The following is a 72089-nucleotide window of genomic DNA, read 5'->3' as shown; positions in this document are numbered from 1 at the left end:
TTGTGCTGTGCAAATATGTTTTCTACTGAACATCAGTATGGAATCATAGAATATCAAGGTTGAAAGGGACCTCATCTAGTCTAACCCACTGCTCAAAGCAGGACCAATCCCCAGACAGGTTTTTGCCTCAGATCCCTAACTGGCTCCCTCAAGGATTGAACTCAGAACCCTGGGTTTAGCAGGCCAATACTCAAACCACCAAGCTAGCCCTCTGACTTCACTTTATTAATCATACCTATACTGCATGAACATTCACACAGCAATGACTGAGGCACCAGCATGGTATTTATGCAATGTGCTTAACTTTTAACATGTAGTCCACTGACTTCAGGTTAAACATGTGCTTAAGTACCTTGCTAAATCAAGGCCTAAACTCCGAAAATCTCATTCCAGTCTTAGGCCTGGTCTACACTAGGAGGTTATGTCGAATTTAGCAGCGTTAAATCGAATTAACTCTGCATCCGTCCACACAACAAAGCTATTTAGTTCGACACAGAGGTCTCTTAAATTCGACTTCTGTACTCCTCCCCAACAAGGGGAGTAGCGCTAAATTCGACATGGCCATGTCGAATTAGGATAGATGTGGATGGAAATCGACGGTAATAGCTACGGGAGCTATCCCACAGTGCACCACTCTGTTGACGCTCTGGACAGCAGTCCGAGCTCGGATGCTCTGACCAGCCACACAGGAAAAGCCCTGGGAAAATTTGAATTCCTTTTCCTGTCTGGGCAGTTTGAATCTCATTTCCTGTTTGGACATCGTGACGAGCTCAGCAGCACTGGCAACGATGCAGAGCTCTCCAGCAGAGATGGCCATCCAATCTCAGAATAGAAAGAGGGCCCCGGCATGGACTGATTGGGAAGTCTTGGATCTGATCGCTGTGTGGGGCGATGAGTCCGTGCTTTCGGAGCTGCGATCGAAAAGATGGAATGCAAAGATCTACGAGAAGATCTCAAAAGCCATGACAGAGAGAGGATACAGCTGGGATGCAACGCAGTGCCGCGTGAAAATCAAGGAGCTGAGACAAGGGTACCAGAAGACCAAAGAGGCAAACGGACGCTCCGGATCCCAGCCCCAGACATGCCGTTTCTACGAGGCACTGCATTCCATCCTAGGTGCGGCCGTCACCACTACCCCACCACTGATCGTGAACTCTGAGGATGGGATATTGTCAATGCCCGCTTCCTCGGAGATGTTAGCGGACGGGGAAGATGAGGAAGGAGATGAGGAGGATGAGGCAGTCGACAGCGCTTACAACGCTGATTTCCCAGACAGCCAGGATCTCTTCATCACCCTCACCGAGATCCCCTACCAACCGTCCCCAGGCGTTAACCCGGACCCAGAATCAGGGGAAGGATCAGTCGGTAAGTGTTATAAACATGTAAAGATTTATTTTGAACAGAACATTAATATTAACAGTGGGTTTTTCATGATTACTTTGCCCTAGGCGCTTAAAGTTTTAGTCTTTGGCAGTACAACTACTGCCAAAAAATCTAACAATGTCCGGTTTATCATGATTGGTTTGCCCTAGGCGCTCTACTGTTTAGTCCTTGCCAATGCAGCTACAGTAAAATTCGGTCAATATGTCCGGGGATAGAGCTGAAATCCTCATGGGACATCTCCATGAAGCTCTCCTGGAGGTAATTGGAAAGCCTTTGCATGAGGTTCCTTGGGAGAGCGGCCTTGTTGTGTCCTCCGTAGTAGGAAACGCTCCCGCGCCAGGCTAGCAGCAAGTACTCTGGGATCATTGCCTTGCAGAGCATGGTGGCATATGGCCCTGGTCGTTGCAGGCTTTCACGAAGCATGCGTTCTTTGTCGCTCTCTGAAATCCTCATCAGAGTGATGTCGCTCATGGTGACCTGCTTTGAATTAGGGGAATGTTAGTATTGGGACTGCTTGCCTGTTCCTTTACAGAACTGTAACCGGTGGTTTACAGCCATGCGGTGGAGGCGGGAGAGGGGCAGCATACAGGGATCTTTCCCGGGGACAGCCGCAAGGGGGTGGGACAGGGGCAGAGTTCATGCTTGCCGGATTGCTGGCAGCAGGAACTGGCCAACGATAGGAGCATTGCTTTGAACGTGAAAGTAGGGCAGTGCTATTATTAAAGTTTTAAGCTGCCACAAGTCTACGGCTTACCATGTCAGCCTGCTACCCAAATTCCGCTGTCCGGCCGCGCTTGTCTGATCTGCACTGCAAGACCCCAGGCACTGAATGCGAAGGCCGAAAATTCGACCTTGTCCTGAGTGCACATGTGATATGTGCTGTGCATGGTCTTGTTCACGAGAAAGACTATGTTCTTTGTTCACCAAAAAATGTATCTTTCTGAGGAATTCACTCCCTTTTCCCCATCCCACAGCTGTGACTGTCTCCCGACCTACCCTGGCATCACACTCCCAGAGGCTGGCACAGGTTAGGCGCAGAAAGAAAAGGACATGGGACGACATGTTCTCAGAACTTATGGGCTGCTCCCGAGCCGAGGCAACCCAGCAGACCCAGTGGAGGGAGAACATGTCGCAATACCAGCGAGCACACAGCGAACGGGAGGAGAGGTGGTGGCAGGAAGACCAGCAGGCGACTCAAACGCTGCTTGGACTAATGAGGGAGCAAACGGATACGCTCCGGCGCCTTGTGAATGTTCTGCAGGACCGGAGGCAGGAGGACAGAGCCCCGCTGCAGTCTATCTGTAACAACCCTCCCCTGCCACAAAGTCCCATACCCCCTCACCCAAAGTACCAAGAAGGAGGGGCGGCAGAGTCCGTGAAAACTGTCACTCCACCCCTGCAGACTGCTCAAGTACCAGAAGGCTGTCATTCCCCAAAATTTGATATGTCCTTTCCTTCCCGCCTCACCCAAGCCCCCATCCCAGTTTCATCCCCTAACTGTGTAGTTGCTAATAAAAAATACGTTTCTGTTAATTACTGTTTCCATCATGTTTTTTGTAGAGGACAGTCTGTTTGAAGGGGGGGAAGGGGGTTGGTAATTGGACAGGACAGTCACCTTTACTAGGGTGCAGACACGGGGGCAGGTTCAGCAGCAGGTCACACACACATTGCAGTCACTAGGCACCCTGGTCAGTCTGGGAGGTGGTTTTCATTTTCTGTGTGTGGGGGGGGGCTATGTGACTTTGTGGCGGGGGAGGGCGGCTAGAGATCTTATGCAGCGGTCCTTATCCTGGATCACAGAGCCACGCAGCAGGGGATCTGTACCCGTCCTCCCCCTGCCAGAAAGTCACATAGCCCCCACACACAGAGTCCCGAACAGGAGGGGTGGCAGGCTCCGTTGAAACAACCAGTCCACCAGTGCGGACCACTCTAGAAGCAGGAGCATGTCATTCCTCGAGTTTAGAAGCGTCCTTTGCATCACTACACTACACCCGCTCCCCACCACAGTCTGCATCCCAGTTTCAACACTTTACTGCGAAAACAGTAATAAAGAAAACGGTGTTCATTAACAAATTTCCAGTGATTTTATTTTTAAACGTGTGTTGGAAGGGGGGGGAAGGGGGTGAACGGGGTGAACGGGGTATGAAACTGGAGAGGATAGTGAACATTCACTGGGTAAAGAAACGGGGGCAGGTTCAGCTTCTCTGTAAACAAACGTAATAGTCACAGGTTACCCTGCTCACTCAGGAACCTCACTTTCAAAGCCTCCCGGATGCACAGTGCGTCCCGCTGGGCTCTTCTAATCGCACGGCTGTCTGGCTGGGCGTAATCAGCAGCCAGGCTATTCGCCTCAACCTCCCACCCCACCATAAAGGTCTCCCCCTTGCTCTCACAGAGATTGTGGAGCACACAGCAAGCTGCAATAACAATGGGGATATTGGTTTTGCTGAGATCAGAGCGAGTCAGTAAGCTTCTCCGTCTCCCCTTGAGACGTCCAAAAGCACACTCCACCACCATTCTGCACTTGCTCAGACGGTAGTTGAAGAGTTCTTTTTCACTGTCCAGGGGGCCTGTATAGGGCTTCATGAGCCAGGGCATTAGCGGGTAGGCTGGGTCCCCGAGGATCACTATAGGCATCTCCACATCCCCAACAGTTATTTTCTGGTCCGGGAAGTAAATACCTTCCTGCAGCCGTCTAAACAGACCAGAGTTCCTGAAAACACGAGCGTCATGAACCTTGCCCGGCCATCCGACGTTGATGTTTGTAAAACGTCCCCTATGGTCCACCAGTGCTTGCAGCACCATTGAAAAGTAGTCCTTTCGGTTAATGTACTGGCTGACCTGGTGGTCCGGTCCCAAGATAGGGATGTGAGTTCCATCTATAGCCCCACCGCAGCTTGGGAATCCCATCGCGGCGAAGCCATCTATGATGACCTCCACATTTCCCAGGGTCACTACCTTTGACAGCAGTACCTCAACGATTGCGTTGGCTACTTGCATCACAACAACCCCCACGGTAGATTTGCCCATGCCAAAGTGGTTCGCGACTGACCGGTAGCTGTCTGGCGTTGCAAGCTTCCAGAGGGCTATGGCCACTCGCTTCTGGACAGTCAGGGCTGCTCGCATCCGAGTGTCCTTGCGCTTCAGGGCAGGGGACAGCAACTCACAAAGTTCCATGAAAGTTCCCTTCCGCATGGGAAAGTTTCGCAGCCACTGTGATTCATCCCAGACCTGCAGCACTATGCGGTCCCACCAGTCCATGCTTGTTTCCCGTGCCCAGAATCACCGTTCCACAGCATCAACATGACCCATTGCCACCATGATATCCACGGCGCGGGGTCCCGTGCTTTGTGACAGGTCTGTGCCACTCTCAGACTTCATGTCCTCACCGCGTTGCCGTAGCCTCCTCGCCCGATTTCTCAGCATCTGCCTCTGGAAAAGGTGGATGATAAGGTGCGAGGTGTTGACAACGGCCATAACTGCAGCGATGGTCGCAGCGGGCTCCATGCTCGCAGTGCTGTGGCGTCCGTGCTGTCACTCACCAGAAAAGTGCGTGAACTGATTTCCCGCCGGTGCTTTCAGGGAGGGAGGGTGGGAGTGACGGTTGGATGACGACAGTTACCCAAAACCACCCCCGACACATTTTTTTCCCCAGCAGGCATTGGGGGCTCGACCCAGAATTCCAATGGGCAGCGGGGACTGCGGGAACTGCGGGAAAGCTGCCCACAGTGCACCACTTCCAATGTCGATGCTTGCCCCGTTAGTGTGGACTCACACAGTCAAATTACTGTCCTTAGTGTAGATACACACGTTCGACTTTGTAATATCGATTCAACATATTCGATTTAAGTAAAATCGAACTACTCTTGTAGTGTGGAAAGGATTCCCTGGGAATTGTCTCTTCTATGCTTGCTACAAACTCCTAGGCTATGTCTACACTACAGCTTATGTTGGCATAACTTATGTTGCTCAGGGATGTGAATAAATCACACAAACACACTGAATGACATAAGTTACAACTAAAGTGCTGGTATGGACAGCGTTATGTCAGGTTCTCCCACCGACATAGCTACTGCCCCTCGCAGGGGTTGGAGTAGTTGGCTTAGAGCGGCTACATTAGAGAACTTACAGTGATGCAGCAGCATTGGTGCAGCTGCACAGGTATAAGTTCTCCAGTGTAGTAGCGCCCTTATACAGGAATATGGACAGACTATTGCAGCTTGGATAACAAAGAGGAACTATCAGATACCTAGTAATAGGAGCAGATCTAAACAAACTCACCATTTTTGTAGTGGGGGGAGGGATAGGTCTAGTGGTTTGAGCATTGGCCTGCTAAACCCAGGGTTGTGAGTTCAATCCTTGAAGGAGCCATTCAGGAATCAGGGCAAAAATCTGTCTAGGGATTGGCCCTGCTTTGAGCAGGGGGTTGGACTAGATGACCTCCTGAGGTCCCTTCCAACCCTGATAATCTATGATCCTCACATATACTCAAGCACATCTGCTTAGAATAATCAAGGGTATAAGACATACAAGATACATTTATGCAGGTAAAAACAAGATGAGGCTATAAGAGACATTGAAAATGTTTAGTATTTGAAGCACAGAAATCAAGTGAGGAGCAAATAAAAAGTAAACTTTAGTTTCACCTGGTTAAAAGGCCTCCAGGAGAATGACTGAGATGAACTGCCAAAGAGAAACACCTGGGAAAGTACAATGAAAGCCAGAAACAATTATTGAGATAGGGTCAACAGATAAAGGGATAGGTGCTAACGACTTTTAAATGTCACAGCCACACAAATCTCAACATGCAGGTCAATAAAAAAGACAAAGAGAAAAGAAAAACAGGGAAGAAAAAGCTGTTCTCCAATGGAATATTTCCCGAAGCCCCAACTAAGATATTAGTCCCCTCTGAGCTCTCTCCTTGTATTCAGCCCACTCAGAATCTTTGATCTTATCTTTGACTAATTGCATTGTTATTATATATTATTTATATTACAATAGTGCCTGGAGGCCTCTATTGAGATTGTAGCCATATTATGCTAGGTGCTGTACAAAGTCCCTTCCCAAAAATCTTACAACCTAAATAAATGAGGTGCACAAAAGGATTATTATTCCCATTTTATGGATGGGAACTTTGCCCAAGACACACAGAAAGTCTGTAATAGTGCCAGGAACCAACCTATATCTCCTGAGCGCTAGTCTAATGCCCTAATCATAAGACTATCCTTGTGTATCTTCTGTTTCACTTCTGATACGAGCCTTGACGCCCTCTCTGTTCTCTTCTCTCTCCTCAGTATCTGTATCTTCTCCTATGCAGTCTCATACATGGAAAGCTCTTTTTTTTAAAGCTATTTTCAAGCATCCACTTTCACCATGTTCAAATCCTCCTTAAACCTGTGCTTCCTTGTCTGCGAGGAGGGAGGGGGAGGAAAGGTAAAGATAAAAATATATTTTTAAGAGCTCCCCCTAAGTTAAAAGTCCCACCAAGATGTGTGCACACCTTACTGGGTAACTGCATCAAATCACTACTGACACCTTTGTCCTATCTCTTCCCTTCTTCCCTGTCTATTTGTGACCCTCACCTAGGACCTGACCCCAAGCCAAATGTAGCTAATGGAAAGTCTCTTTGAAGGCCTCCATGGGCTTTGGATCAGGCCCCTATTTTATGTCCCATTTGGACTGTGCACTCATTAGAGCAGAGACTGCATCTTTGCTCCATTTTCTGAGGCACTTGCACATTGTTGGGTGTTTGAAAAAAAATACTAATCATGGTATCATAAAACTGGATGGTCAAAGCAACCGAAGTGATGGCCCAGGGCAAGGGAGATTATTGAGTGACCTCTGTACTGCCAGTGTTAACCAGTTAAAGCAGAAAAGGAGAGGCTGGCTGGTTACCAGCAGTACAAAGGAGCTTAGTCACGTCAATAATTTCACTAGCCCTAGGACCCCTCTCCTGTTGCATTGACCATCCATTTTTCTGACATCAGAAATGAAGGGGACAGAACAGCCATCAATAATGAGTTGGAAGAAAATAAAGGCAGTGTAATCACTCAGTAGTGCAAAGAAACAGACAAGCATCAGATTAAAAAAGAGCAAAGAGCCAGACAATTAATCAGAGTAACTGTAGTTGCAAATAGTTTGTCAGGCCCAGAAATCAGCTGGAATTCAATAAATAGTCAAGAGAAGCACTGCAGCCTTTAAATGTAGTTACAGTCAGAAAAGTGACCTTCGTATTCGACACTTCTGCTCCCTGTGGCTTTGCTTCATCTCTGCTGCCCCAGTGCACTGTGGTAGGGGAAAGCCTCATGTATCACCAACAAAATTGTCAGCTAAATTCTAGTAGCACAATCATTATCAACAGTAATAATATGAGAGAGAAAGAAAACTACTTGATGTGGAGATCTCATTTTGAGTTTACAATTATGGCCATTAGAAAAAACCCATCTTTTGTTTTGAAACATGGACACTAAGCACATTTCAGATATAGTATTATTATTTATTGTGTTATCTTAGCACCTAGTTGTCCCAACCAAGTTCATAGCCCGATTTTCCTAGATGCTATACAAATATATAATCAGAGACAGACCCTGCCCAAACAGCTTACCATCTAAATGTATAGACAGTAAATAAAAAAGAATGAATATGGGACTTTATTAATTATTATTATCTACTTGTATTCTGGTAGTATTAGAAATCTTGCAGTGTCATTTCTAAAGTACCGTAATCCTTCTGATTATAACCATACTTCAAGCAATGACAAGCATTTTGTTTTGAAATCATTTTACACAATCTAGACATATAACATATCATCCTTAGTACAGTAATGGCCTGGTTTCCTGAGCACCTGCAGGTCACATTGACTTTAACTGGAGTTGTGGGTGCTCAGTCCCCCTGAAAGTCAGGTCATAATGGCTCATGGTCAGTATAATTCAGATGTTTTAAATCCAGCTACATAACATTTTAAAAGCAAGTATGGCCCTGAGGTAGTTCCAAAGCACCATCTAAAGATCAGAATTATCTGAGTACCACATCCAGAGCACTTCTGATACATATGGATCCTGAAATTTTGACTCCTGCCTTTATCTTTCCCCATTGAGATTATACTAATTCCTGGTTTGTCAAGGGTGACCCTTCTTTGTCTGGACCTTTATAAAACACCCCACAGCAAAAATCTTATCTTTAAAAAATCAACTGACCACTTGACCTGAGTCTCAAAGTCTTTACATGAGATGCCTCTAGGGTTACAAATGTATATTTTAAAGCTGTGACATTGGCTTAGATAGTAAATCCACTCAGGTATACACCATAATTCCTGAACCCCTTCAGTGCTGATTGGCTGTTTACTCTGACTTTCTCCTACCCCTCTCCAGCTGTCGCAGAGGGTGACTTTGAACAACACCAAAGTGACTTAGGAACATAAGTCCCAGTGGAAGTCATCATTTTAGCTTTAAAAAAAGAAAAGAAGATGAGTCCAGACATACAATCCTGAGAAAGGATATCCTTTATTTTATAATAAACATTTATTCAAACCATTTCATAATACTTAACTAAGTTTTAAGCTATTGAAAGCCCCATACTCCATTGCACTGGATGTACACAGAACCAAATTTGTAAAAATATGTAATGGAGCTGAATAGGATAAAAATGATGACTCTGTAGCGAACCCTCTATCCCACCCCACAAAAGTCATGGGTTTTGTTGCTGAAGATATGGTCTTAATGGTTAGGGACCAAGTATGTTTACATAACTTTTGTTTCTAGGTCTTCCAGATATGGAAGGAATATATATATCTTGACATGCCAGTCATTTGACTGGATGTTCCTTGGAAAACTTGCTGGAACAAAAGCATTCTCTGGAAACGGTGAGGGAATTAATAATCAGTTAACACTGCATTGGCCAGCTCACTTTCCCTTCAGTTCTTGTCTCTTAGAAGTTTGTACAATTTCTTCAGTGATTGCATTTAGCTAGTCCTGCATAACAGTAAATTATTAATGTGCATCTCACCCAGTGCTATGGTTTGGTCTGAAGCCTTTTCCTTTTTTCTCCATTACCTTTGAAACTTGACCTCAATGTATATGACAGACACGCTCTTTCTACTTTACACCACCACTTCGGGGTCTCTTAAACGTGAGCAGGATAAGGCCCTCCAAGATGAAGGCAAAGATATTCCAAAATGGGTGTCTAAGGTTCCTAAATAATTTGCCTAATTTTGAAATTTTTAATTTTGAGTACCTGTAATTCTCAGGTCACCATGCAGTGACTTCTGAGGGAAGTGCATGTGCTAAGCAACTCTGAAAATCAGGCCAATTTCTTAGGCAACTAAGTTTTTAGGTGACTAGCTATAGGCACCCAAGTTTTAAAATCTTGGCCTAATGGTTCAATCTCACCAGGTGCTGGGCACCTCTAGTCACTGGCAGCAGAGAGCACTCACCCCTTGCCCGGAGGCAGGCAGCACCTCACAGGATTAGGCCCTGTTTCACGAGTTTAACTTTCTGTTTTTATAACATCGTGGAAGGTGGTTCAGGACCCATAATTGCAGATACATAAGAATAGATCCTGTGGTGATGATGGATTTTAAACTTAGACTGACATTCGGCAGGTTGTTTTTTATCTGACTAACCTACAAAATCTGTGACGTACACAAACTAGCAGATGTCAAGGAACAAAACATGGGGACAGTAAAGTATCAGCATCATCACTTCAGCAAACAAAATGTACTGGTTGACTACCTTCCTATGAGCAATGTAATTTAGGAGCAATTATAATATTCTAGGTTAGTCTTGCTGGAGTTACATACCTATGTGCATTTTGGGAGTCACTCACATCACACCCACAGCATGCGTGGCATATATGACACTATAATTGCACACTCTGTTGCATATCACTTCTTGCATACATTATCCATCTTACAGAAATTAATATGACACAAAACACAGGTGCAATGATGTGTCTGAATGTTATTAAAGAGGGAATACAAATCTGGCTGTACAATATGTTAGAAAAAGGGCATTCAGTCCTTGCAGTCCAAGCTCATTTCCCACACTGCACTTAACCTCATTTCTCAGAATCTGCAAAACAAAAATGAATCACAAATACCTTGTGTCAACTTTTTGGTTTAGAAAATCTACTCTTAGTTGTAAAGAACTATCAGGTAATGCAGTACTTGATTTGGACAGAATCCAAGAAATTATACTTGCTATGAATATATGCTACTGGACTTGGGTTTGTACCGGCTGCCATTGCAGTCAAATGGGAGTTTTCCCATTGACTTTATTAGGAGCTGGATTGGGCCCAGAAGCTATAGCAATTATACTTGCCCTGGGCTTTATCTACAATATCTTGACTATATTTAGGCCCCTGTTGTGCAACCCATTCTCGTGATGCGGAGCACATACTCACACTTCGAGGCTGACGTGGGTACTCATAACAGTAAGTACTCACCAGGGTGGGCGGGGATTGCATTTCGTTTTGATATGTCAGTTCAATGAGACAAAGAACAGTCTCCTTAAGAAGATCGGGGGATGGTGGAAAGGTTCCTGCTTTGGACATGTATATTGATTCGTAATTAACTTGTATTGCAGGGGTAGCCAGAGATCAGCCAGAGCAGGCCCCATTGTGCTGGGATTACCGGAAAAGTAGGTTCGTTTTTCTGGTCTACTGAACTACTATTTCCAGCTCATTTTATTCATGCCCTGATAACTTTGAAGGAGTAAGGAATGGGCATGTTATAAACACCATTACTTGCACTGTTATAATCTTTTCAACAATAGCAGCAAACCAGAATATCTTTGTGACACTCCCCAGAGCTGTGATCACTTCGCTACCCCCTGCCCTTAGCATGCTGAAACTTTGTCTGTGCCTGCCAGGGTCAGCTCCCCGACACTCCCCACCCCAGTCAGCACAAACTCCCCTCCCAGCCCAGTGAGCTCTGCTGTCCCTTGTGTAGGCTGGCGGTAGGCACACTGCGGCCCCTGAGGTTGGTAGACCATGGCTTACTGGTTACATCTTAGGGGATGTCTACACAGCAAAGAAAAACCTGTGGCTGGCCGTGCCAGCTGACTTGGGCTTGCAGGGCTCAGGCTGAGGGACTGTTTTATTGCTGTGTAGACTTCTGGGCTTGAGCTGGAGCCGGGCTCCAGGGCCCTGCAAGGTGGGAGGATCCCAGAACAGCTCCACAGCCTGAGCCCCACGAGCCCGGCTTGGCTGGGCATGGGCCAGCTGCAGGTGTCTAGTTGCTGTGTAGATATACCCGTAGACCCCAGCTTTGCTTGACACACAGCACTTAGTGTGACGCTGGCAGACCAGGTGCCAACTCATGCCAAGATCCCCATGTCTCCAATGAACACTGACAGATACATAGCTGGAACCAGTCTGGCTCATCTGTGTGTCAGTATTGTTAAAATAGGTATTAGAGATATAAAATGTGCTTAGTGTTTAGACTTTATGAAATGCCTGTGAGATGCTGCGTGGGTTAATCTCACTCATAACATCTGTGTCCCACATTGTAAGGTAATATTTGTCAATTTGCATTGTAAGCCTCTGTGACCGTGTAAATCACACATTAACTCCTGTGAAATGCTGGTCTCCCATAGAAGGTGTTACATCTAACAAGGAAGGCCTATCAAGGACTGATGGACTAGAGTGGAACATTAAAACGGACCAAAGACTTTGGTGTTTACTCTTCCACCCAGGAAGATGAGACTTGCAAGTGAAGACTTTGTTGTTTACTAGAGTGAAACATTAAAAGGGACAAAAGACTTCGTTGTTTACTCTCCTGAATTCGTCCCATCAGCTGAGTTTGCAACTCCAAGCAGAAGGGAGGAAGCAAATAAAAACCTCTAACAAGGAGGAATTGGATCTTTATGCTGCTTGGACTCCGCAGAGCAAGGATTACTAGGCATAAGTAAAAGATCCCCAGTGCTTAGTCTGGGTAAACCCTAAAAGCCAATATAGAGCTTGCTTATTATTGACACTTCTACTGTTTTTTGAAACTTAAGCTTGGAACTCATTTGTGCAAATATATATGTTTTCCTGCTTTAACCTTGTAAACAACTCTCATTTCCTTTTCCTATATAATACATCTTTAGATAGTTTACTGTAGGATTGGCTACAAGCATTGTCTTTGGTGTGAGATCTAAAGTGAAATTGACCTGCGGTAAGTGACTGGACCTTTAGGATTGGGAGCAACCGGAATAGTGCTGTGATCTTTGGTGTAAGGGACCATCTATCACAAAGATAGGCTTACCTGGGTGGCAAGACAGATCAGAGTAGCCAAGGGGACTGCTTGTGACTCCATGTTAAGGCTGTTACAGTGCCTGAGGAGTTCACACATGATACTGTTGGTGAAATCTAAGTATAGAACTGACAACCAGTTTGGGGTTTGGGCCCTGCTTCTTCACAGTCTGCCCTGAGGTTGGTACTCACGCTCTTGAGCCACTAAAAAGCAGCTTGACACTTAGATTTGTTTACAGAGAAAGCAAACATAAGTGTATCTAATAAAGAACAGAATTTAAATAACAGCAAGCAGAAACATTGGAAACAAAGGGTTCCATATAAAATAAAATACTAACGCACATTCTAGGGCCTAAACTCAACTAACAAGATGTTCTCTTATCTAATAAGATATTCCTTACTCCTTACCCCAAAGTCCTGCTCACGGTGTTTTTCAACCAGGATGGCTGAAACTCTCTTTCATGAGACCAAACCCACTGGCAACTTCTCTCCTGAGATGGAGGATGCCCAGGCATCTTTCTGCACGCCCAGATATATCAGACCAGTCCTTTGGTCTTCACTTGTAAAACAGGGTTCATTCCCTTCTCCCCTTCGCATCCCCCCATCCGCTGTTTATCTCTTCCTGTTAATTTTTCCTTCTGAAGTCCCTGCAATCACTTCATTAGCATTTTACTCAGCATACTAATAGACTTCTGTTGGGAGACACACAATACACAATGGTCAGCTAGGCAGATAAGCGGCTGGTGGAGTCTGTCTCAAGGCATGCTACTTCTGCGGGACCTGCCTTTAACTACAAGGCCTTAAGAACATAATTTCCAACATATATACCTATCTCCTTAGGTATTATCCACACATACATTTCACAATGGCTATGCTGACCTGTGTGACTCAGGCTTTCAATAGAAACCTTACATGATATTCTTTGGTGAACTAGTATATAAATACCAGACACAGGGGATCCCTGTAACCCTTATGCAGCCTTGTGCCCTCTGCCAGCTACTATCCAGTGGTCCTTGGGTCACAATCTTGTCAGCCAAGCTGTTCTAATTAGCAAAGGCAGGCAGTGACTAAGGCCCTATGTTCTGTTGGTCTGGAATCTGGAGGATGGACAAAGTTTATGTTCTTTGGGATGAAATCATAGTCAGCTATAGCACATGAGCAGCATTATTTAATGCTTGGCTTTTGGGGGCAGACATATTAGAATGCTCTCGGGATGTAGAAAACTGATCGGTGATCAGAGATGTCTTTCATTACAAGATCATATATTTTAGAACAGGAAGGATGGTGTCTAGTTCCTGACTAACTAAGGGTATGTCTCTAATGCAATCACAGGGGGTGATGTCTGCAACTCATGTAGAAATAGCCGAGCTTTGCTCAGGTTCCAGAGTAGTGAAGCCGCAGCAGTGCACAGTTCAGCGTGGGGTGTACCAGGTAATTATTCATGAGGCTAGCCTGCGCTGAAGCCCACGCTCCCACAGCTCCACTGTGCCAGGACCCAAGTAGCTAGATGAAATCTAGCTCAGGTGTGTCTACTCGAGCTGTAATCACACCTAGTGACTGCAGTGTAGACGTATTTGAAGATCTAATCCTGCTCCCATTGAACTCAGTAGAGGCCAGATCAGGCCTCACCGGGCAAAACCCTTATACAGACCTGATTTTCCGCCACTTTTACTCTGTTTGAGTAGTACCTTATTCCGTGAGTAATCCCAATGAAATCAGTGTGTCTAGTTGTGGTATAAGGCACTAATCGATATGTCAGAACCAGGCCCTCTGAGGGCCAAGGATTTTAATGCAGAATCAACAAAAGCAGCTTGAACCCAGCAATCTGCCTTGCTTGATGCAAAAGATGACTGACAGTTACCAAAATCGGATTTATGTGTCACAGATTTCCATGGCAACTCGACACAGTAAAATAAGGACTTTTGTAAATATGCATCCCACAAGCCCTGGTATCAGCTCTGAGTTTAAACTAACAACCTACAAGAAGGGTTCCCATTGCAAGCATTGCTCTGCGGCTAACAGATATTCAAACACACAGAGAACAAGGAGCCTGAATTTACCTTTCTTCATTTTGTTGTGGGCTCATTAGGAGGCCAGGACACAAAACGCCCATGTTATGTTATTTTACTCCAGGCCAATCAGGCATGAGTCATGGTATGGATTACACACCGCCTTGCAGTAAGATAGTCATATCCACCAATTAAATAACTTAGCATAGGTTGTCAAAAGGCTTTAAAGTTGATTAGCAAATAGCACCGAGAAATCTGCAACAGCTTCAGAATTCTGTGCTGAATCCCCTGAGCAGCCAGGATGAGAAGTGGATTGCATGAGTCTGCAAAGTCTGAAATAATAATGTTTTCAAAGAAACTTTGCAAAACCAGTCGCTAAAACGTTTACCTAACCTTCCCTGCTCCCTTGTCAACCTACTTTCCTGTTTTTTGGATAACCACCAGCGGATTGCCCTCTGAACTGTCATATGGGGTGGGCCTATATCATCTGCAACTTCAGAGGATCAGAGAGAAAAAAGAAGTATGTTCGCTAACTCTGAAACGTCTAATGACCTTTTTAGCCATAGTATTTGGCACATCCATAATATAAGTCTAAAGATCAGGGGCCTGATTGCCTCCTGTTTATGCAAGAATAAATCTGGCACAATTCCAAGCACACTCAGTGGATTTACATCAGTGATGCACTGATGTAAGTGAGAGGAGAATCAGGCCTTTTTCTGAGCTGATCACAGGACCACCCTGAACTCTACAGGTAGTGTTGCCAGGCATCTGGTTTTCGATTGGGCAAAGGGACCCTGGTGGGTCTGGTCAACACTGCTGACCGGGCTGTTAAAAGTCCGGTTGGTGGTGCATCGGGGCTAAGGCAGGCTCCCTGCCTGCCCTGGCTCCGCGCTGCTCCTGGAAGTGGTCGGCATGTCCGGCCCCTAGGTGCAGAGGTGATCAGGGAAGATCCACATGCTGCCCCCACCCCCAGCGCTGGCTCTGCAGCTCCCATTGGCCGGGAACTGGGGCCAATGGGAGCTATGGGGGCGGCATCTGCAGGTGCGGGCAGTGCGCACAATGCAGAGCCACCTGGCTGCCCCTGCACCTAGGGGCTGAACATGCCGGCTGCTTCCGGGAGCAGCACAAAGCCAGGGTGGGCAGGGAGCCTGCCTTAGCCCCACTACACCCAGGGGTGGCTCCAGGCACTAGCGCAGCAAGTGCATGCCTGGGGCGGCAAGCCACGGGGGGCGGCGTGCCAGTCGCCGTGAGGGCGGCAGTCAGGCAGCCTTCAGTGGCATGCCTGTGGGAGGTCCGCTGGTCCCGCGGCTTCACCCACAGAAACGCCGCCAAATCCGCATGACCAGCGGACCTCCCGCAGGCGTGCCGCCAAAGGCCGCCTGACTGCCATGCTTGGGGCGGCAAAAAAACATAGAGCCGCCCCTGGCTACACCCCCGACCAGGAGCTGCCTCAAGTAAGTGCCACCCGGCCGGAGCCCGTACCCCATATCCTCTGCCCCAAGTCGGAACCCCCTTCAGCATCCTAACTCCCTCCCAGAGCCTGCACCCCTCACCCCCTCCTGTACTCCAACCCCCTATCCCAGCCCTGAGCCCCCTCTCGGAGCCCGCACCCCACACCCCCTCCCACACCCAAACTCCCTCCCGGAGCATGCACCCTCTCCCAAATGCCAACCCCCTGCCCCAGCCCTGAGCCCCCTCCTGCACCCCAAACCTCTCATCCCGGCCCTACCCCAGAGCCCAAACTCCCAGCTAGAGCCTGCACCCCCTCCTGTACCCCTGACCCCAGCCCAGTGAAAGTGAGTGGGGGTGGGGGAGAGTGAGCGACCGAGGGGGGAGGCTGGAGTGAGTGGGGGGAAGGGTCTCAGAGAAGGGGCAAGGCAGGGGCGGGGCAAGGGTGTTCGGTTTTGTGCAATTAGAAAGTTGGCCACCCTACCTACAGGCTGTACATAGAACTGAAGCATATTTTGAAAGCCAGGTTTAATTTTCTTGCTGAGAGTGAATAAATAGAAAACAAAATGAAAATGCAACAGAGAGCAATTTCCTTCAGTGTATTAACTCAGGAAGCCTGATTCTGGCCAAGATGTTCTAAAACAGGTGTCTGTTTTTCCTGTGCAAGCACTAACTGGAACTAAGGGCAAGTGTGGCTAGTGAAGCTGGAGATTTCATGAACATCTTGCATTATTTTGTGGGTTTGCAGTGTTGCAAAAATAGGAGCAGCTCCTGCCGTCTGTAGGTACCGCTGTGCCTCAAATGGGAAAGGCACCACGTGCATTCAAACTGTAGTCTAGAAATAAGGGTATGTTTTGCAAAATGTATATTCCAGACTCCTGGAGTTCTCTAGTATTTCAGGGCCAATTACACTGGTCTACAATTTTTGAGAAGTCGTCTGCTTCAGAAATAAAATGTGCTATTTATTATGTATTTTGATGTGCTGAATTCAAATATGACAATTCAAACAACTGATTGGCTACTGTTTCTAAGATATTTAAGTTTTTACATTTTATGTCTATGTATATTGTGTAGATAGTAGAGTTTTAATCATAAATTGTAAACCTAGGTCTTTTCATGAGTTTATGGTTGCTTTACATGATAATATTTCACCTGTCCTGTTTACATAACACTTTAAAAATCAGCAAAAGGGTTATATAAATAAAATGTATTATGAAACAAAAGGCAAAAAAACTATTATGTACATAGTTTAGTCCTATTCAGTGTCTACTCGGCACTTCTTGGCTTGTCTCTTGTATTCATTAAATGGAGCATCTCTTGTCACTGTCCAGCAATAGTCTGCAAGCATTGATGGGCTCCATTTGCCCTGATAGCGGTTCTCCATTGTTGCAATGTCCTGGTGAAATCGCTCGCCGTGCTCGTCGCTCACTGCTCCGCAGTTCGGTGGAAAAAAATCTAGATGAGAGTGCAAAAAATGTATCTTTAGTGACATGTTGCAACCAAGGCTTTTGTATGCCTTGAGGAGGTTTTCCACCAACAACCTGTAGTTGTCTGCCTTGTTGTTTCTGAGAAAATTTATTGCCACTAACTGGAAGGCTTTCCATGCCGTCTTTTCCTTGCCACGCAGTGCATGGTCAAATGCATCATCTTGAAGAAGTTCACGAATCTGAGGACCAACAAAGACACTTTCCTTTATCTTAGCTTCACTTAACCTTGGAAATTTTCCACGGAGGTACTTGAAAGCTGCTTGTGTTTTGTCAATGGCCTTGACAAAGTTCTTCATCAAACCCACCTTGATGTGTAAGGGTGGTAACAAAATCTTCCTTGATTCAACAAGTGGTGGATGCTGAACACTTTTCCTCCCAGGCTCCAATGACTGTCAGAGTGGCCAATCTTTCTTGATGTAGTGGGAATCTCTTGCACGACTATCCCATTCGCAGAGAAAACAGCAGTACTTTGTGTATCCAGTCTGCAGACCAAGCAAGAGAGCAACAACCTTCAAATCGCCACAAAGCTGCCACTGATGTTGGTCATAGTTCATGCACCTCAAAAGTTGTTTCATGTTGTCATAGGTTTCCTTCATATGGACTGCATGACCAACTGGAATTGATGGCAAAACATTGCCATTATACAGTAAAATAGCTTTAAGACTCGTCTTCGATGAATCAATGAACAGTCTCCACTCATCTGGATCGTGAACGATGTTGAGGGCTGCCATCACACCATCGATGTTGTTGCAGGCTACAAGATCACCTTCCATGAAGAAGAATGGGACAAGATCCTTTTGACGGTCACTGAACATGGAAACCCTAACATCACCTGCCAGGAGATTCCAGTGCTGTAGTCTGAAGCCCAACAGCTCTGCCTTACTCTTGGGTAGTTCCAAATCCCTGACAAGGTCATTCAGTTCACATTGTGTTATGAGGTGTGGTTCAGAGGAGGAGGATGGGAGAAAATGTGGGTCCTGTGACATTGATGGTTCAGGACCAGAAGTTTCATCCTCTTCCTCGTCTGACTCAAGTGAGAATAATTCTGGTGCATCAGGAACCCGCAGTCCTTCTCCGTGGGGTACTGGGCATATAGCTGTTGGAATATTTGGATAATGCACAGTCCACTTTTTCTTCTTTGACACACCTTTCCCAACTGGAGGCACCATGCAGAAGTAACAATTGCTGGTATGATCTGTTGGCTCTCTCCAAATCATTGGCACTGCAAAAGGCATAGATTTCCTTTTCCTGTTCAGCCACTGGTGAAGATTTGTTGCACAAGTGTGGCAGTATGTGTGTGGGGCCCACCTCTTGTCCTGATCTCCAATTTTGCAGCCAAAATAAAGGTGATAGGCTTTCTTAACCATAGTGGTTATACTGCACTTTTGTGATGCAAAAGTCACTTCACCACAAACATAGCAGAAGTTATCTGCACTGTTCACACAAGTATGAAGCATCTCTGCTCACTTTGGCTAAACAGAAATGTGTCCCTTTGCAAAATCAAACACTGACAAATAAGAGAGCATGACACTGTATGATTTCTAGAGCTGATGTAGGGCAATTTGTTCAGCAGAGTGATGTAAGCTTCGTTAGGATTGCATCATCCATGACTTCTAGGAATAACATGATGCAATTCATATCATGTATGATGCAATACCAGCTTCAGATTGCATCCATCATTGTTTTGCCTAAAAAGCAAGTACTGTCCAAACCCAGTCATAGATTTATTCATAGATCCAGTGAAAGATGTATTTTAGTCATTTCTGGTTTAAATTGAGATCCCTTCCCTTTATAACTCACTTATCCTCCGCCATTCCCAAGTCAAGGGTCGTATATACTGATCCAATAGCATATCTTGAAAACTAGAGCCAATCAACAATTTTAAGCATCATTTTCGTTCTCAGTGACCCAGAATTAGTAAAGTTTGGCTACATTTATTTCAGAAACATTTTGGCTGTAGAGTTGTGTTATCATAAGAATGCTAAGATAGTTCAAGACAATATTTCAATGGCAATAACCAAACAACCCTGCCTCTGAAAACAGCACAGAAGCCTGGATAAAGCAATGCACTTCAGCCAATGTCTTCAATGAGCATATTCATATGCTTAAAGTTAAGCATGTGCTTAAGTGCAATCCTGGAGTGGGGCCAGAATGAGCTCATGAGTCCATCTCCCGACTGCAGAGAACACTGGCTGTTCATTCGTTGGCCAGAAATCACTTGCTGAAAGACTTCCGTGAGGGCCCAAGCTTAGGAGAGGCTGTTGAAGAGTTTCCACTGCCAGCTGAATTCCCTGGGAACAGAGGGCACTCCTGGCTTGCCATCTCATCGATGGAGCCATTAGCTCTGCTGGAGGTAAAGCATACTGGATGTCTGGGCAAAATTATATGCAACAAACACCACCCGAGGTAGAAAAAAGTAAGGGTCTGAGCACTTGATGTTGGTGTGTGTTTTTCCTCACTTCAGTGCTCAGGGCCTTTGACTTCAATGGGAGTTAAGGATACTCAACGCTTTACAGTACATGCTCAACAACTCATAGCATTAGGCCTATAAGAATTTAGATAATTATGGAGGTACTGCTCATAGCTCCATGGTTAAGGTATGGACAGTATTTGCTCAAATTTTTCAGAACATGCTTGGTCCAATGAGTTTCACTCATGGTATTTTCCCCTGCTTATTGACTTCTTGATTAATCCTTTTAGGTTTCTACCTTGCAACTCCACCATTTTAGGGGCATCCCAGGTTTGCTCAGGAGAAAAGTCAAATATTTCAAGCAATCAGGATATTATTTCCCCCCTCAAATGGTTGCTTAGAGCCTCTGTTATTAGTCACAAAATAGTGCTTTAAAAGAAAAGTCAAATAAAGAGTAAGCATGTTGGTTCTGAATGAATTCTGATGCCAGTTTTAAAACGAGAGTAGCAGTTCTGAGTGCAGTGCTGAAATGAGCCACAGCTGGCCAAATGCTGTAGTCTACTGGGAGTTTTGCTTGGGAATGATACAAAGAAGAGCTGCAAAATTTATCTGAATACTATCGTACACACAACCCTTGTTTTGCCCTTCATGAATTTTTGAGCTTCACTCCCTACAACTGAAATTGATGTTTCTAGTTTAATTCTTGTCCTACATGACATCTCCAATTTTAGTGTACAAGAGATGAAAGGCATGTTTAATTGATTTAGGATGATAATTCCTGTTTCATTATGACAGGAAGGCCATTTTATTTGTTATTGCCATAGGATTTGAAATAACTGCTTTGGCTTTACTTTCATGCTCTAACTTTGACATCCCCCTGCAACACACACACACACACACACACACACACACACACACACACACACACACACACNNNACACACACACACACACACACACACACACACACACACACACACACACACACACAACCTTGATTTTTTTCCCCATCCTACTTTTGCAATCCAGGCCAAGGCACTTTCACAAAAAGCTGTTTTTTTCTTAATGTCTATTTCGAAATCTTACCCATTGCCAGTAGTCACATACAGTCGCACACTTGTTTCCATGCCAGTGAAACATGTTAAAGAATGTGTGCCATCTTGCAAAGCAATGGGGAATAGTGAGTGTGATAAAACAATACACAACCAACATGATATAACAACTAGGGTGATTCACGCTCAAATACGTCCCTTTCTCTGTTTTCAGAGCTTTTTTAAAGGTAAGAATCTTTGGCTCTGTTAATACCTATCTTGATCATTCTCCCTTTAGTAATGAATCTGCACTGGAGGCTCAGTAATTCTCACCAAAAAGAGGCAGGTCTCTGACAGGAAATATATCACAATGGAGTGGTGTGCTATAGTGAGGTCTCATGTTAGTAAGACTGCATGACTCTCGCAATGTATAATACTGTACATTGCCAAGTGCAATGGAGAAACCTTATTCTGCAAATAGTCCCAATGAAGGCAGCGGGACCAGTCATGGTTTAAAGTAGTGCTCTGTGTGAGGAAAGGGGAGTGGGTGTAGATTCTGGCCCTAAATGAATAGAATCCTTGCTGTATGAAAGCATGTCTAATTTTTGTGCTTGTTCACTTACTTCAACTCAAGTTTCTAACTGTTTTACCTGAATTGAGGATTTTCATTTGTATTCACTATAACAATTATCGTCACATATTCTGCTGACTCTTGAAACACTGATCTCATTTGTGTGGGTTACCTTAAACCAAAGACCTTGTTACACCTGACATAATAGGCTTCCTGAATCTTGAGCAATAACAAAGTCAACAGGAAGACTGGAAGTCTATTAAGAATAATGACACCTGAGAGTCCACAGGATGTGAAACAGCTGGTCCAGAGACAAGGGTGTTAACTTGGTCAGGAAGTTGACTACCTTGTTATTGAACAAACCCAATACACTAGCTCAGGATGTGGAAGGTGGATAACCTGGAATTGTAACAATGAATCTTCCACGGATATTTTGAAACTAATCTTCTAGGAATTGAACATCTGCCATAAAGGAGAGGGTAGGAAGTGATCTTCAAGGGGGATGAATGGTTGAAAACAAAGGAAGAGAACCTCCATTTTGACAAGACAGAGACTAGCTGTGTTTATGATGCCTAACTACCCAGTCCTGATGGTGGCTACAGCCTCTCAGTGCAACTGTAATTCATATAAAACATGAACAACAAGAAGCTTGATTGGACTGGTCAGAATATGACTCTGAATCCTAAGGGGTAATTTCTAGATATAGGCTAACATTTTCAAAAGAGCCTAAGTCCCATTGACATTCCCAGATACATACACATGGCTCCCTACTCTCATGGGCTGGGCATAAAAATGCCCCCTCCTGTTCACAAAGTAGTCAGATAATAGGTGACGATAGACTTGAAGAAAGGGAACCTACAGAACACTGCAATTGCCAAGAGAAAGACCTCCTCTGTGCCACCCATAGACATTTGTGAGCTCCTTAAAAAGAATACCCCAAAAATGGAGGAAAGGAAAGCACAGATATGGCTGGTTGCCAGAAAAACACATGCCTGGAAAAACAAGTAAGACAACTTCGATTGCTGAAATATTTGTAACAGGAAGGTGCTGCTCGGAGGTTTTCTATGCTTAGGTAGGGCCGTGCCATTCAACAGCATGTGGGCACAGAATGAATCACAGCATAACCTGGCAGGCTTTAAAATAAAATGCCCAATTCCCATTTACACCACAATCCCATTGTCACCGCTTGGCCAGTGAGTGCAAGTTGTATTAGAAGTAGAGCTGGTCAACATTTCTTAAACAAAAAAGTCATTGAAAGAAGCCTATTTTCAAAAATGAAAAACGTTGCGAAAAGCGGTTGCTGTTTAAAAATTATGTGACGTCTTTCACATTTCTCAGTAAAAATGTGATCAAAACTTGACTAAAATTGGGGGCAAAAGAAACAAGGTGTGTTCTCTCTGCCTGCGTTAAACACAGCAGTTCCCTCAGTACAGCTGAATTGACACTGACTGTGAATGCCAGAGGGCATTTAGAATCCTGCCTTTTATGCTTCCCAGCCTCTCTAAATCCAAGGAAGGAGAGAGACCACCTCTGGTTCTGGTCACCGCTTGTAACTGGATCTTAGAGACTGCAGGACAGGGAACCCCTCCTTAGAAGTTGGTGTGGCCATAGGGGGTATTTGTATACAGTATGCTCATAGGCCCCCACCATGGTGAACCTATAAGGGGGCACAACAGGCAGGACAGCAGAAGCTGGCCTTGCCTGGGAATGATCCTGAATTATTACCCCCCCCCCTAATAAAAATCTTCTTCTCTTACACTGAAAGGACGATTCTCTCGCCACAGACTGTCTCTCCTAAGATGAACCAGAGCAGGTGAATCCTAAAAAGTATCATGGGCTGCATTCTCAGCTGGGGTAAACTGATATCACTACATTGACTTCCCACTCAGCTCAGAAAAATAGCCTCTCAGATATGGACTTCAATGGAGCTGCATAATTTGCACCAGCTGAGGAATCTGGCCCATTATCTTTAAAAATGTTGTTCTCCAAGAGGTTTATTTTCTTCTGAATTGAGCAGGAAGTTGAGGATCTTCCCAGGAATATGGGGAGAAATGATGTTTTGGGGGAAACTGCTGGTGGAGTTTTAAGGAGGTTCTTCTCCAGCCTTTGGTGTTCTTCAGCATTGCTCAGGGATACCCGGGCCCTTTCCAGCACTTCAAAATTTGCTAGAAGCAATAAGAGGAAAAGCATCTCTGTGTAAGTCCCAGCTGCATCTCATTACAAGGTTCAATATTTAATGCATGTAGACCGTGTGCCGCCATCCCACAAAAACCTGTTGTGATTTCACTGTTTAATTTCCATACCTTAATGTGAAATCATGAGATTATTGAAAACTTCCTGGGTCGGATCCTCAGCTGGTCTACATCAGCCTAGCTCCGCCATGGCACTGTCTCAATGAACATTGGCTAAGGATCTGACCTATGTATTGTAAAGAAAAAACCCATGTCATGGAAGCCTTTGTGGGCTGATTCTGCTCCTATGGTGGTTTCTGAGAGTGAGATTAGGCCCACAATAGTTTTATTGTGCATGAATCTAATTCTTTATCATTGGTTAAAAGGCTGGGGCTGCAACACAGTTTTGTGTGGTTGACAGTTCTGCCTGTTCATGCCTGGGGCCCACTCTGCTCCCTTTCAGTCACTAGCACAGTGTCAGGGGAGCAAAAACTCCTGTAACTCTCCAACAGAGGACACCCCAGCACTGGGGAGTCCCAAGCAGGTGGAGAGCTGGCAGAGGTCTCTCCCAGTGCAGGGGATGTGACAGGGCAGAGGAGGAACAGGCAGGAGGAGCAGTTGCAGGGTGAAGCCGGAAATCCCCAGGTTGCCTGTGGTCACTAGGTGACCATAACCAGCCTGTCCAGTCATGGCAGGCTAGAAGCCAATAAACAGTGCAGGACTGTAGCAAAGAATCAGAAAACAAGAACTTATAGCCCTGCTTTCTGATGTGTCCAGCCTAAGTCAGACTCAGCAAAGAGCCTAGAACCCTTTCTTTAATAATCTCTTCACAGAGGGAGGGAGGGGCAGAGGTTTTCTTAATCTTTAAAATGAGGAGGAGGGGAACCCATGTCCATTTCACTTTTCGTGGGGAACACCTGCCAGAGCCCCAGGGACGTGCCTCAGAGAAGCCATGCGTACAAGAGTGAATTCTGATCACAGGAAAATTCTCCACTTTTCAAATGAAAAAAAACCAAGCCCAGTACCCTTTGTACTTAGGGGAAGATGTGTTTAAAAAAAAAAAAAAAGACAGTCCCACTCACACTCGTTTTACTATTTTTATCTCTGTCAAATTAAGAAAAAAAAAATGAACAAAAGGAACACAACCCACAGCCATCTGAAGTGATCTGCCAGGGGAAAAGAGGTGCGCGGGTCTATAGACAATACAAAGTATATATATAACCCAGGGGATCTGCAATATCGAAACTGCCTCAACAAACCGCAAGAACATTCTAGAAGCACTGGGGCATAGGGCTACAGAGCTGTCACTTAAGGGCAAAGGGACATCCATGGGGAGTTTTGCTCCACAAGAGGAATGATGCCAGGATGCCAGAACCCATGTAAAGGATAAGCAGCTCTTGGGTTGAACATCTCAGCTCCATGAGGATCCTCCCACGCTAATGGGAGAATGTGCAGACACAGTGTTTCTCTCACTAAGCTGTCCTATTGGAGTTTTCTCTTGTGGACGGCTGTTGCAACACAGAAAGCATAAGAATAGTTATACAGTGGCTTTGCTGCTGCTCCCCAGTCTGGAGGAATGTTCTTTCCCTTCAACTTCTGTGGAATTGTCCCTGCCACACCCCTGTACCTGAGTTTAGCACAGGGGACAGGATTTGCCCTTTAGAGCAGAATTTGGTTCCTAGTAGTTGAGTCCCGGTATCAACAGTCAGGCGCCTTGGGTTCGTTCCATGATTAAATCTGGCTCTGTAAGGGCCTGATCCAAAGCCTATTGAAGTTAGTGGAAAGACCTCAGTGGGCTTGGATCAGGCTGTAAGTGCACAGGAGGTGACCAAGGTCACCATGGAAGGGGCAGTTTTCCTTCCTTCCACGGAGTAGGTGTTGACAGCCAAGGACTGGAGGTGTGGCCTTTCAGATCCTTATCGTCTCCTGGCAGTTTTCTGGAGACAGTGATAGGCTCCTGTCAAGACACCTGCACACCTGGTCATACGGCAAAGGATTCTAAATTACGGAGCAGAGCTGGAATGCTATCGCCCCATGTGCTGGCATCTGTCCTGGGCCAGCTTACAGAACAGTCACAGCATGAAATCTTCTCAGTCGTGCTCCAAGAGAGCCTTGGGAACAGAGAGAGCAAAAGAAGTGGATGATGGAAAGAAAGTGTCTGCAATGAGGTCTAAGGTTGTGCAGTCCAATTATGCAGGTGTGCGGCTCCCCGGAAACTGAGCCCTGGCAGAGTAGAGTACAGAAACCTGCCTAGAGAGGCTACCTAACAAATGACATGATGACGGGAGACTCATTTCCTCATTGCAACTGCGACATCAGGCACTGCCCAGTGGAGACTGGCACAGTGGGTTATCCTTGTGCAGAGCAGGTACAATCCATACAGTGGGGTGAATGTCTACACACTGTTGGTACCAATTTAGTAGATACAAAGGGTGAGATTCCGGGCTGGGCCTCCATGTGAATATGTACACTGGAGCTGGAGGGGTGATTTTGAGCTGAAGGAGACACACCTGTGCTAGTGCTGATTGAGCCAGCCCGCTAAAGATAAAAGTGTAGCCACCTCAGTGCAAGCAGCAGGACAGGCTCGCCACCCCGTCCCATGCCCTGGGTCTGTTCTTGGGCAGCTAGCCCCTCCCTCTGCTTGCACAGCCACAGCTACACTTCTATTTTTCCCATGCTGACTCGATCAGAGCTAGCACAGGGAGGTCTCCTCAAGCTGGAAATTACAGCTCCAGTGTAGACATACCGTAAGAGTGCAGCACACAACTCACAGCCCAGAGGGAGAGATGAGTCAAGGAGGCTGCATGCCTCCTTTGCACCCTCCTGAGTGTGGGCTGCTCCAGGGGCTGGTGAGGTTTGCAGTGTAACTTACAGAGCTCTGGGAGCCTAACTTACAGCAGACTCATTTGGCTGCCCTATGGGCAGAAGCGCTGCCTGGAGTCCCCGCAGTGCTGTGTGCTGTGGCCCTGCCCCCACATGACTCTCCTATCTCCATTCCCATCCTGTGCATGCTCCCTATGCCAGGGCTGGCAAGGGGGTCCTTGGATGTCAGCCTTATGATTGTCAAGTATCAGAGATGTAGCCATGTTAGTCTGGATCTGTAAAAAGCAACAAAGAGTCCTATGGCACCTTATAGACTAACAGACGTATTGGAGCATAAGCTTTCGTGGGTGAATACCCACTTCGTCAGACGCATGTAGCCTTATGATTGTCTTCCTTGCTGCTCTGCCAGGGAAACCTTGCCTTCAGAAAGTGTAGACTGTTAGGGACCCTTTGCCAGTGTGAACAGGCCAGCGCATTGGGGCAATCATAGGAGCACTAGAGAGTCCACAAAGTGACTAGCTCACCAAAATTCTCTGGTGTAGAAAAGTCTCTTGAATCATCTGTTTGGTAAATACATTTTAACATTTCCTAGGCATAGTTGGTCATTAGGCAGTTTAATGAGGAGTGAAACTATGAACATTATCTCCCCTCCCGTCTCCCTCGGCCTTTTACATAACGTGCTCTTATTGTACTATGCTCAGAGATGCCAACGTCTTTCCATTGTCTACCCACTTACTAGGTTAGGGCGTAGTAGTGGAGTAATTATTTCATGTAAGAGAACAGCAGCAATAAAACAACCTGGCATCTCTCTGTAGAAAACAGCGCAAAGGAAGCTTGCAATCTGTTTTTAAGTTCAAAGTTTCTTTACAGCTGGGATATTAAAAGGTTTACTCAGGCATTTATTTTAAAATCTAAAGAAAATGGACTAACTGGAATGATTCAGCTCTCAGATCAGTGGAAAACGGAAGCATTTCAGTCTCCTAGACCAGGGGTTCCCAAACTTTTCCCCCTGATACCCACCTGTGCAGCTGCAATAGGCACTATTAACATGCGTCTGTCAGGGAGAGGGGCCCCGCGGAGCATGCGCGGCCCCTTGCCTCAGCAGGGACCAAGGCCAGGGAGAAGGAGAAGGGACCAGGCAGGTGCCACAGCCAGCTCCCCACCAACACCCTCCACCTCAGAAGCTCGCTGAGCGCCTTGAGCAGATCACCTGGCAGCCCTGCCCCAATCACCCACCCAGCACCCTGGCACACCTCACAAGCATTCCCTGCCCGGGAACAAGGGAAGGGTTTGGGGACCGCCAGTGCCGGGAAGAGGCAGATGCTTACGCTGGGCCAGGGATCTTGATGGTCCTGATTACCCACCACCGAACCCCAATCCCTGGGGACTGGCACAAAGAGGTTAAGAAACTTGCCCAAGATCACACAGAAAGTCTGTGGCCGAGCCAGGAATTTAATCCAAATTTCACGGGCCCAAGTGCAGAGCCTTAGCCACGAGACCATGCTTCCTCCACCAGCATTTCCCATAGAGATTAATGGGTAATCCACTAAATATACTTTATTGGACCAATGCTGCTTCAAAGGGAACATTTAATCCTGAACCTTTCACCTCATTGATACCATGCCAGCAGCTAGCAGGAACAAGAAGGCAGTTTTATCCCTAAGGTAGCTTTTACAACACAACATTCCTCTTGGTCACAGTGCTAAGGGAAATACAAGGAAAAAATGATAACATCAACTGAGATAAGAGGAAAGAGAAAAACTTTATCTAGAACAGCCTTCAAGTGAAGCGTGTATATAACCTGGCAAAGTCCACATTCAAATGCCCAGAGGGCTTCAATCAAACTATATTTCGGTTTTTGGATGCAAATAAAACCTGGGTACCTTTAAATATCCTTTCACCACCAGATGACAAGCATTCAAGAATGACCTGACTGTTTACATTTGCGTCTCTTTAATTCTACATGAGTGGTTTAAATTTCCTATCTCTAGTGCAGCTACAGTGGAGGGGACCCCGCTTATCACCACTTGGCTTTCATGGCATGTTTCTTCAGGGTACATTGTGGTGCTGGGTGCTGGAGCAATGTTCTAATAGCTTGGCATTCTGCAGTTGCCCATAGCAACTAAACTGTACTGGAGAGTTGTGTTTTGTAAATATGCGTGGGTCTGAAATTATTACTAATTCCACTGAGAAGAGCACAATCTGATTGTACAAAGCCCTGACCAGGTTCCCTGTAAACCTCCACAGCCATCTAGAGCAGGGGTCTCAAACTCAAATGACCATGAGGGCCACATGAGGACTAGTACATTGGCCCGTGGGCCGCATTACTGACACCTCCCCCCCGCCTCCCTCGGCCCCGCCCCACCCCACTCCTTCCATGAGGCCCCGCCCCTGCCCCGCCTCTTCCCACCCCTTCCCTGATCCCATTCCAACCCCTTCTCCGAAATCCCCACCCCAACTCTGCCCCCTCCCTGCCCCCAGGGGGTGCAGGAGTGGTGTGGGGTGTGGCAGGGGCTCAGGGCAGGGAGTTGGGGTGTAGGGTGCAGGAGGGGTGAAGGGTACAGCAAGGGGTCAGGGTGCAAGGTGCGGCAGGGGGCTCAGGGCAGGGAGTTGGGGTGCAAGAGGGCTGCAGGGTGTGGCAGGGGGCTCAGGACAATGGGTTGGGGTGCAAGAGGAGTGTGGGGTGCGGCAGGGGGCTCAGGGCAGTGGGTTGGGGTGCAGGAGGGGTGCGGGGTGAGGCAGGGGGTTCAGGGCAGGGGGTCGGGGTGCAGAGTGCGGCAGGGGGCTCAGGGCAGGGGGTTCGGCTGCAGGAGGGGTTCGGGGGGCAGGATCTGGCCCGGCACGTACCGGGGGCAGGACAGGCTCCCTGCCTGTCTGCCCTGCCCCCGCGCTGTTCCGGGAAGAGCCTGGAACAGGGGGAAGGGGGGGCAGAGGGGTTATGTGTTGCTGTTGCTTCAGGCACCACCTCCAGCAGCTCCCATTGGCAGCGGTTCCCCGTTCCCGGCAAATGGGAGCTGCTGGGGGCGCTGCCTGAAGCAACAGCAACACACAGCCCCTCTACCCGCCCCTTCCCCACGTTCCAGCCTCTTCCCGGAGTGGTGCAGGGCAGGGCAGGGCAGGCAGGCAGGCAGGCAGAGAGCATGCCCTGTCCCCAGTGCACGTCCGGCTGGAGCCGCTCTAGGTAAACACTGGGCGAGGGCGGGGGGGCTGCGAGGGGCTCGTGGGCCGCAGAAAATAACCCCGCCAGCCGCGTGTTTGAGACCCCTGATCTAGAGCAAGAGTCATTTTATCCTCAGCCCTCCCCCAGACCAGCAGGAGTAAATATTGCCCAAAACACCAGGGGTTTAAGAGACTGAGGGCATGTCTACCTTTCAGCCGCTGCAGCAGCACAGTTATGGCGCTGCAGCGGTGCCCGGCATAGTGCCGTGGTGTAGATGCATCTTACATTGATGGAAGGGATTTTTTCCAGCAATGTAGTTAATCTACCTCTCCAAGAGGTGGTAGGTAGCTAGGTTTCCAGAATTCTTTCATCAGCCTAGCTACGTCTACACCTAGGGGTTAGGCTGATCTAACTACAGCACTCAGAGTATGAATTTTTCACAGTGTAGACTAGGCCCAAAAAGACTCTGGCACCCTGATAACTAGGCCAGGAGCCAGGGAGTTACTGAATAGCTGAGGTGATAGAGAAAGGGAGTTAAATGTAGTTTAGTTAGTTAGTTAGTTAGGTGAACCTACTACTTTTCTCCTAAAGGTTTATAACTGTGCCTGTGGGCAGGGCCAGCTCCAGGGTTTTTGCCACCCCAAGCGTCGGGGGAAAAAAAACCCCGCGATCGTGATCAGCGGCACTTCAGCGGCAGCTCCACCGCGCCGCTTCCTTCTTCGGCGGCACTTCGGCCTCAGGTCCTTTCCTTCGAGAGGGACTGAGGGACCCGCCGCCGAATTGCCACCGAAGAGCCGGACGTGCCACCCCTTCCCCTTGGCCGCCCCAAGCACCTGCTTGCTGCGCTGGTGCCTGGAGCCAGCTCTCCCTCTGATCAGCAGATTTTTTTTATATTGCTCAAGATATGAAGGGATACAGGACTTCTGGGTCTTGCTAAGCCTTAAGGAGGCAAAGCAAAATTGGGTTCCAATTAGAGATGGGTGGAATTTTTTGGCTGAAGCTTTTTTGGCAATAAAGGCAGATTTGGTAACACTGAAATGCTTCACAAATTTGTATCAGTTCCACTGAATTGTTTCTGTGGGAGGAAAAAGTCTGAAAAAGTCAAACGTCTTTTCACAAAATCAAAATAAAACATTTCATTTGGCCCCAAGCCATTTCCCCCCCAGAACCGCCAGCAATGTGAACAATCAGTAATTCATACAGCTCGCATACCAAACTGAGTTCTAGCCCTCCCAGACAGAATTCAGACATTTGGGGGTTTCCTTCTCTAGAGCTTACAGGGTAGATCTTCTGCCCCACTTTCAGGGTATGCCTGCACTGGAGCTGAAGGTGTCATTTCCAGCTTGAGTAGACATACCCATGCTAGCTCCGATCGAGCTGGCACGCTAAAGATAGAAGTGTAGCCATGGTGGCCTGAGCAGAGGGACGGGCTAGCTGCCCAGTACAATCGGATCCAAGACCCTAAGTACATACTTGGGTGGCAAGCCCCTTCCACTGCTCCATCTGCAGTAGCTACATTTCTATTTTTAGTGCACGTCCAGCTCCAGTGTAGACGAACCCTCAGTCCTTTACACTGCCCAGGAAGCACAAAAGGAGTAGAGACTAGTTGCAAGTCCCCTGCTAAAGATTCTCCTAGTGGCTCTAGCAGGTGAAGCATCGAGGATAGGTTTTTTTGCACACGTACACCGCCTTGAACCTGCATAAGCGGCAATCAGAACTGGGGCCTATTTGCCATTCACCATTCATCATTGCCCTCTTTAAAAAGAGTGACCACTCACCTGTCACAAATATGGAGTTTGCAAACAACCCAGGGGCTGAAATATGCTTATGCAAACTATTCAGTGAATGCATATGAATGACAAAATACACTGATGGGGAAAAAGGGCTACATTCTTCTGATCATCTATTCATAATTAATCTCTCCACTCGCTGCCCTCACATCCCATTTTAGGGCCAAGAATCAGTCAGTTTGCAGCCAAATCCATGCTGCTGCAAGGGAAGCTGTCAACTGAGTAAATGATTTAACAAAACAATAACATCTCAAAGGAAGTCAGATTTGGGCTTTACTGGTTTGGCTGCTCTCACTAGCATGCCAGACTCCCTAGTTTTAGTTAACTCAGGACAAATGGAAGCCAGTGCAGAGCCATATGTCTTAATAGTGGCAGCAGATTCACCATCTGCCACCTTCCTATACAAGTTGTCCGGGATCTGGAGGCTTAACTCCAGAAAATGAATTTTTATTTCCCAGCTTTGGGTTTCTGGGGAGATTAGCCCTCCATTCTGGTGTGGTCAGTCCTTACCTGACATCACTGTAAAGAACTGACGATAACCCCTATCTTTCCATTTTACCTGTTGATAAGGCTCTGGCCAACTAGATACAATCCGAATACTGACAAAATAATGGGGTGTGTAGCACTGAGCCCTGACTGAGTTAGCAAGGTCTGCTTAATTAGCTCTTTAAAGGGGGGGCTTTTTTCTCTCTCACCCCTCCCTGGTCATTCTGGAATAGTTCCATTTATAGTAGATATGACTCAAGTGAACAAGCAATACACTACAATGCCTTTCATATACCAGCCATCTTGGCAAGTCAACCTTTCGTCTTTGAATTTTTCAGAAATCCATCTAGCACTAGAAGTTGCTTATAAAAAGTTACTGATGCTGAACACGGAATGACTAGATAGCTCTATTGAAAAACCTAAGCCTCCATGCAAGGATCTCGGTGAAACAGAAAGGACAATCCTATATCTTCCACAGCTCTGAGACTGCAGTTGGTTGGAGAGGCAGCCTTGGTAATGCTAGCTGATCAGAGAAAGGATTGCAACTGAACTCAACCAAATTAAAGATTGTAATTTCCTTTCCAATCAATCTGGGGAGGAGGAAATGATAGATAGCCCTTTGAAATATTGACTAAGTACTGTACGGTGTCTCAGGGAAGTATTCCTTGTCCAGGGATTGCGGCATGAATCATTATTAATACAACATCCTGTACAAATGTATGGGGACTGCATCTCTTATAAAGAGAGGAATACTAGAACGGGGAGTTCTTATATTAAATATATAACTAAGACATTCTGGTAAAATATTACTTAAGGTGCAAAGGGAATACAAGCACGGTTACATGTTTCATGCATGATTAGCTGTGAGGCAATGGGAAACTGAGTGAGGGGCTCAAAGTCATTGACATATGGGACTTTGTCCACACCTTAACTGTACATTCAAGAAATACACATGCTTTATGCTGGATAAGTGGTTGTTTAGTAACAGTTTGTTAAATAACTATAATATTGGCACCAGTTGTATATTATTATTTACAGTAACATAGTGCCTAGGGAACCTACTCCTGGGCCAGGCACTGCACAAACCCAGAACAAAGCCAGATTGCACTTGTCAAGGCCAGAGAGAAGTATGTTGTGGTAACTGAGACGTGATGTGAAGACAGCCAGGATGAGAGTTTTAGCTGAGCGGATGGATAAGAAAGGCTATATCATAGAGAGGTTACGCAGAAAGAATGAGTGACATTTAGGGCTTGTCTTCGCGTACAGTGCTACAGTGGACCAACTGCACCAGTGCTGCTGTGATGCTGTAGAGCTTTAGTGAAGAGCAGGGGTGGCTCTAGCTTTTTTGCTGCCCCAAGCATGGCATGCAGGCTGCCTTCGGCCGGTCCCGCGGCTTCGGCGTACCTGCCGCCAAATTGCTGCCAAATCCGCAGGACCGGCGGACCTCCCACAGGCAAGCCACCAAAGGCTGCCTGACTGCCACCCTCGCAGGGACTAGCAGGGCGCCCCCCGCAGCTTGCCACCCCAGGCACGTGCTTGGTGCACTGGTGCTTGCAGCCACCGCTGGTGAAGAGTTTCTCCTGTCGGCGTAGTTAATCCACCTCCCTGAGAGGTGATAGCTATGTTGACAGGACAGCTTCTCCTGTCAACATAGCACTGTCTACACGGGGGATTAAGTTGGTATAACTATGTCGCTCGGGGGTATGGATTTTTCACATCCCAAGCGACATAAGTTATACTGATATAGGTCTGTAGTGTAAACCTGGCCTTAGATACAGCAGGGACCTAGAGGGAGGTCCTAGTTGAAGATGATGCCCAGGTTATAGGCTTGAGTGACAAGCAGGATGATGGTGCTGTCCTCATGGATTGAGAAAGGAGGTAGTGAAGAGGATTATTTGGGGAGGAGAAAGATTCAGAGCTCTGTTTTAGCCATGATGATCTTGAGCTGATGGCCAGACATCCACGAGGAGATGTCCAAAAGACAGGCTGAGATTTTAGTTTGGAAAGAAGACAGGTCTGAAGTAGAGAGGTAAATCTGTGAGTGGTCAGCATAGAGATGGTAGTGTCTGTGGATGAGATTACCTAGCGATAAGGTGTAGAGAGAGAAGAGAAGGGGATCAAAAACAGAGCCCTATGGAACCCCCACAGAAAGTTGGAGGGTGGATGAGGAGGATCCCCCAAAGGACACAGTGAAGGACTGCATAAAGAGGTAGGATGAGAACCAGGAGAGGACAGAGTCACAAAAACCAAGAGAGGACAAGTAGATACAGAAGGTGCCATGGTCTGAAATACCTTTTTATGTAAAACTTACAACATATTTCTCTTGCTTGGTGTATTTAGAAATACTAGTTATGCGACCCCCGAGCATGCGCTAATAAATTTGTTAGTCTCTAAGGTGCCACAAGTACTCCTGTTGTTTTTGCGGATACAGACTAACACGGCTGCTACTCTGAAACCTAGAAATACAATGCATCAGATAATCTACTGTTTCATTGTTCTGCTGTCTTCATGCAGACGGTACGTTGTCTGACCTCTAGTGGCAGCAGAAATTAATTTTATTGGTATTTCTAACGTATTAAACAATGCTTATAAAGCAGTGGTCACCAACTGGTCAATTGCGATCTCCAGCGGCACAGCAGGTAGGGTGACCAGATGAGGGAAAGAAAATATCGGGGGGGGGGGGGGAGGAGATGTGCCTGCCGGCGGAGCAAAAAAAAGTCGAGTCAGTCCTGCCAGCGGAGCAAAAACAACAACAACAAAAAACCCAGCGCTGCCAGCGGATATTGGGACAAACCCCGAAATATCAGGACGGTCCTGATTTTATCGGGACATCTGGTCACCCTAACAGCAGGGCTGCTACTAAGACAGGCTCCCTGCCTACATGGAAGCTCCCGGAAGCGGCCAGTGTGGCCCCAGGGCATGGGGCCAGGGTAGGCAGGGTGCCTACCTTAGGGGCAGCCACTCTGCACCACCAACCTGGAGCTGCCGGAAATAAGTGCTGCCCAGTGGGAGGCCGCACCCCAACCCCCAGCCCTGAGCCCCTTCCCGGAGACAGCACCCCTAACTCCCTCCTGCACCCCAAGCCCCAGCCCTGTCCCCCCAGAGCCAGCACCCCCACCCCCTCCTACAACCCAACACTCTGCCCCAGCAGGGCCGGTTCCAGGGTTTTGGCCGCCCCAAGCAGCCAAACAAACAAACAAACAAACAAAAAAGCCGCGATCGTGATCCGCAGCGGCAATTCGGCGGGAGGTCCTTCGCTCCGAGCAGCAGTGAGGGACCGTCTGCCAAATTGCCACCGAACAGCTGGACGTGCCGCCCCTCTCCGAAGTGGCCACCCCAAGCACCTGCTTGGTAAGCTGGTGCCTGGAGCCGGCCCTGTGCCCCAGCCCTGAGCCTCCTCCCAGAGCCAGCACTCTGTACCCCCTCCTGCACCCCAACACTCTGCCCCAACCCAGAGCCCCCTCCTGCACCCAAACTCCCTTCCAGAGCTTGCACCCCACACTTCCTGTACCCCAACCCCCTGCCTCAGGCTCAGCCCAGAGCCCCCTCCCACACTGTGAACCCCTCAGCCCCAGCCCAGAGCCCGCACCCTCTCCCAAATCCCAAACCCCTACTCCAGCCCGGTGAAAGTGAGTGAGGGTGGGGGCGAGCGAGTGACAGAGAGAGGGGGAGTGGAGTAAATGGGGTGGGGCTTTGCGGAAGGGGCAGGGTAGATTCTGGGTTGCCCTTAAATTCAAAAAGGCCCCTGATACTTAAAGAACGCAGAATGCAGCTTTACATTTCACTACAGTTGTAAGAAAAACAGAACTCCACTCCCAGAACGACATTAACCGTGGCAGGAAAGATTTGTATGAACAGCATTTCTACACCGGAATATCACAAATCAGTTTCCGGAATACCTGGCCTTTGATATTCTCTAGGACTTGTTGGAACAAAGTATCACCCCAGAGCCAAGCAGGCAGACCCCTGCACACAGATGGTGTCCCAGTGACACCAGTTTAGCCTCTGCTTGTTGGTTTTCAGGTGTAGACTGAAGTGCTGATTTTGACTTATGAATGCTGTGGGATCTGCCTACACAGAGACTGCCTTCCTGCCATCCCCATGCCAAGCTGCCACCCTTGTGATCAGCAAAAGCACTCAATCTGAAGCTCTCTCTCAAAGAAAGGGGGCTGCTGGCAGAATATCCTTGGTGAAGAAGCCTTGACTCTGGGATACAAAATCCACCTTGATCTTCTGGGGCCTGGCGCCATTGGAAAAAGCAACAGAGAGTCCTGTGGCACTTTTAAGACTAACAGATGTATTGGAGCATAAGCTTTCTTGGGTGAATGCCCACTTCGTCGGATGCATGTCAGGACTCTCTGTTGCTTTTTACAGATCCAGACTAACACGGCTACCCCTCTGATACATGAACCTTTGGGACACCCTGCAAAGCACATTCTTCCTCTTGGGTATGTCTACACTGCAATCAGAGGCATAGTTGCAGCATGTGTGGAGCTAGCTTTAAACTAGCCAACGCAGGTACCAATGGCAGTGAAACTGCAGCCTCACAGGTTTCAGCATAGGCTGTACAAGTTCATCCGGGACCCTGACTACTTCCTTGTATGGCGAGCCCGTGGTTAAGTCACTGCTATTTGTACCCACACTAGCTAGATTAAAGCTAGCTCAGGTATGTCTACGCAAGCTGCAATCACACCTCTGATTGCACCGTAGACATACCCATAGACCTATCCTTAGAGAGGGAGGCAGATTGGAAGGGTTGCTAGGAGATATTATTAGGTGCCTTTTGCTGAAAGAAGAGGAGATTTTTCAGATGCTGTCTGTAGGTGGTATTAACCATTACATGTATGCCAAGTGTAGCATTCACCACATTAGTAGGCATTATGTCCATGGTATAAATGTACATTATATATATATATGGTGTTAACTAAATATATTATGCTCTTCCCACAATTCTGTCCACCCATGTCAAGCATCCCATAGCACTTTGCAAAGCTGGAACCAGCTTTGGCATCAGAAAATAGACACTTGTCAAAGCAAAGCTGTATGAATACTTTGTACCAAGCACAGCGAGGGAATCACTGTCATGGCTCATCAACCCTTGAACGTAGATTCCAAACGAGATATAGGAAAGTATAGGGAGGTACCAAGGACAAAGTTGGCACAAACTAGTGTGTTAAACTTAAACTTCGGGTGGCATATAGGGGCTTTGCGCTTGCAAACAACTACAATATAAATAAAAGAGGGTTTGAGGGCGTATCTTTGTAGCACATCTTCTGTGTAAGGTGAGCATAGAATCATAGCATTATAGAAATGTAGGGCTGGCAGGGACCTCCAGAAATCATTGAGTCCAGGCCCCTGTGCTGAAGCAGGACCCAGTCAACCTAGACTATCCCTGAGAAGGTGGTTTTCTAATCAAAAACCTTAAAAACTTGCAATGATGGAGATTCCACAACCTCCCTTGGAAGCCTATTGCAGAGCTTAACTACCCTGATAATTAGAAAGATTTCCCTAATATCTTACCTAAATCTCCCTTTCTGCAGATTAAGCCAATTATTTCTTGCCCTACCTTCAGTGGACATGGAGAACAATTGATCACCATCCTCTTTATAACAGCCCTGTCATATTTGAAGACTCTGATCAGGTCCTCTTCCCCTGTCTTCTTTTCTCAAGACTAAACATGCCAGTTTTTTAACCTTCCCTCATAGACCAGGTTTTTTAACCCTTTTATCATTTTGGTTGCTCTCCTCTGGACACTCTCCAATTTGTTCACCTCTTTTCTATAGTAGGGTGCCCAGCATTGGACACAATACTCCAGCTAAGACCTCCCCAGTGTCAAGAGGAACAGGACAATTACTTCCCATGTGTTACATCCGACAGTCCTGTTAATACACCCTAGAATGATATTAGCCTTTTCCGCAGCTGCATCACAGTGTTGACTCATATTCAGTTTCCGATCCACTATAACCCTCTGGTCCTTTGCAGCAATGCTACCATCTAAGCAGTTATTCCCCACTTTGTAGTTGTACATGTGATTTCCCCTTCCTAAGTGTAGTACTTTGCACTTGTCTTTATTGAATTTCATCTGCAAGATAAGATTTCCCTCCGGGAAGGAGGGTATGTATATCTCCTTTTCGTATGGTACTGTTTTTCCTTTGGGCAACAAATTTGGCTAAGCGTGGTTAGTTCTAAATAACAAACCGGAAGTGTAGTCAACAATTGGCTGCACCTTTTAAACAACGGTGTATATTTATATTTACAGGGAAAGAGCAGTCCCTTATGTGGATTGGTTAATTGTTAAGTAGGTCATGGGAGGAGCAAGGCCAGGAAGCAGCCACCCTTTATTCTGTTAGGAATCACCCGCCATCTAAAAAAACTTATTTAAATTGCATTTATACAGCGAGCTGAGTTCAAAGGAGTGTTGTTCTGTAAAGAAGTTGCTCACATTTATCATCCGTTAGGGAGGCGGTGACACTCTGGGTGACACTGAAGGGGCTGTGGGCCACTGGGATTCTTGGGTTTTGTTTTCCAGCTCCGCTACTGCCTCCCTGTATGTTCTTAGGTAAGTCACATGACTTCCATCTATACACTTAAGACACAGGGGAGGAAGTGACTCATCAGTGCATGAACTAGGAGAGTCCCTCTGGCCTGCACAGGAAGAAATTAAAACACAGCCTCCAACAGCAGCCATAACTGCATGCTGGCTCTCAGAACAACTTGGTGAACCACAGTCTGATCTCACGCCCTGTGAGTAAATCCAGAGTAACTCCACTGAGTTCTGCTGAGGAACTGTGGATTTACACCAGCATCTGACAACAGAATCCAAGGCAGAGACTCGAGGGTCCTGCTTCGAGTACGGAATCTCATCTTGTTGCTATTGTGCCTCCTGCTGCAGAGAGTTGTCTACAATTTTTAAAACAGAGAACCCATAGGTCTCTCGGGACTTAAGCTAGGCTATGATTAATAATAGTCCTTGCTAACCCAGAGTCAGGGCTGGCTCCAGCATTTTAGCTGCCCCAAGCGGCAGAGGGGAAAAAAAAAAGCTGTGATCGGTGACACTTCGGCGGGAGCTCTACCGCCGCTGTTTCATTCTTCGGTGGCAATTCAGCGGCAGGTCCTGAGTGTCCCGCCGCCGAATTGCTGAGAGCCGGTCATGCCACCCCAAGCACCTGCTTGCTGCGTTGGTGCCTGGAGCCGGCCTTGCCCAGAGTGTACCACTCTGAAAGTGCTCAGACTGTAGCCCCGGGCAAGCAGAAGCAGTAACAGCTGTAGTTTCCATCTCTACATTAGCTACAAGCCACAGAGACTGGAGGAGTCCTGAGCCTAGTTTAGGTGGGCCTGTGTTCTTTGTCACTGGGCTTGCTGCTGTGCTGAGATGCCTGAAGTTTGTAGGAAATACATACATTTCTCTGACCCTAAACTACGGCAGGATAATAAACTGTCCCACTAGCCCCGTGTGTCACTACGAAAACAAACTGTAGCCCAGGCTGGCAGCAGGGAGCTGAACTCTGCGTCTGTCAGCAAGCTCTGGCTGATGCAGGGACCTTGCTGCTGTTTGCCAGTTGTCCCTGTCTGCCCCAGGCTGCTGTGTAACTGCAGGAAGGGTTATTTTTAAACTACCAATGTTTAAAAAACAAGAAGTCGACGACAGATTTGGTCTCTCTCAGACCCTAAACTAACATCATCACAGTCCCGCTCTGACTGGAGCGTCCGTCCGATGTCAGGACCTGGAATGTTAATTCAAAATTAAGTCAGCCCCGGCTGCTAACATTGGGCAGCAGCAAACAGCTTTGCTTGGAGCTTGAGCTGCCAGCAATCACCACCATCCTGACTGCAGTGCGGAGTACACCGGAGAATAAAGCCCTACTGGGTCCTGCTGTTTGCACTTCGTGTTCCTTCCTAAACCCTGCTAATATTACACTACTGCCATAACACCAGCACTGCAGGCAGCTGCAGAGCCAGGGAACTGCTGGCTCCCCACTCCTGATGCTCTTCTCCCCTCCCTTCCCCTTCCTCCCATAGACAGGATTGCAAAACCGGGGAGTTTCAGGTTGTTGTTAAATTTAAAAGGGGAGTTTTAGAAGCATTTGACTGTGGTGAGCTATCACAGCTGCTTCTAAGGGACATAAGAGCAGCAGCAAACTGCTGCCACTCTCAACCAGTACTCAGACTGCGGGGGGGTGGGGGAACCCCCTAAAATCCCCCCATTCATATATTTTTTTTGGTCAAAATTTTGTTTGCCTCAAAATTTTCGAGCCTGTTCTGCTCAGAATGGAATAAGCAGAAGTGACAATGGAGTGACTGATTCCCATAGATCACATGACTGGGAGTCTACAGCCCCGATTGGCTCGAAAGCTCTCATGGGACCTCCCACTTATGCATGTGCAGGCTCCGAAATGAGACCCAAATTTTTCCATTTGACGTTCATGTTTCTGAATAAGGGCAGGTAGCCCAGATAGCGCTCCGTAATGGGTCTCCCTTCCACCCACCACACTCATGCAGACCTTAGAAAGCTTTGCTTACACACAACCTAATTTGACTAGTCAAAACAAAGGAGGCAAAAGTATGAACCACTTTATCATGAGAGCACTGGATAGTACATTTAGGACATGTTGTTACACCTCAGTCTTATGAACATTTAGGGCTGATTCCTGAATCCTTCCTCAGTCCTAGATTACAATGGGAGTTTTGCCTGAATAAGGACGTCAGTACTTGGCCCTTACAAAAAAACTGGATGTCCCACCTTCCTGCTTGTAGCTGTGATATCGCCATGACTAAGTTGTTGTGCATGGGGACTCCTGCCACTAAAGTGGAAGGTATAATTATGCAGTATGTAATTTTCTTACTAAATTGTTTAATTACTAACGTGTGTCATGAAATCACAGCTCTGATAGAGCTGAAAACACGAGCTGGTCTGGGATGAAGACAGCTGTTCATTACATCAGTTTATTCACCCCTACTTTGGACTGTCTGTTGACACTCAGCATCCCAAGTCACATGGTGCTGATTCATCTGGATTCTATTTTCCATACTAGCAAAGTTTTGATAATACATCCTACCTCAAAGATTTCATCTAAGTGTTGGGTTCCCACAGAAAAGGGCACAGCCATGATATAAGATTTGATGTTAAACTGGATTTAGATGATGCTATATAAATGAGAACTAAAAATAGCCACAGGACTAAATGAAGTTGCTGTTCAGCACTGTAAACTGCTAACGTCATCTTTCAGAATGCTTCTCCTAGAGTGTTGTATGCTGTATTCTCTCTCCATATGTGATCAACACATCTAGCCTACATATATGCACACAGTCTTAATTCAGACCTCCTGTGCATGTGCATTATGATACAGTCTTTAATTACATGACCACACATTAGTTTGAGACAGGACCCGTGCCTCATTCAGTGCACAGAATGGACCATGCTTTGGGGATGAATTAAGGTTGTGTAGTGAAGGAAGCTGTTGTCTGTAAGATGCCTGCAGAATTTGGAAACGTGTTCAGTGAATGAGGCAGGGGATTGATAGTGAGAGGAGAAAGGAGCCTCTCATGGGTAAGGCAGTTGAATGCTGTCCTAGAGAACAGGATTCCATCCCTGCCAGCAACGACAGAGTCCCTATGTAATGCTGGGCAAGTCGCAACTCAAAATGTTCACGTTAATTATGTGTACCTCATTTTCTGGGAGCCCAGCACTCGCGACTGAACTGAAGTCAATGGGAGCTGGGCTTTGAACATATAAAGAGCTATGTAATACCAAAGTACTCTGAAAAATCAGGCCTCGTGTGTCTCAAATTAGGCACCCCAAATTAATGGTCACCATGCCTTACTTCCCCATCCATAAGAGGGGGATAATAATATCACCTATCCTTACAGGAAGTTTGTGAAGACAAATTCATTAGCATTTGTGAAGCACTCAGTTATTTTGGGGAAAACACCACAGGAATGCCCATAAGCAAATTAATAATTATGTATTCAACTCAGGGGCTGGCCGCTATGCATTCAGTAAGGCCTGGAGGCAACACATTGAAGGTGGAGAATAAAAGGAAATATTGAATAACTACTCATTCACTGAATAAGGCAGGGGTTCTGTGGATGTGATATGATCACACAATTAAAAACTGTATCATAATGCATTGAGGCAAGTGGACCGAACAAAGACCGCACAGGCAACCTTAATTCTGGTGTTTCCTAATTTTTGACTGTTTGACTTTGCCACTTTAATGGTCTCTTGGTTCAGGGTTTTGTGGGGTTGTTGTTGTTGGGGGGTTTTTTTGGGTCTTTTTTATATTTGTTGGAATACCAAATAGTCACAATCCACAATCAATGGACAAAAAATAATAAAAAATACAGATTTTCTGTGGTACTTCCCCCAGACCAGACCAAGGAGAACAGGATTCCAAGACCTTCCCTGTACAGTAGTTGATGAAACCTGGAAGCAGACAGTTCTATGGTTTTGAGCCAAGCATTGCTAAAATTGCATCTCTCTATGGTTACTTAGCTCACTGGGGCTACTGAGGTATGTCTTGGTTCTTATCTTGTCCTCCTACTCCTCTCCCACTCACTTGTCTCTTTTATTCATGCCCTGCATATTGCCTAATTCAGTGGATCTCAGCTCGTGGTAAAGGCCGGTCCACGAGCTGGGATCTGCCAGGTTCCCAGCTGCCCGGCATGGAGGGGTCCCGAGTGCCCCGCTGCCCAGTGTGGTGGGGCTGCTGGCCCACCCTGTGTGGCAGGGGTCCAGGGCAGTAGGCCAGCCCCGCAGGGTCCGGCCCAGCCGCACAGTGGGGCTCTGGAGTCAGGGCAGCCGCGTGGCGGGGATCCAGTGGTCCTGGCCAGCCCTGCGGGGTCTGGGCTCTGGGGCAGCTGCCTGGCCCCATAAGCTCTGGCTTCGGGGCGGCTGGCCCACCCCATGTGCTGGAGTTTGGGATTGCCAGCTGGCCTTGCGAGCTCTGGGGTCCAGAGCAGCCGCACAGTGGGGGTCTGGAGTTGGGGGCCTGGGGTCGGGGCAGCCACATGGCAGGGGTCCAGGGCTCCCGGCCAGCCCCGCAGGGTCCGGGCTCTGGGGCAGCTCCCAGCCCCACAAGCTCTGGTGTCGGGGCAGCTGGCCCACCCCGCGTGGTGGGGTCTAGGGTTGCCGGCCAGCCTTGCGAGCTCTGGGTGATGGAGCAGCCTCCCAGCCCTGGGGCAGCCACGTGGTGGGGGTCCAGGGCAGGCAGTCGGCCAGCCCCACATAGCAGAGGTCCGGGGTTGGAGTCTGGGCTGTTGTTGACCTGCCACCCAGCCCCTGTGGCCCAGGTAACACATTGTGGGCCACAGTGTGTAATAAGTTGAGAACCACTGGCCTAATTCATAGACTGCAGGCTCTCTGGGGCAGAAGGACTCTGTGCCCACTATTTGTACAATACCTAGTTTAACAGGGCCCCGATCCTTCTTTAGGATCCTTAGGCACAGAAATAATAACCGAGAACAGAGACCTGCAACAATCCTCCCTGCTTTCAAAACATCAGTTGTCTAGATTTTTCTTTCTGGTCACTGAAAATTCCCTGTCATGGAAGTGGATCCAGTGCACTGAACTGTACAAAATGGCTGACGCATGGAAGTGGGAGGAAGACATAAGGGGAAGGAAGTTAAAAAGACTCATTTCTCCAGCATATGAACCGTTGGCGGCGTAGCTGAGCTGAAGGCTAAGTGAACAGCTGAGTGAAGGCCCAATGCTAGGCTACAGAAAGTCAGCAAGGCCACGTGCAATCACCGAAGACCAACAGGAATCACAGAGCAGGAAACAGATTGTGAAAGCTAGTGACATTGAGAGCTGGCTCCATTGACCATTATTAGTTAATACTATGGGTTCAACATGTATTTAGACCCCTCTGTTTGCATAGTGCTTTACATTGCCACTGGAGTCAGTCACTGCCCTAAGAATCTCATAATCTAGGTTAAATATATCTATGATATGGTGCAGGGACTGATAACCAGGGGGGAGAGAGGAGGAAGGGAGCAATTAAGAACAACAAAGGATGAGGTGGCTTGTTTTGAATGGTGAACAGGATGAGCCAGCCCTGTGAAGCCATACACAGAAGAATAATTTTACTGCCATGAGTCATATCTTGGTCTTTGCAGGATCAGGCTCTATGTTAACGCCTTTGTTTGTTTGTTGGGCTTTTGTCTTTTTCAGTTGCGAGGTTGGCATAATGGAGGGGGGTCATTGTCAGAGCGAGAGATTGAAGAAAGAGGTGGGTTTTGAGGAGGGATTGGCTGGGGAGAGGGAGCTAAGGAAAGGCATGAGGACATCCCAGTGCGAATTCATCCTCCAAAGAATCTCTTGATGAGCTCTTTCATTTAGAACCTGTTGTGTCTGTTTTGTCTCACAGAACTATTGGGCATTCCCTGAGGGCCTGATCCAGCAACGGTAAACATATGCTTGATATCGAGCATGTGAGTAGTCTCATTTAGGTCAATGGGACAACTCATTTGCTGATGTACTTGGCTAGCTCGGGGCCTGTTTGCATATGGTAAGAGAGACATACTCTGCTGACTGTAGCAACAAGTGCATCATTTTGCATCAGTACTAATTGTGGTGTTAATTTTCTATATACTTAGAATGGAATTTCTCCTTTCAGCCAAAAGTATCTTGTAACTCAGTCTCATTCCACAGCAAAGGTAGAGGAACCTATTCCAAAAACCCCAGCATTGGACTGTGAATGTTATTTAACCGTGCTAATGGGGAACGTTAGTTAAAACTGAGAGAAATGTCTAAGGTGGCAAAATATAAGAAAGGGTGCATATAAGAAAGTTAAACCCATGGTATGTAGTCATCCTGGCCAGACCAGTTACTGTCCGAATAACCAGAGGTGGAGCCTATATTTATTATGATCTATACAAATCAGAGAAAAGAAGAACAGGAGTACTTGTGGCACCTTAGAGACTAACAAATTTATTAGAGCATAAGCTTTCGTGGACTACAGCTTATGTTCTAATAAATTTATTAGTCTCTAAGGTGCCACAGGTACTCCTGTTCTTCTTTTTGCGGATACAGACTAACACGGCTGCTACTCTGAAACAAATCAGAGAGATACCGCAAAGGGAACCAATCTACCCCAATTGCCCCATTAAGAAATTCTTTTTTACCAAGCACGTCAGATAATGTCAATTGTGGAGCTAAGTATCAGGGGGTAGCCGTATTAGTGTCTATCTACAAAAACAACAAGGAGTCTGGTGGCACCTTAAAGACTAACAGATTTATTTGGGCACAAGCTTTCGTGGGTAAAAACCTCACTTCTTCAGATGTGAGAAGAAGTGAGGTTTTTACCCATGAAAGCTTATGCCCAAATAAATCTGTTAGTGTTTAAGGTGCCACCAGACTCCTTGTTGTAATTGTGGAGCTAGTAAACTGAGTTGTTAAAGTGTGGGGGGCGGGGCGGGGTGGGGCGGGGACGGTGGTGTAGGTAAATCTCTGCATTAAGCATCTTCACATAACTTTCATATGACTTTGTATTATGCCTCTACTTTCATACAACTTTGTATCAGATCCTTATATAGAAAACTTTGTATTGAGCCTTGGTATACTGTTAAAAATGTCTTTTTGCTAGGAGTAGAATAAGATCTCCCCCCCCCCTTTTAATCAATTGCCCTGTTAAATGAATGATGTGTGAATGAGTAAAGGCATGGAAGGCAAGCACCTCCTCACCAAGAGTGCTTCCTCCCACGTAAGAGGGCAGTGTGGGGAGCTGAGAGCCCGGTCTCTCAGCTTTGCTAGCAGCTCCTTGCTGGGAGCCCAGCTCCCCCACAGGCTCGCAGAGGACTGCCTCCCCTCTCCACTCCCCATTCTCTGCTGGGAGTGGAGGGAAGCTGCCAGGGGCTTCTCTTCCCCACTTCCCCACCAAGAGCCAGGGCCAGAAGCCTGGGCTTCTCTTCCCCATTCCTTGGCGAGAGCGGGGGGAAGCCGCCTGGGGCTTCTCAGCGCCCTCTCCCTGCCCACCTGCTCCCTGCAGGGAGCCCTGCAGCCTTGTCAATTTCATGGCTCACAGAGCCCTGAAATTGACAAAGCTGCCCAGCTCTGGCAGGGAGCAGACAGGGGGCCCCTTGGCCTTCTCACCCCTGCTTCCAGCTGGGAGGGGGGGTCAAAAGCTGCCCTGGCTTTGGCTCCCGGCTAGGAGTGGGGGCAAGCCCCTGGGCTTCTCACCCCAGCTCCCGGCTGGAAGCAGGGTCCAGCTGTCCAGGGGAGGGGAGCTTTCTTGTCAATTTCACAGCTCCTGCCATGAAATTGACAAGACAGCCCTTGTAAGGGACTCTGACATTGTGTTGCCCTAATTACACCAGTATAAGCCTTATACCTCTGGTGGAGGTGGAGTTATTATGTCGGCGTAGTATTGCACTTACATAGGTGGGAGGAAGGCTGTAGTGTAGACACTAACTAAGTCCCTTTGTGGCTTGTATGTTGTTGTGATGCATTTCCTATTGAAGGTCTATGTTCAGAGTTTGGAAGCTAGAGTTAGTTTCATAGTCCACATTGCATATTCAACTAGTCTGCAAGGGGGCTAATTATTTGTTATTTTTGCTATTACCATAGTACCTAGGAGCCCCAGTCATGGACCAGGACCCCATTGTGCTAGGTGCTGTACAAAACACAGAACAAAACGATGACCCCCTGCCCCAAGGAGCTTATAGTCCAAGTATGACTTGCTGATTCACCCAACAAGTGGCTCCCGAGAGCTACCCAGGTGGTCAAAAATGAGTCTTGCAATGCTGTAAAACACGATCAGGTCTATGGCTGGAAGTCTTTAAGGCGTAAGAAGATTGCTCTAGCACAGGGGTGGGGAACCTACGGCCCGCGGGCCACATCCGGCCCATTGATTAATTTTATCTGGCCCGCGGTGAGTTTCGGCACCCCCTGTGGGGCTAAAGGCACAAGCGCTTGCTTGCCCCATTGCAGGGAGAAGCCCCGAGCCTCTGCCCCCTCGGCAGGTGAGTGGCCCACGATTGATTTTTTCTGTGGGTCAATGGCCCATGACAGAAAATAGGTTCCCCACCCCTGTAGCAGATCCTAGGAGATGACAAAACAGAAAATAAACTAACTTCATCTACTCTAGCCCCTGGCTCATCTTACAGATCTACCTACTAGCTGATTGGAAACATCTGAAATAACCAAAGAAGGGGCTTTATAGGAAATAGAAGGGACAGACAGGATTTGTTCCAGCACAGGCCATTATCAGAGCAGCAAAATATTTGGAACAGGAATACATTTACTGTCAAGGCAGCTAGGATCCAGATCCTACAATTAAAGAGTCGATTCTGCTCCTGCCATGCCATCTCTCTCCCTGGTAACGATCTCTCCTCCACAGCTGTCTAGTGTAGGATTTTACTAACAGTGGTGCTACTGTTATTTTATTAATCCTGCGAAGCTGAGTTCACTGTGGACTTTTCCATAAGCCATCCCACTACTCTGCGCCCCTTATAGACAACACAGAGAGAGAATAGAAGTATGGAAATGGATATAGAACCAGGAAAATAAAGACAAATACTGAATAAGAAAATGAAGTAGGGAGCAGGAAGGGTGGGGGAATGAAAAGAAAACAGAGTAACAGGGAAAATTAGCTCAAAGGATCTAAACCAAAGTAATAAAATAAGTCCCAGAAGAAAGAGAGCAGAATCCAAGTGAAAATAAGAGCAAGAACAAAGACACAAATGGTGCAAAAAGTGAGACAAATGTGAGAGAACCAGTGATGGAGGGATGGAGAAATTGTGAGCTGGGAAAGGCCTGCCTGTAATTTTCGGTTTTCCTAGGACACAAAAAGCCCTCAAGCCAGCCCCAGGTAAAACAGCCAGATGCATATGGAGCTAATTGCTCCTGATTCAACAAAACTAAAAATAAAACCCCGGGAAAGACCTCAGCGAGCGATATGTCTCAGAAGGATGCTGACTCGGCCAGAAGTGGCACAAGACAGACAAATGAGAAGGCAAAACCATGCAGAGCAGAAATCTCATTACAGCCACTTAGCTATTCCTACCAACCTGGCTTCTGTTTATTGCCCTGTGGGCTTTGGTGAAGAACATTAAAAATGAAATTAAGAAAATAAAAATTTAGGCTGAATGTCAGCTAAAGCTTCCTGGCACAGAGAGATGTTGCCTCCCGAAAGCCATGGCAGTACTGTTGGTTGGTTGGGACATTTAGCACTTGACCAGACAAAACGCTGGAGGGAACAATCCTACATCGCCCCCTGGAGGATGGCAAAAGAATTTCCGTCTCTAATTTCTATGGACCGAGTCCTGCACTGGCAAGTGCTACCAGGAATAGCGAAGATGGTGCTTGCCACATCCTCTGTTACAGGATCCCTACTAGCCAGGATAGGACCAGGCGAGATCTCCATGCAGGGGATACACTGCTTCTGCTCAGAGGATAAGTGAAAAGTGTGTCTAGCTGAGACTTGCTGCTCAATAGTGGAGACATCTGCGCAGGCAGGCAGGGTGCGCAGCCATGCCTGCTGAGCAGCAGATCATCCTGTTGGACACGTGGGTCACAGGCTGGCACATCATTAGGCTTGGTCTTCGCTGCCAAAAAGGGATGTTTTACAGCTGTTAGCAAGTGTACATTAGTTATCCCTTGCTAAACACATACCTATTTTGGCAATGAAGACAAAGCCTTAGGCTCTCCCTCCTCCCCAGGGCTCCCGAGTGACATGACGAAGGTCGTCTGCCTTGCTGGTTGTATGGGCAGAGGAGTCACCCTATTCCCTCTTTCTCCCCACACACCCAGGCAGTAGTGGGCAGGATTTAGCCCCGGGAGTCTATGGGACACGTGATACAGTTTGATGTGCCTACAAATAGTTGAACAAACTCATTTGATTACCACTTTGAACTGGCCAAATCCTGGTGCCACAGCCCTGGAAACCAGGCTGTGTCACTGGGGATCTGCACAGGGGCCAGGGCGCGGGGGAGGGAGCATCTGAACTCCAAATGCAGAGTGCTCCACGTCCACTACTGCAGCATCAAGGCCCTGTACCCAACCCTGCCTACTGCAGTAGCCCCTTCCTCCTCCACCAGCTGTCTGGATAAAGAGTCATGGATCTACATAGACACAGATCCACTGGCTCTCCTCTGTCAAGCCCCTACACACTGGGGCACGGAGAGTCCCCACAAAGCACGGCTCTGCATTGTGCATCAGGCACGGGGTCCCCTGCATCCTGTCTCCCTGCATTACAGAACTGCACCGGGGCCAAGGACTTGAGGCTCAGAGGCCTAGAGAACAGGCAGCAGTTGCTATACTGTGGCTGTGTAGAATTACCATACTAACATACATTTCCCAACAGGCAGTTTATCGTGTTGGCTCTGAATCCTCCTTTTTTACCCTTGCGGTAAAAAAAAAAAAGTCGGGGACCAAGGCTTGAAGGGGCAAATACAAACCCACATACATATCTCTCTCTTCCCAGGGAGAAATACTGTATTCAAGTGCAGAGAAGCATTGAGTACTAGCACTCAGACTAGCAGTGCAATTAGATGCTCTCCTGCACTATCCATCCTATAATGTACGACATTGGCATAGACACCTGTGCTGGTAATTATGTGCCCAGTGGGCTCTGCAGTATTACACATAGCGTCTAGTATGCCAAAGGAGCAGTGAGGGCTCAGGCGTCACATAGCACAGCTGGGTGAAACATTAGGCATGGTCAGAGAGTTTGACAATGCATACTCGGGCTTCCCCAAGGAGGCTGCAATTACTGAAAATACCAAACTGTATACATGATAACAATCAGCTAGAAAATATCTCAATAGTACCTCCTAGACTTTGCAACACCCGCAGTGATGACCAGGCAGAAATAGTGTGTGAGGCACAGGATTATAAGACAAATATATTTTTGATGGGGGTAGAGGGAGAGGTAGGCTGGGAGGGTCTCCTCTCTCAGGTCTCCTCTCTTTTCTGAAATCCACTTCAGCAGATTGAGCAGTGACAGCTAGGACAGCTGCAGTTTCAGAGTCCTCCACAGCTCAGAGGAAGAGCAATATATTCTGAGGCACCTCTGCCCTCAGGAAGGCTTTGAACATTGTGATTCAAGGAGAGAAACCAGAGAGAATCCTGCAGAGCATAACTGACCTTAGACATCCTCCCTCCTCCCCCGACTCTCACTCAGCAAAGCACTCAAACACATGTTTAATTTTAAGCACATGATTAAGGCCCAGCTTCAAATGGGATGGAATATAGAGGAAAAGGAATTGCCGCATTGGGTCAAAGCCAGGGTCCATCTAGTCCTTCAACAGTGGCCAGCACCAGATGCTTCAGAGGAAGGTGTAAGAAACCCCGCAAGAGGCAGGTGAGGGTAAATCTGTCCCCCATGAAGGGCTCATGGGAATCACTAATGGATAGAGACTGGGTTACGCCCTGAAGCATGAGGTTTAATATCCCTTAGCATTAGCATTAACTGTTATTCTTGTTATCCATATAAATGTCTGATCCACGTTTGAATCATGCTAAGTTCTCAGCCTTGATGACATCCTGTGGCAATGAGTTCCACAGCCTAATTATGCATTGCATGAAAAAGTATTTCCTCTTACCAATTTTGAATTTGCCACCTTTTCGTTTCATTGACTATCCCCTTGTCCTTGTGTTAGATCAGGAGCTTATGTTCTCCCTATCTTATATCTGCTCTATGCCATTCATTGTAGGCCTTTGAAGTCTCCTGGAAGATTCCAATGACTTCAGTGGGCTTTGTACCAAGCCCCTGTGGAATATCACTCACAGCACGGTGTATGAAGACAAGAAATGGGGGAAAGGGGTGCGCAGCATTCAAGAAGCAAAGAAGAAACTGAATTGGCCAAGAGGACTAAAGAAAGAAGCTGGGAAGCAAAGGGAAGAAACTGAGACTCCAGACTTCAAAGAGTTTGCATAAACTGGGATAATCTTCAGTCGTAGTAATGAGCAGGAACTGAGTTCTGTGGGCAGCTTTGACTTTAGATTCTGGTCTTGGACAAGTCATTTAGCTTACTTGTGCCCGAGTTTTGTCACTGTCAAACCGGGATAATACTACCCACCTCTGCTCTGTAGAGACCTGTGAGAGCCTCACATGAAGAGTATTTTGCATGCACAAAATATTCCTGTCAATCAATGTTTTTCTCTTGTTTGAATGGACTAAAATGGGCAACTTACTGTGAACATTTTTAATTAAATACTCAAAAGTTACAAGTTATGTGTAAAATATTTCACATTAAATTACTTCAGTTTCCACTTTCCCAAAAAACAACAGTTATTGCTGTCTCTGCTATTACGATTATGAATCATCCTAGAAGGGTTTTCTCATTTTTTAAGCATTTCAGTGTCCACTAGTAATTCAGCAGATGTAGTCAATATAAAATTCCTACAGTTCCTAGCAATTACGCCAAGCTATTTGCATCAATTGCTGTTGTCCAACACATTTATCATCAATCACATTGAATTTAAAAAACAAAACAGAAACAAACCCCCTGATGGTTACATTTCTGTTTGAAATGATCGCCTCGTGTTTCAAGCTGAGCAAGTGAAAGAAGTAGTTTTATCTTTCCACTTCATCTTGCACAGATTTTGTCCAGAGCTTTTTCAACTATGTTTTTGCTGTTTTGCTAATGGCCCCAAAGAGCTGCGACTTCCCTTGCCAATGATAATAAATAGTGCCTTTTGTCAGGGGGAGACCAATGCATTTTGCAAACTATGGCCTCAGTCCTGCAATTGGATCTGTGCAGTTAGACCAGGGGCGGGCAAAGTTTTTGGCCTGAGGGCCACATTGGGTTTCGTAAATTGTATAGAGAGACGGTTAGGGGAGGGGGTTGTGGGCCGGTTAGGGGAGGGGGTCGTGGCCCAGCCCCCACCTCCTATCTGCCCCATCCAACCCCTCCTGTTCCCTGACAGCCCCTCTGGGACCCCTGCCCCATCCACACACCCCCGCTCCCTGTCCTCTGACTGGCCCCAGACCCCCGCTGCCCCATCCAACCCCTCCTCTCATTCCTGATGGCCCCCCCTGGAATCCCTGCGCCATCCAACCACCCCTTCTCCCTATCCCCTGACTGCCTCCCCGGGCCCCTGCCCCCATTCAACCCCCTGTTTCCCCCCCGACCACCATCCACACTCCTGTCCCCTGACCACCACCCTGAACTCCCCTGCCCTCTATCCACCTCCCCCCCACCGCTCCCTGGTGGCAGGAGCCTGGCCATGCTGTCACCAAGCAGCTCAGAGCACTGGGTCAGGCCAGGCTCTGCAGCTGCGCTGCCCCAGGAGCTCACAGCCCTGCCTCCCAGAGCATTGCGCTGGCGGCAGAGCGAGCGAGCTGAGGCTGCGGGCAAGGAGGAACAGCGGGGGGGAAGAGGGGGGCGGGGGCAGGCCTCCCGGGCCAGGAGCTCGGGGACTGGGCAGGAATCTGGCCCGCAGGCCGTAGTTTGCCCACCCCTGAGTTAGACCCAGAGCTCAGCTGGCACAAAACAGAGAAGGAGAAAAGGATCTCCTGACATGTCGGCATCTGCCTCCATAGATCTAATTGCAGAACTGGGAACTGTCATAGAGCAACATTTTGTCCACCACTGAAGTGCTCCCAACTTTAGGGATGAACTGGGGCAACTGTCAATAGGCAGAGCAAGAATACGTAGTAGTGGTGGATTCAGTCTGGACTGAGACCAGGATATGGAACTGAAACTGTTTTGGTGGTGCTGAGGGACGAACTCCCACTGTCAATGGATAAGAGACAGACATTCATTCTCATCCGCCTGGACTTCTGTTATGGATCCACAGGTCTGGTGCTCACGACCAGCTCTGGGACAGTCCCTGGGAGGACCCTCCTTCACTGTGTTAACCCCCTTATGGTCACACTCTTTCACTGGGGTACCTTGGCTTCACTGCCTCCTGAGACTGAACCTCGGAGCCTTCAGCACCCCCGCTTCACCCCATGAGCTCCCTGCAGTGAGTCCACCGGCATTGGACACCGGGGGAAGACTTGTGCACCCAATGGGAGCAATGCATCCCCGACTTCCTGACTCTGGAGTGACTCTCTGCCTGCGTTGCAAAAGCAGATGGGTTTATTAGATCTCTGGCACACAGCGTAGAGGGTCCTTGGTTAACACGGAGATTAGAAAATTACAGCAATGTCCATCTGGGTCAGTCAAGAGCTCTCTCTGACCCCTCTGTAGTCTCAACCCAGAAGTGTCTCCTGCTTCCAGCAGCCCACACTTAACAACCCCAAAGGGCCCCTCTTTAGTCCTCTGTTCTTGTTCCTGGGAAGCATGGTCACCTGGCCTTGCCCTTAGCCCTTTGTTCTCCAAGTGGTCCCAGCCAGCAGGCTCCCTAGTCCTTAGTTGCTGGTACCAGATGTCCAGGCAATTGGAGTAGCCATTGTCTTCTTAGGCCCTCCAGGGACATTGGGCCCAGGCCCCAGACAGCTAGCACCAGTCACACCTGGATCTCTGCAAAACAACATTTGCCCCCCACCTACTTAACCATGCAGCACATAGGGGAAACTGAGGCACACACAATATTCATCCAAAATATTATAAAGAAGTCCCACTCGGTCACAACTTCTCTGCGGCATTTGACACTGTCGATCATGAAATACTGCCGTCTCACCAGAGGGAGATGGCAGGGGTCCAAGGTAATGTGCTAAAATGGTTTGAGTCCTTCCTGGAGAGATGCACCAAACGAGTAGTGATGGGAAACTGGACCTCCACCACTAGACCCTTCATCTGTGTCTCTGGTTCTTTTCAGCATCGACATGCCGCCACTAGGGATATGTCTACACTGCAGCTGGGAGTGAGCCTCCCAGAGTAGATAAACAGAATTGGGCTAGCAGGACTCACACTAACACACTAAAAATAGCAGTGTGGCCACTGTGGCATGCACCGCAGACGACCCCCTGGGTCTGAGCTCAGGTGACTAGCCCAAGTCTTTGCCAGAGCCTAACGCCCACACTGCTATTTTCAGTGCACTAGCTTCCAGCTGCAATGTAAACATAACCTAGGTGAACTGATCAGATGATATGGACTCCAGTGCCAGAAATACACAGGTAACACACAGCTCCTCCTCTCTTTCACCCGATATGACCACCCCACTGCCATCAAGATGGCCTAGTTGCTTGGATGAGATCAGCTCATGAATGAACAGCTGGCGGAAGCTGAATTCAAGCAAGACAGAGCTGATGCTGGTGGTCTGAGGAAAGCATTTTGAAGAGCGTGCAGACACAGTGCAGTCCCCTTAGGTCGAAGGTTCACACTCACAATTGGTCAGTTCAGTCCAAGGTTAGGAGTTCCTCACTCACGCTAAGCTCTCACACAGCAGCATCCATGAATAACGCTTTCTACCTTTGCCAGCTGGCTAGGAGACTATCCCATCCCGGTGGATGAAGGCCTGGCCTCAGTTATTCATGCCTTCGTCACCCCTCACCTGGACTACATCAATGTGATATACCTGGGCATGAAACCTTCAGCACTTAGGAAACTCCATCTAGCACATCCTCTAGTGCCCCGTCTCTTCTCCATCTCCTCCCCTCAGCGCGTGGCTCCCTGCTCCTCCCCCCTCCCTCCTGGAAAGTGCTAAGCACCACCAACAGTAATGCACCTCACTCAGAGGACAAAACACGCACTTAGACTTACTCTGTTAAAGCCCCCCACTGCACTGGGCTGCACGACCACTCCACCCATGCTCTGCCTTCCAGGGGTGGCAGGTTTGTAGCAATTTTGGTGGTGCCCAGAGCCTGCACCCCCCCCAAACTCCACCCCACCTGCCTAAGGCTCTGGGAGGGAGTTTGGGTGCTGAGTGCAGGCTCCGGGCTGGGGCAGGGGGTGGGGGGTGAAGGCTCTGGGATGGAGGTTTGGGGATAGGAGTGGGTGCAGGGGTGAGGGCTGTGGGGTTGGGGATGAGGGGCTCGGGGCATTGGAGAGGCTCAGGACTAGGGCAGAAGGGCAGGGGAAGGGAAGCCTGTCCTGGCCATAGTGAAGGGGGGGCACTAGGACCCTGCGGCAGTAGGTGATGCAGGAAGCTGGCAGAGTCAGCATGAGCTGCAGGCTCTGGGGTGGTGAGAGGGCAGCAAGTGAGCCCCGGGGGACACTCGGGGGAGATGCGTGGGGGTGGCAGGCGGGGCCAGGGGAGAGACCCGGCCCCAAACATTGGGGAGCAGCGAGCAGGGAGCTTAGCTGCCACATAAAATAACTCGGCCCGCGGACCACGTGTTTGAGACCCCTGCTCTAGTGCATCTCCTCAACAACACTGCTTAATGTGAGCACGTCACACCTGCCCTCTGCTCTCTATGCTGGCTTCCCAAAGAATTCCAAATCAAGTTCCAGGTCTGGGTCCTTATCTTCAAGGCACTCATTGGCCTGGGCCCAGGATATCGAAAAGATCACCTAAGGCTCTGGGACAAAGACCAGTGTCAATAACTTCACTCCTCTGGCACAACAGAACTCTTAACAAGAATGGTAAAACTTGCTTGTGCAGGACACAGAACTTTCTTGGCGCCAGTCCGAGACAGTGGAGTGAACTCCCGCAGGACTAAGGACTATGACAAACTTCACCACCTTCCGCTCTAAGTGCAAGGTGTATTTCTTTGACCTTGCCTTTTCTAGCAAATACATAGTAACAGGATATTATATACACACACACAGTCTCAAAAATAAAACTAAAATACAAGAGACACCCTCAAAAACAAGTCACCCCACTGCACAGACCTCTTCCCAGGGGGGAGAATGAGAGAACAAACATGTGACAGATGTTAATCATGTTACTTAGTGCAGTACCGGAACGCATTCAGATGCTACGGTGATGGGCGAGGTATAAGAACCTTAATAGAAAAATTAAGGGAGCCAGTCCAATGAACTGCTCAACACCTTTACTTACACGGGAGTTGAGAGTGCTCAGCACCTCAGAGGACTGCCCTCAGTGGAAGTGGAGGGAGAATGTTAAGGTAGGTGAAATGTAATTCCCCAAATTAGAATTTGTCCAATATACCCAGGTTAACTTACAAACTCATGTAAAAAGTGCCATTATAGACCATAGGTCTTGCTTTGGACAGGATCGTGGTTTTACATTTTATCCAGATACCTCTCCTTCCTGGAGCACAACATCCCTTAACAGTATCCTGGGACACTGGTTCAGCATTCATTCAGAGAGAAGAGCACCACCTACTGAAGCATCAGCACCACTTCCTGTAACAACCTAGGCTTTTTCTCCCTAGCAAGTACTGATTAGACAGACCCTGCTTAGCTAAGGAGATCTGACAGGATCGGAGGAAATACGGCTGCAGGCTCTCCTAAAGAATTAGCACACTTGTGTTCTCCCACTACATAGTGCTTTCTGCTACTCTCATCCCTTCATCATCCCTTCTTTCTATTTTCAGAGTCCTGGGCTGGTCTGAACAGCTATAATAGGGAGTGCAAAGGGCTACTTTAATGCTAATAGAATGGCTGGCCTGGAACCTAACCCAATTCACATTCCAACAAGGACCCACTAAAACAATCCCATTTGGCATCATTCCAGCATTCTGGATCAGCAGTGTTCTTGTGACTCAGCCAATTATACATCATTTTCCCAAGCCTGGAGAATTCCTCCACACAGTGGGTCCTGCCACCATGAATATCACCTGGCTTGTCCACGCACTTTGGTGTTCTTATTTGACTCACCATTTTATTGTACACTAAAAAAAAACCATATAGAGAGATCTCCCCACACAGTCATAGGCCCAGGAACACACCAGCTAGAGTGGGATTTAGAAAGCCTGAGAGTTTTGTTCTCGACTGACATAACCATCCCACCCAACCCCACGCCAATTTCCCTCCAATGCCTGTGAGGGGAAAAGGCTTTAAAAACATCAGGACAGTAATATACCCCTATGGTAGATGAATCCAAATACTATCTGCTTTAACAGCTAGAATGGACCCAAGCCACATGTCTGTATTCTCCCCGTATTCTACTGAAGATTGCTTTCATGACTGCGGTATCTACAATGGCTGTGGCTGAGAAAGGTGGGGACAATCCTGAGGGTCAGAGAAATCCCCTGAAGGGTCTCAGACCAAAAGCCCAAATTGGGGCATTGCCTGTGAGATATTTGTTCTCACGCTGCTCAGTTATAAGGCATAATCGTGGTTTTCTGAAGAGCTGTTCAAGAATATGTCAAACATGATTTCACCACCGAAGAAGTGACAAGTAATACTTATGACTCACAGGACCCTGCACTTTCTGCACTCAGCTTGTTGGTTTGAAATCAGAACATGAAAGCCAGCAGCAAGACACGAGGGCCCTGATTCTCAGCTGGTGTGAATGGATGCAGCTCTAGTGACTACAGTGTTGTCGTGCTGATTCACAGCAGCTGAAAATCTGGTTCTAGAAATAAAGTTAAGTCTAGTGGAATTGGCATAACAATAGGTATCTGTGACACATTTTGCTATTGTTCATCTGAGATGCAGTCACAGAATGGGAAAGTGCACCATGACAACACCAGGAATATTTTGTGGCAGGATGGCTGAGAATTCTTTTTAAATCCACTATTATTTAAATAGCCTCTCTTCCTTTCATTCCTTTCTCTGGAAATCAAATTTAGATCCTCCTAATCTTAACACAGCTCAAAGCTTCTCTAAGCGCAGCAGAGATGGTTGAGAAACTGGGTATAAACATCAGGATATCCCAGCTCATAAATAGCGTCCAGGGGCATTAAAGCTTCTCAAAATCAGAACAACGAGTCTCCACTTGCCCCCCACTTTCAGATGCAATGCAAATTCCACAATGCTTCTTTTTGGGCAATCTCAGATGTCACTTCATCACTCGTCATAGGGTGTGTGACGGACTCTGGGGAAGTTGCCAGACAGTAGAAAGAAATTCAAGTTGTCAACACTTCCAGGAATATATTTGCAGTTTTACTACATGCTGCTTCATTTCAAAGGGGAGGGGCTTTTTTTAAAAAAAACCCAGAAGACTATATCAATACAGGTCTTTTATTTTCTAAATAAACAAGTGGACAGCCGTACATAATTGAAACAGTAGAGGGCAGCTCCACCCTGCTTAACACAGAAAATATTGTTTGAGAGCACCAGCTGTTTATACGTTACATAGTACTGCTAAGGTAAACCAGATATTTTGCCTGCTGGGATCATGAAACATACTACTCAGTAGGCACCATTTTCTGATTTAGCTCCTTATCTTCGACCTCCCTGAGCAGGCTGTGATCTGCATAGGGCCCTTTTGCCCATTCTTTAAGAGCTCACACAAGGTGGGTAAGAGAAATGGCTGTGCTAGCCAAATTATTAAATAATTGTAGACTCACGGGCTGCAAATTATTCCAAATGGTATCTTTTGTATATAGGCCCAGATCCTCAGTGGCTGTCAATCTTTTACATAGTGTTTCAATTACATTGGCTTAAGTTCATTTCACATGTGAATGCTCAGGCAGTTCAGAAGATGATAGCATTATTATTTATCTGTAAATTATTATTGCTCTGAAATTTTCTAGGCACCTCAGAGGACAGACAGTTTCCATCCCAAAAAGATCACAACCTAAAAGAGCAGCGGCAACAAACAATGTGGTGCAAAGATGTGGACAGCAAGTCGAGAGTTGCAAAACTGAGATTCAGCAGCTATATGGGGTCATATGTATGCGCTGATGGTTATATAATACATCTACATGAATATAAACACATGCTTACTGAGTATATGTACATCTACATATAAATAAATGCAGGTGCGGTTTTTGGTGGGATGAATATAGAACAAAGATGGTAAAGTTAGGTAGGAGAGTATGCAAGGGTAGAAGAAATCTGAGGAATTAAGATATAAAGATACGGGAAGGAGTAGAAGCCAGAGAGGGGTCAGCATGAAGAGGAGGCGGCAGGGGGAAAGGGTAGGCATAAAGGTAAGGAAGATCAGAGTGGTATGTAAAGCAGTGCCAGGCAAGGGAAGATAACTGATGTCATAAAACAAGCACATGAAGTTCAAATCAGTAGAAAATGAGCTGTGATTGAAAGACTGGTGTTCGAAGTTCACAAAACCCAAGTTTCTCGTCTCACTATCATTTATGCAGTACATTGGCTCCTAAGGCCTCCATGTCAGCCTTCGGTGAAGAAGGAAAATGCCCTTGACACAAGGACATATGTTTTTTTGTTTTCACGTATTTAACTATAATGCCTAATGGACATACTGGAAAAAGGATTTTTTTGTTAAAGATTATTCACCTTAATGTGGGAGAGCTCACAATATACATCTCTGAAACCACCAAGGAAGCCTGCAGAAGAAACAAGGAAAGCTTAAATCAATGTTCCTGATATTTCTAAGGCAAAATACAAGTGGAAAAGAAAACATATGACTTTTTTTTTTAGAACATGATTTCTGTATACATCTTAAAGCAGCAAGAAAGGGCACTACCCCAATCTTAAAAAAAGTTATCTGCAAATCATTTTTAAATAAATAACTAAAAGTCCTAACTAGTGTAGTAGAATGAATGCTGTTATTTTGCATCATAATTCACAGCCTAGGAATTATTCGTTCTCTGATCAGTGCCTGGAACTTGGACGACTAGCAGCTGGATGTGGAGAATAAAACTCAAGTTATTCCTGCAGAAGTCAGTGTTAACCTGCATTCACCATAATGCACAGATGTGCCCAGGCTGCAAGAGTCAGTTTTCTGACCACATGTGTTTTCCCTTATTGCTGATCCAAACTAGAGATCCAAATGTAAAACCTGGCATTCAGAAACATTGTGTGGGTTTGTGATACTCCCTTGAAGACTTTGGATCCAGAAGAAAAGGAATGGCTAGCATGGAGCATTGTATTTTCAATTGTGACATATAATCCAACTCCTGTATTGCCCCTGAAAACTAAAGGATACTGTACCAATTTTCTGCTCACCAGCACTCTGAATGTCATGAGGCGAGAGCATGAATAAATGAAGAAAAAGAATCTTCTAGGCTTTCAGACAGCTAGACTAGAAAAATGACTGCAGTTCTCTTTTTATTGTTTTACACCAGAGTCTGTGAGGAGATACCGTGATATGGAAATTGCCTGTGCCAAGAATGAAAGGGGATCATGGTATTTCGTGGCAGATGTGGGGCATGTTGAAATAAGAGACGTGACATAATACTTAAATTTTTGGCTGCGGCATGAAAGGCCACAAACAAGTAGTTTGGCAGCTAAGCCTAGGTGACTCACCATCACAGTAAAATGTGTTTGAGACACGTCTCTTGTTACATGGACATGCAAGACACATATTGCCACTACTCCTTCTACATAATGCTGTGGTGCTTGACACTCAGGTATGTTGTGTTTCTGCACTAGAAATATCTCAGTGTTTAGAAGCCACTGAGTTTTCTGATGTTGAAAACAGAAGGGCTGTATATTACTGTAATGGCAAGATCTGTACCACTGCTGATATACAATGTCTGTGTAAGCTTCTTACATTTGATGTTGCTAATATGTTGTCATTAGTAGCCTTCCCATTGATCCCTATTTGTGATTTATGCCATTTTTTTTAAATATAGTTAGAGAGAACCCATGATGGAGCAGTCTTTCCAATTAGCTATTGGACACAGACAGGTGTACTCCTGGTAATGCTATTCCTTGTTAGGAAGATAACAAAAGCCAAATTTCCAAAGCCCCTTTGAAAAGTACCTGTTATTTTTGTGAATGTAACAATTTCCATGTGCCAAAGAGCACTTCTGCATGCAATCATGCATTCTGTGCCTGCCATGGTAATGTTTGTCCCATGCACAAATAGGTGTAAGTACAGAAATTGTACTTCATCATGAACATTCATCATGAACAGGTCTGACTACCAGAAGGAGGCTTCCAGACAACTCTCCAATACCAAATTCTACAGGCCACTTTCCTCAGATCCCACTGAGGAATACACAAAGAAACTGCACCATCTACTCAGGACACTCCCTACACTAACACAGGAACAAATCAACATACCCTTGGAGCCCCGACCGGGGTTATTCTATCTACTACCCAAACATGAGGCTCTCTACACAAACATCCCACACACAGATGGAATACAAGCTGTCAGGAACAGTATCCTAGATGATGACACAGCACAACTTGTTGCTGAGCTCTGTGACTTTATCCTCACGCACAATTATTTCAAATTTGGTGACAATATATACCTCCAGACCAGTGGCACCGCCATGGGCACCCGCATGGCCCCACAATATGCCAACATTTTTATGGCTGACCTGGAACAACGCTTCCTCAGCTCTCGTCCACTCACGCCCCTTCTCTGCCTACGCTACATTGATGACATCTTCATCATCTGGACCCATGGGAAGGAGACCCTGGAAGAATTCTACCATGATTTCAACAGCTTCCATCCCACCATCAACCTCAGCCTGGACCAATCTACACGGGAGGTCCACTTCCTAGACACCACAGTACAAATAAGCGATGGCCACGTTAACACCACCCTATACCGAAAACCCACCAACCCCTATGCCTACCTTCATGACTCCAGCTTCCACCCCGGACACACCACACGATCCATCGTCTACAGCCAAGCGCTGAGGTACAACCACATCTGCTCCAACCCCTCAGACAGAGACCAACACCTACAAGATCTTCACCAAGCATTCTCAAAACTACGATACCCACACAAGGAAATAAAGAAACAAATCAACAGAGCCAGACGTGTACCCAGAAGCCTCCTGATACAAGACAGGCGCAAAAAAGAAACCAACAGAACTCCACTGGCCATCACCTACAGTCCTCAGCTTAAATCTCTCCAACACATCATCAGTGATCTACAACCCATCATGGACAATGATCCCTCACTTTCACAGACCTTGGGAGGCAGGCCAGTCCTCGCCCACAGACAACCCGCCAACCTTAAGCATATTCTCACCAGCAACCACGCACCGCACCATAACAACTCTAACTCAGGAACCAACCCATGCAACAAACCTCGATGCCAACTCTGCCCACATATCTACACCAGCAACACCATCACAGGACCTAGCCAGATCAGCTACAACATCACTGGCTCATTCATCTGCACATCCACCAATGTTACATATGCCATCATGTGCCAGCAATGCCCCTCTGCTATATACATTAGCCAAACTGGACAGTCACTACGCAAGAGGATAAATGGACACAAGTCAGATATCAGGAATGGCAATATACAAAAACCTGTAGGAGAACAATTCAACCTCCCTGGTCACACAATAGCAGATGTAAAGGTAGCCATCTTACAGCAAAAAAACTTCAGGACCAGACTCCAAAGAGAAACTGCTGAGCTCCAGTTCATTTGCAAATTTGACACCATCAGATCAGGATTAAACAAAGTCTGTGAATGGCTATCCAACTACAGAAGCAGTTTCTCCTCCCTTGGTGTTCACACCTCAACTGCTAGCAGAGCACCTCACCCTCCCTGATTGAACTAACCTCATTATCTCCATACTGATTTATACCTGCCTCTGGAAATTTCCATTACTTGCATCTGATGAAGTGGGCATTCAACCACGAAAGCTTATGCTCCAATACTTCTGTTAGTCTTACAGGTGCCACAGGACCCTCTGTTGCTTTTTACAGATTCAGACTAACACGGTTACCCCTCTGATACAGATATTATAGGCTCTTGGAATATTTCTGACTTGGTTCCAAGGCTGATTGCACCCCTGACCCTTTTCTGGTGTCTAGGTGCCCCCCTTCAGCTGCCCAGACACATGCTCTCAGTTATCTTGGGATGGAATCTCATGATTCTCCCACTCTTAGGCTGGGTTTACACCTAAAACTTAGGTCAACCTAGCTACATCACTCAGGGAGATGAAAAACTTACACCCGTCAGAGATGCAGTTAAGCCAACCTAAGCCCCAGTGTAGATACTGCTAGGGCGACAGAGGAATTCTTCCATTGACTGGCTACTGCCTCTTGAGTGAGTGGATTTATAACAGTGATGGAAAACCCCCTTCTGTCACTGTAACAAGTTGTCAAGCTGCCTGTAGTGACTCAAGAGCATGAGTACTAATCTCAGGGCACACTGTTAAGAACCAGGTCACAAACTCCAAATTGGTTGTGAATGCTATACTTAGATTTCACCAACCAATTATCAAGTGTACATTCCTATAGTCAGGCACTGTAACAGCCTAAACATGGAGTCACAGACAGTCTTGGCTTCTCCAATCTATCTTGCTACACAGGTGAGCACACCTTAGTGACATATGGTCCCTTATACCAATAATCACAGCAATATTCAGGACCAGTCACTTACCCCAGGTCAATTGCACCTTAGATCTTACACTAAAGACAATGCTTCTAGCCAATCCTATAATACACTAGATAAAGATTTACTAAGTAAGAAAAAGAAACAAGAAAGTTATATACAAGGTTAAAGCAAGTAAACATATATACACAAATGAGTTACAATCTTAAGTTTCAAAAAGTAATAGAAGCTTCTTGTGACACTGAGCCAGAAAGGGTTAAGCAACTACCAGGCTAAATGACTCAAATTCAACCTTTAAAGACATATTAGAAAAGTATATAAATGGCAATTCGGGCCATTCCTTATAAATAGCTAACAAAGCCATGTTAGATAGACTAGAGCTTTGAAATGTAGACTTGTATTGTTAGAGAATTAGAAGAAGATAGTGATTGTATTGGTCTGTGTTTACCTATATCTTGTTAGAGGTTAACCATGTAACCAGACAGTTCCGGTCTGTTACTATAGTCTATTGATTCAGAGAGCAAAAGGGAATAGTAACATTTAGATGAAACTTGGGTGTAATAATATCAGTCTATATTTCTCTCTGAAGTTTGTAGTAACCTGTCTATGAACTGCTTACTGGATAATGGCCTTCTACTGATGAATGCAACCAGTTACCTGTATATACGTAGTGTGACAGACCCAGACCAGTGGGGTACAGGAGTCTGGTCTTATTGGTAGCCAGGAAGTGGGCAAAGCCCGCCCACTGCCAAAGGACCTCCCCCCAGCCTAAGGGGAGGATCCACAGGATCTGGATACAGGAGTCTGGTAGAAGGCAAATATACTGGCCACTGGATAGTTTTCTGTTTCCTGAGTGACAAAAGCAGGGGCTACCCTAGAGCAATCAGAAACCTGCTAGAACCAATTAAGACAGGCAAGCTAATTAAGACATCGGGAGCCAATTAAGAACTTACTAGAAGCAATTATGGCAGGCAGGCTAATCAGGACACCTGGTTTAAAAAGGACCTCCCATGGTTAGTGGGGGGTGTCCAAGGAGTGAGAAGGTGTGCTGCTGGAGGACTGAAGAGTACAAGCTTGATCAGGCTTCAGGAGGAAGATCTGCAGTGAGGATAAAGAAGGTGCTGGGGGAAGGCCATGGGGAAGTAGCCCAGGGAGTTGTAGCTGTCATGCAGCTGATACAGGGGACATTGTAGACAGCTGCTATCCCAGTGTAGAGGGTGGGCCTGGGTCCCTCCCATCCCCCCCAACTCCTGATTGGGCCCTGATCCTGTTATCTTAGATCTGCTTATCCTTGATCAGGGGAAGCTTGAGTTGCAAGACTGAGGTCTCCAACTCCAGTCTGGATTAACCTGCTAATTCTCATGGAATAATTTGAACAAACTCTATATATGGACTACCTGTTTGGTCTGTGACTGGATGACCTGATTCTGGAAAGGACTTGCTGCAACTCAGCAGCTCACCGTCTCTACTATGAATCGGACCTAAGAACTTGATTCATCTGTCTCTATGATGATCTTTTAACCACAATAGTCTCTCTTTTCTTTTTTGATAAATCCTAGTTTAATTCATAAGAATTGGCTGTAAGAATATATTTGGGTAAGATCTGAAATATTCATTGACCTGGTGAGTAATGTGTCTGATCCCTTGGGACTGGTAGAACTTTATATATGATGAACAAGATTTTCAGTAATCCTCATCATATTTGACTTGGCTGTCTGGGTGGGAGCCCAAGGCTGGGTTGCTTTAAGGGAATTGTATTTCTGCCTTCTGGGTAATCAGTAAGGTGTTGTGGAAGCTGTTTTGTTGCTGGCTTGGGGAATATAATTATTAGAATAACCACCAGTTTTGGGGATTGTCTGCCCCATTCTTTGCAGTTTTCCCTGACAGTGCTATCTCCATGTGGCTCCTCCAAGCAACAACGGTCACACTTCTATAAGCAAGCTCTATATGTCCTTGAAGGATAACCCAGGCTAAGCACTGGGGATCTGTCATGTATGCCTAGTAAACCTTGCCCTCCAGAGCCCAAGTAGTCTAGAGGTCCAGTTCCTTCTTGTTAGGGGTTTTTATCCCCCTCCCCACTTGTGCTCTGAGCTGTGAACTCAGCTGACTGGAAGAATCCACTGTCTTGATGGGGATGAGGGCAGAACAGCCAATGCCCTTCGTCCTTTTTATCATCCCACAATAGTCCATCTGGTGTTGTTGGACCTTTTCAGTTGGGCAGGATTTAACGTCTTCTGTTGAAGACCAGCATTGCACACTAGTTAATGTCTCTCTCCTGACTCTGATTTACACAGGCTTACAACAGAACACAACTGGTTAAATATTATCTTGCAAAATGGGATACAGATGTTATAAGTGAGATTAGTGCATGCAGCAGCTCACAAGCATTCAATAAACTCTAAACATCAAACACATTCTTATAATTCTAATGCCAATTTTAATAATACTAACAAGCAGGTGGGCCAGACTGATTCCAGCTACGTATTTGTCAGTGTTCAGTTGCGACATAGGGACATTGGCATGAGCTGGCACCTGGTCTGCCAGTATAACACAAGTGTCTCCACTACCAGTGGTACAGTGGTGTAACTGCAACTATGTAGACATAGCTTTGGATTGGAATCTGGGTACAACACCCCATCTCTGCCAATCACTTGTTAGCACACAAGTGTGACCAATAGTGTAGCCCTGAATGAGTAGTGCACTACCAGAACGCCCCTGCTGGCGTGACCTCACACACATGTGCAAGGTCACACTGTGCAGAGGATGCTGTGGTGAAAGTTGTTCCAGCTCCCCTATACCTGTGAGTCTCACTGGAAACCTGCATGTCTTCCCTTCAGGAGCTTTGATCAGTGGAACAGATAGGAAACCGCCTTCTTAAAACAAGTATGTTCCTTGGAAAGCAGAACTAAGCACTAGAGAAAATTATTTCAGAAAGCCTACACACAGTCTCACCGAATCTGACACTTCACTGCAAGCTAAATTAGATGGGTTTCCCTCTTGAATTACAGGAAAAGAGCAGAACCACCTTGAATTCCTTTCGGAAACCAAGGAGCTCTCAGGACCATTTTTCCTTTCAGAGAGTGTCTCCCAGAATTGCTTCCCAAGTTTCTTTTCTCAGGAAAAACTGCCTTCTCTCAAAGCCCCATAGGCGGCGGCCCTGGCTCACACAAGGGACACAGGGCTCAGCTTCACTGGACTTGTCTTTGTTTCCAGGATACAAACACATGTTGTTCATCCTAGGGGTTAGTCACATTTGTAGACTGCAACAAATGTGTGGGGAGTGTCCAAGCTGGCCTTTACGTGAGTAAAATACTTGGAATGAACTGGCAATCCGGTAACTCCAGATATGCTGCCCAATGGTTTTTGTTACAGGGCATAAGTTTGCAGTCTTCCTTTTACCTCAGACTAGCCAGGCTGGCCATCTAGGAGTGCCCCATAATGGGTTGCTCCACTGTTTAGCCAGGTGGGTGAGTTTCTGACCTGAAGAAGAGCTCTGTGTGGCTCGAAAGCACGTCTCTCACCAACAGATGTTGGTCCAATAAAATATATTACCTCACCCTCCTTGTATCTTTCCTATGCTGGGACTGACATGGCTGCTACCACCGTGCTCCATCGTTTGGCAGTCTGTAAGCCATTCAGATGCAATGGCTTGCAATCAGATGTCTTGTGACTGGGAGAGTGCACTGAAACTGTCTTCTCCCCATGACATTCCAGCCTTCCCCTCAGGAGTCCTATCCATGGACACGGTTTGAGGTACAGACCAGTATTCACCACTGAGCACTCCTACGTTTGTCACAATCTGTCCTTCTATGTAACTCAAGTAAAAAAAACAAAACAAAAAAAACTACTGAGGCATTGGTTCTGTTTGGGGTTGGAACAGGGCATCTTGGAGAAAACTTTGTCTTCTTGTTACAAGCAGTGCTTAGATCTAGCCCCAGATATAGGATTAGAGTTAAGTGCTGTTCATGTGGATTGGGAAGGGGCAGAATTCTTCACATCTCTACCCTAGCTGGATCTACAGAGTGAGATCCACGTGTTAAAGGGAAGGAAGGATCTGGTAGAATCTGTGCAATACCAGATACAAAAGCCCCATGCGAAAACCCGTTCTCATTTTACGGTGACATTGTAAATAATAAGCGGGCAACATTATCTCCCATAAATGTAAACAAATTTGTATGTCTTAGCAATTGGCTGAACAAGAAGTGGGACTGAGTGGACTTGTAGGCTCTAAAGTTTTACAATGTTTTATTTGAGCGCAGTTATGTAACAAAAAAACCTACATTTGTAAGTTACACTTTCACAAAAGAGATTGCACTACAGTACTTGTATGAGGTGAACTGAAAAATACTATTTCTTTTATCATTTTTACAGTGCAAATATTTGTAATAAAAATAATATAAAGTAAGCACTGTACACTTTGTAATCTATGTTGTAATTGAAACCAATATATTAGAAAATGTAGAAAAAAATCCAAAAATATTTAATAAATTTCAATTGGTATTCTATTGTTTAACAGTGCGATTAAAACAGTGATTAATTGCAATACATTTTTTTAATCGCAATTCATTTTTTTGAGTTAATCGCATGAGTTAACTGCGATTAATCGACAGCCCTAATATAAAACAAAATCATAACATGCTCTCTAGACTAAACTTAACTAATAAGGCATTCACCTATCTCTTACCAGATAGCTTACCCCTTGTTCACCTGAGAAGATCAGTCAAAAGTGAAACCTAGATGGACATTGTGGGCATGCCTGAAACGAAGCCAGCCTGCGCCGCCTCTCTGTCATGTCTTTATTTTTTTAAAATAAACAGAAGTGCTCAGACCAATATACTGTGTGTGCAGCAAGGTTCAGGAGCTGCTATGCAAAATACACCACCATTTGGGTAGTCGAGAAAATAGCAGCAGGGTGCAAGAGCACTGCATTCCCTTATCTGAAGAAAAAAAAAATTTATTGAATATTCATTTGATACTTAAGAGCTAAGAACTTCCCTCCTCTACCTTTTGTGGGAGTTGCACACCCCTCAGGCATGTAACTGAGAGTTAGCTCTTTCTCTAGGGAAAAGGAGTTTAATGACTCACGGAAATTCATTCTTTGCTCAGACAGTGGGCTGAACATGGCTTTTCATGTACAGAACATGACGTTCATACGGAAACAGCCCAATGTTTTATGAATAGGGCCCCTATGAAAACTTAAAGGTCTCTGATTTGGGACTTTACAGTAACAGCATGAACTGAACCTCAAGGATAATTGCTTAAATAAAACTTTAGAAAGAATGTTTGTGTCAAATTCAATCAGTATGTTAGAGTTGAAACAAGCTATTATATTATTCGTGTGAACACAATAGTCTAGGGTTTGTGTGTGTGCGCGTCTGCGTCTACATATGACTAACCTCTTGATGCCAACTGGCAGAGGGCATGCGGAGTGCATATGGGTCACGGGAATCCCTCTGGGTCTGGTATTCACAATGTAGTTCATCAAGGAATGTCATGCAAGGTCTTTAATCTGTGAGGACAAAAAGCTAGCTTGATTTTAGGAGAAGTGGTCTCAACCAAACTGGTTAAAAACACTGGGGAAAGAACTTGTATTTTGCATAGCAGCTCCTGAACCTTGCTGCACACACAGTATATTGGTCTGAGCACTTCTGTTTATTTTAAAAAAATAAAGATATGACATAGAGGCAGCGCAGGCTGGCTTCGTTTCAGGCATGCCCACAATGTCCATCTAGGTTTCACTTTTGACTGATCTTCTTAGGTGAACAAGGCTAGATAACAAAGTCGTCACAAGTGAATTAAAGCACCCACAGTTGGAGTCCTCCTCCTGGGAGACACTGCAGTTCACGCCTCAAAAGCCACCACCTTTAATGCACAACTGTGACACAGGATGCATAGTCTGGAGCATGGCGGCTAGCAACAACCCAACACAGAATGTGAAGGTCTGTGTTTTAAACACAATTAGGTGCATCAGATGAAAGCCCCAGTCCAGCAAAGCACTGAAGTACATACATAACATTTAAGTATGAATAATCCCACTGAAGATATTCTACCCAATTTGATCCTGCCCTCACTGAAGTCAATAGCAAAGTTCCCATTATCCTTAATGGTGCAAGGTTCTGGTTTTCCCTCCAGTGTCTCTGTGCTTCTTTTCCTTGCCCCCTGGGAAGGTCTTGTCTCCTTCAGTCCAGGAAACTACAACTCTCTCTTCACCTCTTCCTCATTGCCCACATGTAAGCATCATTCATCCTTTTCCAACTTTATGTTTATATTGAGCAAAACCAAATAAAACCTGTGATGTCTGTAATGTATACAAATTGGGGAGTATCTCTTTAAATAGCCTGTGAGCTCCTTAGTGGCTCTCACCATGTTCTGTGTTTTAGAAGACACCAGAAACCACCAGCAGCAAGGTGCCTATGTAGCTAGGCAGTGCTTGTTGTTGTTGTACATATACAACAAACATGGGCACAGTGGGGTCCAAGTAACCATGCGGTTCCTCCTATGTGTTTGTTGTGTAAAGAGCAAAGGACATCAATGGGACTGGATGACATGGGATGGATCACTTGATAAATTACCCTGTTCTGCTCATTCCTTTGGAGGCACCTGGCATTGGCCATTGGCAGGAGACAGGATACTGTGCTAGATGGACCATTGGTCTGAGCCAGTATGGCCGTTCTCATGTTCTGAACAATGTCACTGTTGGGTGTAAATGTAAGCAGAGTCAGGATGAGCTCTACCCTGACATCTGGTGGTGAATTATGGCAAGTGTGGAAAAGAACTCCAGGGGCTGATCTTGTTTGCATAGGCACACCCACTCGCCTGGCATGAAACCACAGCAACTCAAAGTGGTTACTTTGGCTGGTGTGGGATCCCCAGTTTCTCTGTTATTGGGGCAGGAAGAATAAGGTTTTGTTACCCTGATTCTGTGAATCAAGGCCAGTGGAACTGTTGTATGACAGAAGGACTGAGTGAGTCATTCACCATTACCTAAGTAGCATTTGCTTGTCAAGGGGCATGGGTTACAAAACCCAGTGAATTGAGAGAGAGAGAGAGGATGGGGACAGGTATTTGTACCTGATGGTATGGCCCCCTTCCTGAGGGGGTTGAAACACCAATTGCACTACCTCTTCTCTCCGCTATTGAATGTTAGAGCTAACTTTGATTCCCTTAGGAATCTAGTTACAGACTGCTGAGCTGAGTTCACTTTGGGCCAATAGTGCACTAGCACTGGGGCTCCCCTACTACGAGCTGAAATCACAAAAGAGCTAAAGCTATTTAAGAGTTGAGATCACCGAGGCTGTGTTAACTAGTGGGGGAGCCTGAAGCTATATTGCTAAGTTAGCTTAGTGGGGGTGAGCGGAGCGGAGCGGCTGGAGGAGCAGCTAGCAGAGCAGAGCCTTGTGGGAGCGGCCCAAGGGATGGCTGGAGCGGAGCGGCTCACAGGTCGGTGAGCAGAGCGGAGCGGCGTGGCTCACAGGTCGGTGAGCGGAGCGGCGCGGCTCACAGGTCGGTGAGCGGAGGGGAGCGGAGCAGCTGCCAGAGCAGTTCGTGGGACGGCAGGAGTGGGACTGTGGGTGGAGTGGAGCAGTTCGTGGTGAAGGCTGCAGTGGAACCCCACGGAGAAGCAGCCGGTTGGCCTCGGATCATGTAAGGTGCCCCTTAACAACCTGCTCACCCCCCCCCTTTTGAACTCTGGGGCTGCATTGATCATGGACAGAGACTTTGGGGGGTTGTTGGACTTTTGGGACTTTTGTGATTCTTGGGTTGCTGGACCCAAGAGACTTTGGGATTGGTGGACTTTTGGGACTTTGGTGATTCTTGGGTCGCTGGTTTCAAGAACCAACGGGAGAGGACACGGCCCAATTTGCTGGGGTGGGTCTTCGCTCATGGTTTGGTCTAAGAACTCTAGTTGTGGTGTTTTTCCAATTTAATGCTGATGTTGTTTACCTCATGTTATTAAACATTTTCTGTTACACTCAGACTCCGTGCTTACGAGAGGGGAAGTATTGCCTCTTGGGGCGCCCAGGGGGTGGTATGTAATTGTCCCAGGTCACTGGGTGGGGGCTCGAGCCGGTTTTGCATTGTGTTATTGAAACGGAACCCCTAGATACAGAACCCGGCTCTTGTTGCTGCCAGCTTAGATGGGCAGAAGGGTTACATAAACATTCTTCACTGTGATGTTATCCCTGCCCTTGCAAATGTAGTTTGCATCTCTGTCTGTCATTCTATGGGTGCAGGACTGTCTTTTAAACAGAGATAGGCCTGGGAAGTCAGACTCTAAATTCAGCTGGTGGCGCTGTGACTCCCATATCGGGGGTGGGGGCACGATCAGGGTGGTTGCCCTGTGTGCCAGTTTCTGGGAGTACCAAATCAGGTTTGTTTGGGTATTTTTGCTCAGCAGGTTTTTTGGTGGGGGGAAGGGGGAAGGCTGCCAAAAATGTTTTCTGCCCCGGGGCAGCAAAATCCCTACAGTCAGCCCTGCTCCACAGCATTCATTCCAGAGATCAGCTTTCCCTCACCCCAGCTGGTGAGAGGTGATGGCCCAGAGCTCTTCTGTAGCCTGTGCACTAAACACACTAAGCAGTGGTTAACGACAGACAACTGTGTAGCCAATTGCGCTGCCCAGGTGAGGGCTACAGGGTCACACGTAGGCCTGGGAGAAGGATCTCCCTCCAAGTACACATTAGAACGGGGGTTTGTTAAGCATGCAATGAAAGCGTATGCTGTGTTAAAGTCAAAACAGAAACTGAAATCTATTCATAGCACCGTGCTAAATTACAGACCCTACATAATAACAGCACTTAGCTAGGGAATTGTAGCCAGAGATTTGAAAGTGCTTTCGTGAGGGGGTGAGCAGAATTATAAAATGAAGCACAAAGTGGGGATGTGACTCGCCCACGGTCACACAGTGAGTCAGTGGTAGAGCTGGGAACCATAGGCGCTGACTTTATTTTTCCCCAGA

This window comes from Trachemys scripta, chromosome 1 (assembly GCF_013100865.1).
Source record: "Trachemys scripta elegans isolate TJP31775 chromosome 1, CAS_Tse_1.0, whole genome shotgun sequence".
NCBI classification, from domain to species: domain Eukaryota; kingdom Metazoa; phylum Chordata; order Testudines; family Emydidae; genus Trachemys; species Trachemys scripta.
Note: the sequence above shows the minus strand (reverse complement) of the source record.